Raw genomic sequence first — 72,089 nt, forward strand, 5'->3', positions numbered from 1 at the left:
GCACATTATGATGATGTCCTACCGAGTGGGCCCAGAGATACCTCTCCGTTTACACGGAGTGACAAATCCCAGTCTCGATTCGTGCCAACCCAACAGACACTTTCGGAGATACCCGTAGTGCACCTTTATAGCCACCCAGTTACGTTGTGACGTTTTGGCACACCCAAAGCACTCCTACGGTATCCGGGAGTTGCACAATCTCATGGTCTAAGGAAATGATACTTGACATTAGAAAAGCTTTAGCATACGAACTACACGATCTTGTGCTAGGCTTAGGATTGGGTCTTGTCCATCACATCATTCTCCTAATGATGTGATCCCGTTATCAACAACATCCAATGTCCATGGTCAAGAAACCGTAACCATCTATTGATCAACGAGCTAGTCAACTAGAGGCTTACTAGGGACATGGTGTTGTCTATGTATCCACACATGTAATTGAGTTTCCTATCAATACAATTCTAGCATGGATAATAAACGATTATCATGAACGAGGAAATATAATAATAACCAATTTATTATTGCCTCTAGGGCATATTTCCAACACCGTTATGTAACGAAGTTGGAGCATGAGGTATTTATTGATTGTCTTCCTTATGAGTGGCGGTCGGGGACGAGCGATGGTCTTTTCCTACCAATCTATCCCCCTAGGAGCATGCGCGTGGTACTTTGTTTCGATGACTAATAGAATTTTGCAATAAGTATGTGAGTTCTTTATGACTAATGTTGAGTCCATGGATTATACGCACTCTCACCCTTCCATCATTGCTAGCCTCTCTAGTACCGCGCAACTTTCGCCGGTACCATAAACCCACCATATACCTTCCTCAAAACAGCCACCATACCCACCTATCATGGCATTTCCATAGCCATTCCGAGATATATTGCCATGCAACTTCCATCATCATCATATACATGACTTGAGCATTCATTGTCATATTGCTTTGCATGATCGTAAGATAGCTAGCATGATGTTTTCATGCCTTGTCCCTTTTTTTGATGTCATTGCTACGCTAGATCATTGCACATCTCGGTACACCGCCGGAAGCATTCATATAGAGTCATATACTTGTTCTAGATATCGAGTTGTAATATTGAGTTGTAAGTAAATAAAAGTGTGATGATCATCATTATTAGAGCATTGTCCCATGTGAGGTTATCAAAATAAAAGAGGCCAAAGAAGCCTAAAAAGGAAAAAAAGAAAAAAAGAAAAAAAAGAAAAAATGAGAGAAAAAGAGAGAAGGGGCAATGTTACTATCCTTTTACCACACTTGTGCTTCAAAGTAGCACCACATTCTTCATATAGAGAGTCTCTTGAGTTATCACTTTCATATACTAGTGGGAATTTTCATTATAGAACTTGGCTTGTATATTCCAACGATGGGCTTCCTCAAATGCCCTTGGTCTTCATGAGCAAGCAGGTTGGATGCACACCCACTTAGTTTCAGTTTGAGCTTTCATATACTTATAGCTCTAGTGCATCTGTTGCATGGCAATCCCTACTCATTCACATTGATATCTATTGATGGGCATCTCCATAGCCCGTTGATACGCCTAGTTGATGTGAGACTATCTTCTCCTTTTTGTCTTCTCCACCATCATATTCTATTCCACCTATAGTGCTATGTCCATGGCTCACGCTCATGTATTGTGTGAAAGTTGAAAAGGTTTGAGAACGTCAAAAGTATGAAACAATTGCTTGGCTTATCATCGGGGTTGTGCATGATGTGAATATTTTGTGTGGTGAAGATGGAGCATAGCCAGACTATATGATTTTGTAGGGATAACTTTCTTTGGCCATGTTATTTTGAAAAGACATGATTGCTTTATTAGTAGGCTTGAAGTATTATTGTTTTTATGTCAAATGATAGACTATTGCTTTGAATCACTCGTATCTTAATATTCATGCCATGATTAGATTACATGATCAAGATTATGCTAGGTAGCATTCCACATCAAAAATTATCTTTTTTACCATTTACCTACTCGAGGACGAGCTGGAATTAAGCTTGGGGATGCTTATACGTCTCAGTTGTATCTATAATTTTTGATTGTTCCATGCCAATATTCTACAACTTTCATATACTTTTGGCAACTTTTTATACTATTTTTGGGACTAACATATTGATCCAGTGCCCAGTGCCAGTTCCTGTTTGTTGCATGTTTTTTGTTTCGCAGAATATCCATATCAAACAGAGTCCAAACGGGATAAAAACTGACGAAGATTTTTTTTGGAATATATATGATTTTGTGGAAGAAAAATCCACGCGAGACGGTGCCCGAGGTGGCCACGAGGCAGGAGGGCGCGCCTGCCCCCCCCCCCCCAGGTGCGCCCCTGACCCTCGTGGGCCACCCGTAAGGCGGTTCATGCCCTTCTTTCGCCACAAGAAAGCTAATATCCGGATAGAGACCGTGTCAAAATTTCAGCCCAATCGGAGTTACGGATCTCCGGGAATATAAGAAAAGGTGAAAGGGAAGAATCTGAGAACGCAGAAACAGAGAGAGACAGATCCAATCTCGGAGGGGCTCTCGCCCCTCCCGTGCCATGGAGGCCATGGACCATAGGGGAAACCCTTCTCCCATCTAGGGAGGAGGTCAAGGAAGAATAAGAAGGAGGGGGGCTCTCTCCCCCTCGCTTCCGATGGCACCGGAACGCCACCGGGGGCCATCATCATCACCGCGATCTACACCAACACCTCTGCCATCTTCACCAACATCTCCTTCACCTTCCCCCCTCTATCTACAGTGGTCCACTCTCCCGCAACCCGCTGTACCCTCTACTTGAACATGGTGCTTTATGCTTCATATTATTATCCAATGATGTGTTGCCATCCTATGATGTCTGAGTAGATTTTCGTTGTCCTATTGGTGGTTGATGAATTGCTATGATTGATTTAATTTGCTTGTGGTTATGTTGCTGTCCTTTGGTGCCCATCATATGATTGCGCGTGTGGATCACACCCTAGGGTTAGTTGTATGTTGATAGGACTATGTATTGGAGGGCAAGAGTGACAGAAGCTTCAACCTAGCATAGAAATTGATGCATACGGGATTGAAGGGGGGCCGATATATCTTAATGCTATGGTTGAGTTTTACCTTAATGAACATTAGTAGTTGCGGATGCTTGCTAATAGTTCCAATCATAAGTGCATAGAATTCCAAGTCAGGGATGACATGCTAGAAGTGGCCTCTCCCACATAATACTTGCTATCGGTCTAGTAAAGTAGTTGATTGCTTAAGGGACAATTTCGCAACTCCTACCACCACTTTTCCACACTCGCTATATTTACTTTATTGTTTCTTTATCTAAACAGCCCCTACTTTTTATTTACGTACTCTTTATTATCTTGCAAACCTACCCAACAACACCTACAAAGTACTTCTAGTTTCATACTTGTTCTAGGTAAAGCGAATGTCAAGCGTGCGTAGAGTTGTATCTGTGGTCGATAGTACTTGAGGGAATATTTGTTCTACCTTTAGCTCCTTGTTGGGTTCGACACTCTTACTTATCGAAAACTGTTGCGATCCCCTATACTTGTGGGTTATCAGGGGTGCACTCCGGCGAAGCCCTCACAGAAATGGGCGAAGAAGGCCATGCACGTCATGGCGTTCAGCATGAAATCCAGAAGATGGAAGTCGAAGGTGTGCATGAGGTCGTTGAAGAAATTGGAGAAAGGGGGCAGAGCTCGCAGGAGAAGTAATCAACGAAGAAGGGGTACCGATTTGGGTCGTCCTTGGCAAAGGCGGCGGGGATGATACGCGTGGCGGGGTGCTCCGACGTCTCCCTTCCCCATAGTGGCCTGAGCATGAGCGTGTCGACCGCCCAGGTGAAGAGGGCGCGCTACGTCCGAAGCTCCACCAACTCACTCTCCTACGCCTCCTTCCCTCCGTCGTCTTTGGTCGCTCCCTTGCCCTTGCCTGTCTTGGGCGCCATGGCGGCTGGCCGGGGATGAGGGGTCAAAGGCAATGGGGGCGCGGCAACGGCAAGCAGAGGCAAGGGCTTTGATTTGTGCTTGAGGAAGAAGAGGGGAACATCGGTTCCAAGATTGGAAGAGGGCGCGGAGGGTAAATGAGCAGTGCCTCTGTGGTTTCCTCTTTTTTATGGGAAGACGCGGGCCGCCTCTTTACTATTCACCGTAGGGTGATGCAAGCATGTTGCGGTCATTCCACGCACGACCCCCATGTCGCGCACTCAATCTGGGTCGTGGGGAAGTGCAACTGGCGAAGGAGTTGCCGCAGTAAAAACTCTGCCACGCGTGCCCGCACACCGTTCTGGGACTCGCCCAACAACGCTCCGCGCTTATGTGTGGCCCGGGCCCGGGGGCTCCTGTCGGTGTATAAAAGTAGGGGCCCTTCTATACCCCTTTACTTGTGCACGGGCAGTTGTAGCCATGCCTGCGGCCGGGCTTGGCAGGGCAGAGGAAGAAAAGATACAAGGCTTCCGAGGCAGCACCCAAGCCAGAAGCATGAAGAGCGAAGAGACAAGATAGGCTTCCCCCGACAAGAGCCCTTGCTAGGATGGCCTACGTAGCCCCGGCAAGAGCCTTGTCGGGGCAACTTGCCCAACACCATCAAGACCGCCACCTTTGAGCCTGAGAGTTGTGACATCATCGACAATGTCAAGACCGAGGCTCGGGAGCGCCTGCATGGTGGCATGCAAATATTTGTGGAAACCAAAGGCCTGCAGCCTAGATGAGAACTAGAAGACGAAAGCCCCCGGCAATATCTTGCCGGGGACGACTGAAGACCCCCGGCAAGACCCTTGCCGAGGACGCTCACAAGCCCCCGGGCAAGACCCTTGCCGGGGATGTGATACGTCTCCAACGTATCTATAATTTTTGATTGCTCCATGCTATATTATCTATTGTTTTGGACATTATTGGGCTTTATTATCCACTTTTATATTATTTTTGGGACTAACCTATTAACCGGAGGCCCAGCCCAGAATTGTTATTTTTTGCCTATTTTAGGGTTTCGAAGAAAAGGAATATCAAATGAAGCCCAAACGGAATAAAACCTTCGGGGACGTGATTTTTGGAACGAACAAGATCCAGGAGACTTGGACCCTACGTCAAGCAACCAACAGGGAAGCCACGAGGTAGGGGGCGCGCCTACCCCCCCCCCCCCAGGCACGCCCTCCACCCTCGTGGGCCCCCTTTTGCTCCACCGACGTACTTCTTCCTCCTATATATACCTACGTACCCCTAAACAATCATATACGGAGCCAAAACCCTAATTCCACCGCTGTAACTTTCTGTATCCACTAGATCCCATCTTGGGGCCTTTTCCGGAGCTCCGCTGGAGGGGGCATCGATCATGGAGGGCTTCTACATCAACACCATAGCCTCTCCGATGAAGTGTGAGTAGTTTACCTCAGACCTACGTGTCCATAGTTATTAGCTAGATGGTTCTTCTCTCTTTTTGGATCTCAATACAAAGTTCTCCCCCTCTCTTGTGGAGATCTATTCGATGTAATCTTCTTTTTGTGGTGTGTTTGTTGAGATCGATGAATTGTGGGTTTATGATCAAGTTTATCTATGAACAATATTTGAATCTTCTCTGAATTCTTTTATGTATGATTGGTTATCTTTGCAAGTCTCTTTGAATTATTAGATTGGTTTGGCCTACTAGATTGATCTTTCTTGCAATGGAAGAAGTGCTTAGCTTTGGGTTCAATCTTGTGGTGTCCTTTCCCAGTGACAGTAGGGGCAGCAAGGCACGTATTTTATTATTGCCATCGAGGATAACAAGATGGTTTTTTTATCATATTGCATGAATTTATCCCTCTACATCATGTCATCTTGCTTAAGGCGTTACTCTGTTCTTATGAACTTAATTCTCTAGATGCATGCTGGATAGCGGTCGATGTGTGGAGTAATAGTAGTAGATGCAGGCAGGAGTCAGTCTACTTGTCTTGGACGTGATGCCTATATACATGATCATACCTAGATATTCTCATAACTATGCTCAATTCTGTCAATTGCTCAACAGTAATTTGTTCACCCACCGTAAAATACCTATGCTCTTGAGAGAAGCCACTAGTGAAACCTATGGCCCCCGGGTCTATCTTCATCATATTAATCTTCCAATACTTAGTTATTTTCATTGCTTTTATTTTACTTTGCATCTTTATCATAAAAATACCAAAAAATATTATCTTATCATATCTATCAGATCTCACTCTCGTAAGTGGCCGTGTAGGGATTGACAACCCCTTATCGCATTGGTTGCAAGGATTTATTTGCTATGTGTAGGTGCGAGGGACTCGCGCGTAGCCTCCTACTGGATTGATACCTTGGTTCTCAAAAACTGAGGGAGATACTTATGCTACTTTGCTGCACCACCCTTTCCTCTTCAAGGGAAAACCAATGCAATTGCTCAAGAGGTAGCAAGAAGGATTTCTGGCGCCGTTGCCGGGGAGGTTCGCGCAAGTCAAGATTTGACTCCCGACAACGAGCCATTTCTGGCACCGTTGCCGGGGAGGTCTATGCAAAAGTCAAACATACCAAGTACCCATCACAAACCCTTATCTCCCACATTACATTATTTTCCATTTGCCTATCATTTTCCTCTCCCCCACTTCACCCTTGCCGTTTTATTTGCCCTCTCTCTCTATCCTCCCTCTCTTTCTCTATTTGCCTCTTTTTGCCGGTTTCTTGTTTGCTTATGTGTTGGATTGCTTGCTTGTCGCGATGGCTCAAGATAACACTAAATTGTATGACTTTACCAAGACCAACAATAATGATTTTATTAGCACTCCGATTGCTCCTCTTACCGATGCTGAATCTTGTGAAATTAATGCTGCCTTGCTGAATCTTGTCATGAAAGATCCGTTTTCCTGCCTTCCTAGTGAAGATGCCTCTACCCATCTATATAGCTTTGTTGATTTGTGTGATATGCAAAAGAAGAAAGATGTGGACAATGATATTGTTAAATTGAAGCTATTTCCTTTTTCGCTTAGAGATCGTGCTAAAGCTTGGTTTTCGTCTTTGCCTAAAATAGTATTGATTCGTGGAATAAGTGCAAAGATGCTTTTATCTCTAAGTATTTTCCTCCTGCTAAGATCATCTCTCTTAGAAACGATATTATGAATTTTAAGCAACTTGATCATGAACATGTTGCACAAGCTTGGGAGAGGATGAAATTAATGATACGTAATTGCCCTACTCATGGTTTAAATTTGTGGATGATTATACAAAATTTTATGCCAGATTGAATTTTGCTTCTAGAAATCTTTTAGATTCGGCCGCGGGAGGCACTTTTATGGAAATCACTTTAGGAGAAGCTACTAAACTCCTAGATAATATTATGGTTAATTATTCTCAATGGCACACTGAAAGATCTACTAATAAGAAAGTGCATGCGATAGAAGAAATTAATGTTTTGAGTGGAAAGATGGATGAACTTATGAAATTATTTGCTAATAGAAGTGTTTCTTCTGACCCTAATGATATGCCTTTGTCTACTTTGATTGAGAATACTAATGAATCTATGGATGTGAATTTTGTTGGTAGGAACAATTTTGGTAACAACGCGTATAGAGGACATTTTAATCCTAGGCCTTATCCTAGTAATTCCTCTAATAATTATGGTAATTCCTACAACAATTCTTATGGAAATTATAATAAGATGCCATCTAATTTTGAATCTAATATTAAAGAATTTATTACTTCACAAAAGAATTTCAATGCTTTGATTGAAGAAAAATTGCTTAAGATTGATGAGTTGGCTAGGAACATTGATAGAATTTCTCTTGATGTTGATTCTTTGAAACTTAGATCAATTCCACCTAAGCATGATATCAATGAGTCTCTCAAAGCCATGAGAATTTCCATTGATGAGTGAAAAGAAAGAACCGATAGGATGCGTGCTAAGAAAGATTCCTTTATAAGAGCGTGTTCTTCTAGTTTCCATGAAATAAAGATGAAGATCTCAAAGTTATTGATGTGCCCCTATTAAATCTTTGTTTTTCAATATGAATCTTGATAATGATGGGACTTAATATGATCCACCTTTACCTAGAAGGCGTTCCAAAAATTCGGAGTTTTTAGATCTCGATGCTAAATTTGATAAAAGTGGGATTGAAGAGATCAAAACTCTAGATGTTAATGAACCTACTATTTTGGATTTCAAGGAATTTAATTATGATAATTGCTCTTTGATATATTGTATTTCCTTGTTGCAATCCGTGCTAAATTCTTCTCATGCTTATAGTCAAAATAAAGCTTTTACCAAACATATCCTTGATGCTTTGATGCAATCTTATGAAGAAAAACTTGAGTTGGAAGTTTCTATCCCTAGAAAACTTTATGATGAGTGGGAACCAACAATTAAAATTAAAATTAAAGATCATGAATGCTATGCTTTGTGTGATTTGGTGCTAGTGTTTCCACGATTCCAAAGACTTTGTGTGATTTGTTAGGTTTGCGTGATTTTGATGATTGCTCTCTAAACTTGCACCTTGCGGATTCCACTATTAAGAAACCTATGGGAAGAATTAATGATGTTCTTATTGTTGCAAATAGGAATTATGTTCCCGTAGATTTTATCGTTCTTGGTATAGATTGCAATCCTTCATGTCCTATTATTCTTGGTAGACCTTTCCTTAGAACGATTGGTGCAATTATTGATATGAAGGAAGGAAATATTAGATTCTAATTTCCGTTAAGGAAAGGCATGGAACACTTTCCTAGAAAGAAAATTAAATTATCTTATGAATCTATTATGAGAGCCACTTATGGATTGCCTACCAAAGATGGCAATACCTAGATCTATCCTTGCTTTTTATGCCTAGCTAGGGGCGTTAAATGATAGCGCTTGTTGGGAGGCAACCCATTTTTTTTATTCCTTGATTTTTGCTCCTGTTTAGTAATAAATAATTTATCTAGCCTCTGTTTTGGTTGTGATTTTTGTGTTTAATTAGTGTTTGTGCCAAGTAGAACCATTGGGAAGACTTGGGGAAAGTCTTGTTAATCTTGCTGTAAAAAACAGAAACTTTAGCACTCATGAGAACTGCTTCCATTTTTATTTGGAAAGTAATATTTAGTTAATTATTTTTTCAGATGATTAATAGATAAATTCCTCACGTCCATAAATTTATTTTAGAATTTTTGGGGTTCCAGATCTTGCGTTAGATACAGATTACTACAGATTGTTCTGTTTTTGACAGATTCTGTTTTTCGTGTGTTGTTTTCTTATTTTGATGAATCTATGGCTAGTAAAATAGTTTATAGACCATAGAGAAGTTGGAATACAGTAGGTTTAACACCAATATATATAAATAATGAGTTCATTACAGTATCTTGAAGTGGTCTTTTGTTTTCTTTCGCTAACGGAGCTCACGAGATTTTCTACTTTAAGTTTTGTGTTGTGAAGTTCTCAAGTTTTGGGTAAAGATTTGATGGATTATGGAACAAGGAGTGGCAAGAGCCTAAGCTTGGGGATGCCCATGGCACCCCCAATATAAACTAAGGACACATAAAAGCCAAAGCTTGGGGATGCCCCGGAAGGCATCCCCTCTTTCGTCTACTTCTATCGGTAACTTTACTTGGAGCTATATTTTTATTCACCACATGGTATGTGTTTTGCTTGGAGCGTCTTGTATGATTTGAGTCTTTATTTGTTATATTACCACAATCATCCTTGCTGTACACACCTTTTGGGAGAGACACACATGATTCGGAAATTATTAGAATACTCTATGTGCTTCACTTATATCTTTCGAGTTATATAGTTTTGCTCTAGTGCTTCACTTATATCGTTTTGAGCACGGTGGTGGATTTGTTTTATAGAAACTATTGATCTCTCATGCTTCATTTAGATTATTTTGAGAGTCTTAAATAGCATGGTAAATTGCTTAAATAATCCTAATATGCTAGGTGTACAAGATTAATAATAAAATTCTCTTATGAGTGTGTTGAATACTAAGAGAAGTTTGATACTTGATAATTGTTTTGAGATATGGAGATGGTGATATTAGAGTCATTCTAGTTGAGTAGTTGTGAACTTGAGAAATACTTGTGTTAAAGTTTGTGACTCTCGTAGCATGCACGTATGGTGAACCGTTATGTGATGAAGTCGGAGCATGATTTATTTATTGATTGTCTTCCTTATGAGTGGCGGTCGGGGATGAGCGATGGTATTTTCCTACCAATCTATCCCCCTAGGAGCATGCGTGTAACACTTTGCTTCGATAACTTGTAGATTTTTGCAATAAGTATATGAGTTCTTTATGACTAATGTTGAGTCCATGGATTATACGCACTCTCACCCTTCCACCATTGCTAGCCTCTCTAATACCGCGCACCTTTCGTCGGTATCATACACCCACCATATACCTTCCTCAAAACAACCACCATACCTACCTATCATGGCATTTCCATAGCCATTCCGAGATATATTGCCATGCAACTTTCCACCATTCCGTTTATTATGACACGCTCCATCATTGTCATATTGCTTCGCATGATCATGTAGTTGACATTGTATTTGTGGCAAAGCCACCGTTCATAATACTTTCATACATGTCACTCATGAGTCATTGCATATCCCGGTACACCGCCGAAGGCATTCATATAGAGTCATATCTTATTCTAAGTATCGAGCTGTAATTCTTGAGTTGTAAGAAAATAAAAGTGTGATGGTCATCATTATTAGAGCATTATCCCAAGTGAGGAAAGGATGATGGAGACTATGGTTCCCCCACAAGTCGGGATGAGACTCCGGACGAAAAATAAAATAAGAAAAAAGAGGCCATAAAAAAGAGAGAAGGCCCAAATAAAAAATATGAGAGAAAAGGAGAGAAGGGACAATGCTACTATCCTTTTACGACACTTGTGCTTCAAAGTAGCACCATGATCTTCATAGTAGAGAGTCTCCTTTGTTATCACCTTCATATACTAGTGGGAAATTTTCATTATAGAACTTGGCTTGTATATTCCAATGATGGGTTTCCTCAAAATGCCCTAGGTCTTCGTGAGCAAGCAAGTTGGATGCACACCCACTTAGTTTCTTTTTGAGCTTTCATATACCTATAGCTCTAGTGCATCCGTTGCATGGCAATCCCTACTCACTCACATTCATATCTATTGATGGGCATCTCCATAGCCCGTTGATACGCCTAGTCGATGTGAGACTATCTTCTCATTTTTGTCTCCTCCACAACCACCATTCTATTCCACCTAAAGTGTTATGTCCATGGCTCACGGTCATGTATTGCGTGAAGATTGAAAAAGTTTTGAGAATGTCAAAAGTATGAAACAATTGCTCGGCTTGTCATCGGGGTTGTGCATGATTTAAATACTTTGTGTGGTGAAGATAGAGCATAGCCAGACTATATGAATTTGTAGGGATAACTTTCTTTGGCCATGTTATTTTGAGAAGACATAATTGCTTAGTTAGTATGCTTGAAGTATTATTATTTTTGTGTCAATATTGAACTTTTGTCTTGAATCTTTTGGATCTGAATATTCATACCACAATTAAGAAGAATTACATTGAAATTATGCCAAGTAGCATTCCACATCAAAAATTATGTTTTTATCATTTACCTACTCGAGGACGAGCAGGAATTAAGCTTGGGGATGCTTGATACGTCTCCAACGTATCTATAATTTTTGATTGCTCCATGCTATATTATCTACTGTTTTGGACATTATTGGGCTTTATTATCCACTTTTATATTATTTTTGGGACTAACCTATTAACCGGAGGCCCAACCTAGAATTGCTGGTTTTTTTTGCCTATTTTAGGGTTTCGAAGAAAAGGAATATCAAACGGAGTCCAAACGGAATAAAACCTTCGGGAACGTGATTTTTGGAACGAACAAGATCCAGGAGACTTGGACCCCACGTCAAGCAACCAACAGGGAGGCCACGAGGTAGGGGGCGTGCCTACCCCCCCCCCTAGGCGCGCCCTCCACCCTCATGGGCCCCCTGTTGCTCTACCGACGTACTTCTTCCTCCTATATATACATACGTACCCCCAAACGATCAGATACGGAGCCAAAACCCTAATTCCACCGCCGTAACTTTCTGTATCCACGAGATCCCATCTTGGGGCCTTTTGCGAAGCTCCGCCAGAGGGGGCATCAATCACGGAGGGCTTCTACATCAACACCATAGCCTCTCCGATGAAGTTTGAGTAGTTTACCTCGGACCTACGGGTCCATAGTTATTAGCTATATGGCTTCTTCTCTCTTTTTGGATCTCAATACAAAGTTCTCCCCCTCTCTTATGGAGATCTATTCGATGTAATCTTCTTTTTGCGGTGTGTTTGTTGAGACCGATGAATTGTGGGTTTATGATCAAGTTTATCTATGAACAATATTTGAATCTTCTCTGAATTCTTTTATGTATGATTGGTTATCTTTGCAAGTCTCTTTGAATTATTAGTTTGGTTTGGCCTACTAGATTGATCTTTCTTGCAATGGGGGAAGTGCTTAGCTTTGGGTTCAATCTTGCGGTGTCCTTTCCCAGTGACAGTAGGGGCAGCAAGGCACGTATTGTATTGTTGCCATCGAGGATAACAAGATGGTTTTTTATCATATTGCATGAATTTATCCCTCTACATCATGTCATCTTGCTTAATGCGTTACTCTGTTCTTATGAACTTAATACTCTAGATGCATGCTGGATAGCGGTCGATGTGTGGAGTAATAGTAGTAGATGCAGGCAGGAGTCGGTCTACTTGTCTTGGACGTGATGCCTATATACATGATCATACCTAGATATTCTCATAACTATGCTCAATTCTGTCAATTGATCAACAGTAATTTGTTCACCCACCGTAAAATACCTATGCTCTTGAGAGAAGCCACTAGTGAAACCTATGGCCCCCGGGTCTATCTTCATCATATTAATCTTCCAATACTTAGTTATTTTCATTGCTTTTATTTTACTTTGCATCTTTATCATAAAAATACCAAAAAATATTATCTTATCATATCTATCAAATCTCACTCTCGTAAGTGACCGTGTAGGGATTGACAACCCCTTATCGTGTTGGTTGCGAGGATTTATTTGTTTTGTGTAGGTGCGAGGGACTCGCGCGTAGCCTCCTACTGGATTGATACCTTGGTTCTCAAAAACTGAGGGAAATACTTACGCTACTTTGCTACACCACCCTTTCCTCTTCAAGGGAAACCAATGCAATTGCTCAAGAGGTAGCAGGACGCCCATGAGATCCCGGCAAGGGCCTTGCCGGGGGCGTCTATGGAGCCAAAGCTAGGCCCGCACTTACCAAAGCTTCGCTGCCCCGCGCCCGTTCTGACGGGGCAACCATCCTACCAACTAGGCACGCACCCGTGTGGAAGCATGCAGCCTCTAGGCCGACCAGCCAAGCACCTGCGTGGTGGCATGCAAATCTTCATGAAGACCCTGCCACCGCACCAGCTCGGCAGCCAGCCAGCGTGGCGCTGCATGCCTCGTCACCTGGGATGCGTGTCGAAGCAAGACGAGGCGGCGATGGACGGGACGAGCCTCTTTACCGTCCCCGATAAAGCAAGAGGACACATAGGCGGCGCATTAAATGTGTTTGTCCTAGGATGTCAGGAGATAAACTTGTACATTGTACATATTTTCCACCTCTTGTGGGCCACTGTGGCAACCCCTTTGACATATAAAAGGAGGCCCGAGGCGTACTAAGGGAGGATTCGGACTTTTTGGACTGGGCATGCATGGAAGCTAGTTCAAGAACTCAAGAAAACTAAATACACACAAAGCAGGACTAGGGTTTTACGCATCGCTTGCGGCCCGAACCAGGGTAAAAATCCCACCGAGTTGATCTTCTAGACCCGCTCTTTGCGCAGCCCCATGCCCCACAACCGTAGAAGGGATTCCATCGAGGGATCCCATAGGTCTCGTTCCAGAACCCCGACATTCAGTAGTAGCATAATTTCTCTAGGCACTGTCTAGAGTTTTACTAGCATATTGGATAGCATTTAATTTCTTATCAACTCTTTGTCCTAGTACAGCACCTACAGCATAATCACTAGCATCACACATAATTTCAAAGGGTAAATTCCAATCAGGTGGCTGAACAATAGGTGCAGAAATCAAGGCTTTCTTAAGTATTTCAAATGCTTCTGGACAATCATCATCAAAGACAAAAGGAACATCTTTTTGTAAGAGATTAGTCAGAGGCTTAGAAATTTTTGAGAAGTCTTTAATGAACCTCCTATAAAAACCGGCATGACCAAGGAAACTTCTTATACATTTAATGTTCTTAGGACACGGCATCTTTTCAATAGCATCAACTTTAGCTTTATCAACTTCAATACCTCTTTCAGAAATTTTATGCCCCAAGACAATACCTTCATTAACCATAAAGTGGAACTTCTCCCAATTCAAGACAAGATTATTTTTTTCACATATCTGCAAAACTCGATCAAGGTTGCTTAAGCAATCATCAACAGAAGTTCCATACACGGAGAAATCATCCATGAAAACCTCAACAATATTTTCACAAAGTCAGAGAATATAGCAGTCACACATCTTTGAAAGGTAGCAGGTGCATTACATAAACCAAAAGGCATACGTCTATAAGCAAAGGTTCCGAAAGGGCAAGTAAAAGTGGTCTTTTCCTGGTCCTCTTTCGACACGGGTATTTGAGAGAAACTAGAATAACTGTCTAGAAAGAAAAAAAATGTGTATGTTTGGATAATCTTTCTAGCATTTGATCAATTAAAGGTAAAGGGTAATGATCCTTTCTAGTAGCTTTATTTAATTTGCGGAAATCAATTACCATTCTATAACCTATAACAATTCTTTGTGGGATCAATTCGTCTTTATCATTAGCAACAACGGTAATACCTCCCTTCTTGGGGACACAATGGACAGGACTTACCCACTGACTATCAGCAATAGGATAAATTATACCTGCCTCCAGAAGCATTAGTATTTCATTTCTTACCACTTCTTTCATCTTAGGATTTAACCGTCGTTGGTGATCAACAACTGGTTTATCATCTTTCTCCAATTTTATTTTGTGCTGGCATAAGTGGGACTAATGCCCTTAAGATCATCAAGAGTATATCCAATAGCAGCACGGTGCTTCTTTAGAGTTTTCAATAATTTCTCTTCTTCCTACTCTGAAAGGTTAGCACTAATAACATGATATATCTTCTTTTCATCAAGATAAGCATATTTAAGAGTATCAGGTAATGGTTTAAGCTCAAACACGGGATCAACCTTGGGTGGAGGAGGATCCACTAGAATTCCAACAAGCAAGTTGTGTTTCAAAATAGGTCCCTGTTTAAAGAATACTTCATCTATTTCCCTTCTTTCATTCATAAACATATCATTTTCATGGTCTAGCAAATATTGTTCTAAAGGATCATTAGGAGGCACGACAATAGAAGCAAGACCAATAATTTCATCTTTACTAGGCAATTCTTTATCACGGGGTTGTCTACGAAATTTAGCAAAATTAAAATCATGAGACATATCCCCTAAACCAACAGTAACAATATCCTTTTCGCAGTCTATCTTAGCATTAACAGTATTCAAGAAGGGTCTACAAAATATAATGGGACAAAAGTCATCTTGTGGGGAAGCAAGAACAAGAAAATCAGTAGGATATTTAATTTTCCCACACAAGACTTCAACATCTCTAACAATCCCAACTGGTGAAATAGTATCTCTATTGGCAAGCTTAATAGTAACATCAATATCTTCTATCTCAGTAGGTGCAATATCATGCATAATTTCTTTATATAAAGTATAGGCTATTGCACTGACACTAGCACCCATATCACATAAGCCATGATAACAGTGATCTACTATTTTAATAGAAACAACAGGCATGCCAACAACAGGTCTATGTTTATTTTTAGAATCGGGTCTAGCAATTCTAGCAGCTTCATCACAGAAGTAAATAACATGCCCATCAATATTATCGACCAAGAGATCCTTAACCATAACAATACTAGGTTCAACTTTAATTTGTTCAAAGGGTGTAGGTGTTCTATCATTACTCTTACAAACCACAGTTAAGCTTTAGCATGATTCTTTATTCTAACAGGGAAAGGTGGTTTCTCAATATAAGCGGTAGGAACAATAGGATCAACATTATAAGTGATAGTCTTTTCTTCAACTTTAATAGGTTCAACTACTTTTACTTCAATGGGAGGATGATATTTAAACCACTTATCCATAGGGAGATCAACATGAGAAGCAAATGATTCACAGAAAGAAGCTACTATCTCAGAGTCAAGTCCATATTTAGTGCTAAATTCACGAAAAGCATCGGTATCCATAAAAAATTTAACACAATCAAACTTAGGTGTTATACCTGAATCCTAACCTTCGTCGAGTTCCCAATCTTCAGAGTTGTGTTTAATTCTTTCCAATAAATCCCATCTGAATTCAATAGTCTTCATCATAAAAGAACCAGTACAAGAAGTATCGAGCATGGAGCGATTATTGAGAGAAAGCCGAGCATAAATTTTTTGAATAATAATTTCTCTTGAGAGCTCATGATTGGGGCATGAATATAACATTGACTTAAGCCTCCCCCAAGCTTGAGAGATACTTTATCCTTCATGAGGCCAAAAATTATATATATAATCACGATCACGATGAACCAGAAGCATAGGATAAAACTTCTGATGAAATTCCAATTTCAATTGGTTGTAGTTCCACGATCCAATATCATCACATAGCCTAAACCATGTCAATGATTTTCCCTTCAAAGACAAAGGGAAGACCTTCTTCTCGATAACATCCTCGGGCATACTTGCAAGCTTAAATAATCCACAAACTTCATCCACATAGATTAGGTGCATATCGGGATGTAATGTTCCATCTCCTGTAAAAGGATTAGCCGGCAATTTCTCTATCATACCCGGAGGAATTTCAAAGTAAACATTTTTAGTAGGTTCAGTAGGTTGAGGAGAAACTCTTTGCTCTACAGGTCGGGGTGAAGATACCCCGAACAAGCCCCTCAAAGGATTTTTTTTCCATGGTAACAAGTGACAGTAAATTTCAGCACACTACATAATTTTTTCCTTACCAAATTCAACCTACCAAAGGCGCTTCACTCCCCGGCAACGGCGCCAGAAAAGAGTCTTGATGACCCAAAAGTATAGGGGGTCTATCGTAGTCCTTTTGATAAGTAAGAGTGTCGAACCCAACGAAGAGCAGAAGGAAATGACAAGCAGTTTTCAGTAAGGTATTCTCTGCAAGCACTGAAATTATCGATAACAGATAGTTTTGTGACAAGGTAATTCGTAATGGGTAACAAGTAAAGTAAACAAGGTGCAGCAAGGTGGCCCAATCCTTTTTTTATCAAAGGACAAGCCTGGACAAACTCTTATATAAAGGAAAGCGCTCCCGAGGACACATGGGAATTATCGTCAAGCTAGTTTTCATCATGCTCATATGATTCACGTTAATTACTTTGATAATTTGATATGTGGGTGGACCGGTGCTTGGGTACCGCCCTTCCTTGGAAAAGCATCCCACTTATGATTAACCCCTCTCGCAAGCATCCGCAACTATGAAAGAAGAATTAAGGTAAACCTAACCATAGCATGAAACCTATGGATCCAAATCAGCCCCTTACGAAGCAACACATAAACTAGGGTTTAAGCTTCTGTCACTCTAGCAACCCATCATCTACTTATTACTTCCCAATGCCTTCCCCTGGGCCCAAACAATGGTGAAGTGTCATGTAGTCGACGTTCACATAACACCACTAGAGGAAAGACAACATATATCTCATCAAAATATCGAACGAATACCAAATTCACATGACTACTTATAACAAGACTTCTCCCATGTCCTCAGGAACAAACATAACTACTCACAAATCATATTCATGTTCACAATCAAAGGGGTATTAATGTGCATAAAGGATCTGAACATATAATCTTCCACCTAATAAACCAACTAGCATCAACTACAAGGAGTAATCAACACTACTAGCAACCCACAGGTACCAATATGAGGTTTTGAGACAAAGATCGGATACAAGAGATGAACTAGGGTTTGAGAGGAGATGGTGCTGATGAAGATGTTGATGGAGATTGACCCCCTCCTGATGAGAGGATCAATAGTGATGACGATGGTGACGATTTCCCCCTCCCGGAGGGATGTTTCCCCGGCAGAACAGCTCCGCCGGAGCCCTAGATTGGTTTCGCCAAGGTTCCGCCTCGAGATGGCGGCGCTTCATCCTGAAAGCTTACTTGTGATTCTTTCCAGGGCAAAAGACACCTTATACCGGAAGATGGGCATCGGGGGGCTTCCAGGTGGCCCACGAGGCAGGGGGCGCGCCCAGGGGGTAGGGCGCGCCCTCCACCCTCGAGGACAGTGGGTGGCCCCCCTTTGGTGCTTTCTTCGCCCAATAGTTATAATATATTCCAAAACTGACTTTCGTGGAGTTTTAGGACTTTTGGAGTTGTGCAGAATAGGTCTCTAATATTTGCTCCTTTTCCAACCCAGGATTCCAGCTGCCAGCATTCTCCCTCTTCATGTAAACCTAGTAAAATAAGAGAGAAAAGGCATAAGTATTGTGACATAATGTGTAATAACAGCCCATAATGCAATAAATATCGATATAAAAGCATGATGCAAAATTGGCGTATCATGGTACGGTAATCCTATCCTAGAAGTCATGCTATTAGACCGCGGCGAACCTATGAACTATGAAGAAGCTATGATGAGCCCAGATTTCGACAGATGGCTTGAGGCCATGAAATCTAAGATATGATTCATGTATGAGAACAAAGTGTGGACTTTGGTGGCTGCCCGATGATTGGCAAGCCATTGATAATAAATGGATCTTCCAGAAGAAGACTGACGCTGATAGTAATGTCACTATCTACAAAGCTCGACTTGTCGCAAAAGGTTTTCGACAAAGTTCAAGGAGTTGACTATGATGAGACTTTCTCATCCGTAGTGATGCTTAAGTCTGTCCAAATCATGTTAGCAATTGCCACATTTATGATTATGAAATCTGGCAAATGGATGTCAAAAACTGCATTCCTTAATGGATATTAAAGAAGAGTTGTATATAATGCAACCAGAAGGTTTTTTCAATCCTAAAAGTGCTAACAAAGTGTGCGAGCTCCAGCGATCCATCTATGGACTGGTGCTAGCATCTCGGAGTTGGAATATACGCTTTGATAAGGTGATCAAAGCATATGGTTTTATACAGACTTATGTTGAAGGCTATATTTACAAGAAAGTGAGTGGGAGCTCTGTAGCATTTCTGATATTATATGTGGATGACATATTATTGACTGGAAATGATATAGAACTTCTGGATAGCATAAAAGGATACTTGAATAAGAATTTTTCAATAAAAGACCTCGATGAAGCTACTTATATATTTGGCATCAAGATCTATAGGGATAGATCAAGACGCTTAATAGGACTTTAAAAAAAAGCACATACCTTGACAATATTTTGAAGAAGTTCAAAATTGATCAGCCAAAGAAAGGGTTCTTGCATGTGTTGCAAGGTGTGAAGTTGAGTAAGACTCAAAGACCGACCACGGCAGAAGATAGAGAGAGAACGAAAGTCATTCCCTATGCCTCAGCCATTGGTTCTATAAAGTATGCATGTTGTGTACCACACATATTGTGTACCTTACCATGAGTTTGGCAAGGGGGTACATGATACGTCTCCAACGTATCTACTTTTCCTCTTGTTTTGGACTCTAATTTGCATGATTTGAATGAAACTAACCCCGGACCGACGCTGTTTTCAGCGGAACTACCATGGTGTTGTTTTTGTGCAGAAATGAAATTCTCGGAATGGAATGAAACTTTGCGAGGATTTTTTATACAATAAAAGAGAATTTCTGGAGCCAAGAGCCACCTGAGGGGGGCACCTAGGTGGGCACGCCTGCCCCCCAGGCGTGCCCAGGCGGGTTGTCCCCACCTGGTGGCCCTGGAGACCCTGAAACCGATGCTATAAAATCCTATTTTTCCAGGAAAAAATCAGGGAGAAAGAATTATCGTGATCCACGAGATGGAGTTGCTGTCACCTCCTGTTATTCATAGGGAGGCCATATCTAGAGTCCATTTGGGGCTCTGTAGAGGGGGATCTTTGTTCTTCGTCATCACCAACCCTTCTCCATCGCTAATTCCATGATGATCCCCACCGGGAGTGAGTAATTCCTTCGTAGGCTTGCTGGTCGGTGAGGAGTTGGATGAGATTCATCATGTAATCTAGTTAGTTTTGTTAGAGCTTGATCCCTAGTATCCACTGTGTTCTGAGATTGATGTTGCTATGACTTTGCCATGCTTAATGCTTGTCACTTTGGGCCCGGGTGCCATGATTTCAGATCTGAACCGTTTATGTTATCACCATTAGATCCATGTTCTAGATCCGATCTTGCAAGTTATAGTCACCTACTACGTGTTATGATCCGGCAACCCCAGAGTGACAATAGTCGGGACCACTCCCGGTGATGACGGTAGTTTGAGGAGTTCATGTATTCATCGTGTGTTAATGTTTTGTTTCGGTTCTCTATTAAAAGGAGGCCTTAATATCCCTTAGTTTCCAATTGGACACCGCTGCCACGGGAGGGTAGGACAAAAGATGGCATGCAAGTTCTTTCCATAAGCACGTATGACTATTTACGGAATACATGCCTGCATTATATTTATGAACTAGAGCTAGTGCCGTATCGCCCTAGGTTATGACTGTCACATGATGAATATCATCCAATAAATCACCGATCCAATGCCTATGAATTTATCTTATATTGTTCTTGCTAAGTTACTACTACTATCATTACTGTTGCACTTGCTACAAAATTACTACTATCACTATTATCGTTGCTATTGCTATTGCTACTAATATCAAAACTATCATATTACTGTGGTGTTGATCACTTTGCTGCAGATAATTAATCTCCAGGTGTGACTGAATTGACAACTCAGTTGCTAATACTTACAAATATTCTTTGGCTCCCCTTGTGTCGAATCTATAAATTTGGGTTGAATACTCTACCCTCGAAAACTGTTGCGATCCCCTATACTTGTGGGTTATCATTACAATAGTGATCCAGGAGTAGATCACTGGAGAGCGGTCAAAATTATCCTTAGTTACCTAGGAGGACTAAGGAAATATTTCTCGGTTATGGAGGTGATAAAGATTTCTTCGTAAAGAGTTACATGGATGCAAGCTTTGACACCGATTCAGATGACTCTGAGTCTCAATCTGATACATATTGAAAGTGGGAGCAATTAGCTAGAGTAGCTCAGTGTAGAGCATTGTAGACATAGAAATTTACAAAATACATATGGATCTGAATGTGGCAGACCCATTGACTAAACCTCTCTCGCATGCAAAACATGATCACGCCTTAGTACTCTTTGGGTGTTAATCACATGGCGATGTGAACTAGATCACTGACTCTAGTAAACCCTTTGGATGTTGGTCACATGGTGATGTGAACTATGGGTGTTAATCACATGGTGATGTGAACTATTGGTGTTAATCACATGGCCATGTGAACTAGATTATTGACTCTAGTGCAAGTGGAAGACTGAAGGAAATATGCCCTAGAGGCAATAATAAAGTTGTTATTTTATATTTCTTTACTCATGACAAAGGTTTATTATTCATGCTAGAATTGTATTGACCGGAAACTTAAATATATGTGTGAATACATAAAGAAATACCGTGTCCCTAGTGAGCCTCTACTAAACTAGCTCGTTGATCAAATATGGTTAAAGTTTCCTGACCATAGACATGTGTTGTCATTTGATAACGGGATCACATCATTAGGATAATGATGTGATGGACAAGACCCATTTGTTAGCTTAGCATATTGATCGTTCAGTTTATTGCTATTGCTTTCTTCATGTAAAATACATATTCCTTCGACTATGAGATTATGCAACTCCCGGATGCCGGAGGAATGCCTTATGTGCTATCAAACATCACAACATAACTGGGTAATTATAAAGATGCTCTATAGGCATTACTGCAGGATGCTGCTAACGCGACACTACGATCAGAGACCCTTTCACGAAAATGTGTGCGATGCATTAATCACAAACGGGGATGTAAAAACCCTTCAAAAAAGGTGCAAGATATCTGCAATGGAGGATGCATCAAACACGGTTCAGATTTTAGTTGCGTGTGCGATCCAGGGCATACGGTTCAGTCCAATGAACTGTTTGTGATGAGGCGGAACAAAAGAAACGGGCAGCCTAATGAAGGCGTGTGCGATATAGAGCATACGGTTCACTCGGATGAACTATTTGTGATTAGGCAACACAAAAAAACGGGCAGCCAGATGAAGGTGTGTGCGATATACAACATACGGTTCACTCAGATGAACTGTTTGTGATTAAGCAACACAAAAGAAACGGTCAGCCAGATCAAGGTGTGTGTGATTGAGGGCATATGCTTCAGAAGGATTAACTGTTTGCGATTAGGCAACATAATAGAAACGGGTAAGCCAGGTCAAAGTGTCTGTGATTGATGGCATACACTTCACATGGATGAACTGTTTGTGATTAGCCACAACAAACTGAAACAGTTAGATAGATCAACGTGTGTGCGCTAGACGGGTACACCCATTCTAATTAAAAGAAGCGTGCGCGATGGTAATAACGAGCGCGCACGGTTGTTGGAACAAGATGTGTGTTGACATTGCCTATTGCAGTGCACCCTATGGTGCAAACACCGCGTACGCGGCCGAGAAGGCGTACGTGCCCACGTTACGCCTTCCGGGAATAGTGCCGCACTTATAACCGTCAGTAAATTTTGAGCATGCGTCCCGTCACAATTTTTTTACAAGAACAGGGAGGCCGCGTCCCATCACATTCCAAATTGCAAACCTGTTCACACCGATCAAAACCTAAACAAATTCCCACTTAGGAGCGTATTACTACGCGGTTATAAATACTACTACTCCAAGATGACTGCACATTCCTCCTCAACTCCTCGTCCACAAAAAGTCAAAAACAAACAAGTCATTCATCATCGTTCCCTTGCGTCCGCCATGGCCAGCGTGAGTTCTGGGTCGAGAGATTGCCACCACGGAGAGGCGAGCCTGGAAGCAGGAGCACGAGAGATGTCCCGCCTCGCCGTGAAAGCAGCCAACATGTCCCGCCGCACGGCCGTAGCAGTAGAGAGGTCCCGCCGCGTTGTCGAAGAAGCACAAAGGACCCGCCGCACTGTCGATGCAGCAGACTGGTCTGGCCACGTCGCGGAATCAAAAGAGATGTCCCGCCGCACCGCGAATGCAGCAGAGATGTCCTCCCGTGCCGCGGCGCCTGTGAAAATGCCTCGCGGGCAGGCGAGGACTCTTACAGGCGCATGTGTGCCCTCGTCCTTAGGCAGATGGATCAGATCTCCTGGTGGGCAAGGTTGCAGGATGACCTGAAAGCCTCGTTTGAACAGTCTACCGACATCATCCGGCAACTAAATGAGAGCAATGCGAAGCTTCGGGCCGAGCATGACCTGCTGAGGTCAAAGATCGTCGGAAGTGCGGAGCAGCAGGAGCAGACCACTGCCTTGTTGAAGAGGACCGGTATCATCGTCGAGAAATTTATGGACGAGAATGCCATGCTGCGCATTGAGCGCAGAAGGCTGGTGGAGGAATCCGTGGATGCTCTCAACCAGCATCTTGAGGACAAGAAAGAGCTTGTCGCCGCTTGCCGCGGAGACTAGTTCTCGCGGCCTGCAGCAGCACATCAAGAAAGTAGAGATCAGCGAGCCAGATCGTTGTCTTCCTTCTTCTTTTGCCCTTGTGTATTTTGGGCGTTGCCGCATGTGCCTTTTTTTAATTATGTTTCTAAATATGTAAGACAATTATTATCCAATGTCATCGTCCTTATATTCATCATGCTTGCTATAAAGTCGTAGTCGATGCTATATAGGTCCGTCGGATCTTACATCAAGATCCGTGCAAAACTTTCTTTTCAGATTTTCATTTTTCTCTCTTAAATCTCAGTCCAGTGAGACATATAGCCACACCGTAGAACAGGTGCTCGAGCACCATTAATGGAGACGTCGGGAGGGAGGTGCGTGGCGGGTAGTGGTCAAAGGGCTCTCCTCCCGATGAGCATGCGTAGGGGTCTGACCGCACGCCTCCCGTACTCAAATAGCTACCCGCACGGCACCTTCTAGCCAATAAAAAAAGGGGACGCGTGGCCGCACATAATTGGTAAGTCGAACGCCCACGGTTTCAATAGTACTTGTGTTTCCGATTTGTAACATTACAGCACTTGTTCTAAAATGACTTTGTTGATTGTTAATGTGTGCGCCTTCACAAATCAGACAAAAAAATTACCACAACATTTTGGTGCCATGTCATGAGACCATGCCAAGTTTCATGATTTTCAGGCATGTTTTGGAATTACAGGAATTAAAAAACCAAGTTTCTCAATCTTTCTGGCCGAGCCACGATGCCCAGTTGTTTGAATTTCACTCTCATCTCTTGCATGAGACGTAGAAATTCACCCAAGGACACACATGTGAGTTTTCAAACAACTTTGGTGCACTGGAGCATGTGCTTGTAGTTCAAATTTGAATTATGCACATTAAATGCCTAGAAACTCAATTAATGTATAAAAAAGGTCAAACAAACCCGGAATAATTCCAAAATTTAACACAGTACTTCTATTTGGTCTAATCTGACTATGTAAAAAAATTAAGGCGGGAGAAGGTAGTGTACGTATGTCGTTTCGCACACGGAGGTGACACGTTCCCTCTCGAAACCACGAGCCTTCTTGAGGGAAGCTCCGGTTTGCAATAAGCCTACACCAAAACTTGTCCCAATTCGGCCAAACAAATTACCGCAGCATGTCGATGCCATGTCATGACACCATGCCAAGTTTCATGATTTTTGGGCATGTTTTGGATTTATGGGAATTAAAAAACCAACTTTCTCAATCTTTCCGGCCGAACCATGACGCCCAGATGTTTGAATTTCACTCTCATATCTTGCATGGGACCTAGAAATTCACCCAAGGACACACATGTGATTTTTCAAACAACTTTGGTGCACTAGAGCCTGTGCTTGTAGTTCAAATTTAAATTATGCACATTAAATGCCCAGAAACTCAATTAATGTATAAAAAGGCAAAACGAATCCGGAATAATTCCAAAATTAAGCAAGGTACTTCTATTTGGTCTAATCTGGTTGCATAAAAAAATTAAGACGGGAGAAGGCAGCGTACGTGTGTCATTTTGCACAAGGAGGTGACACGTTCCCTCTCGGAACCACGAGCCTTCTTGAGGGAAGCTCCGGTTTGCAAGAAGCTTACACCAAAGCTTGTCCCAATTGGGCCAAAAAAATTACCGCAGCATGTTGGTGCCATGTCATGAGACCATGCCAAGTTTCATGATTTTCAGGCGTGTTTTGAAATTACAGGAATTAAAAAATCAAGTTTCTCAATCTTTCGGGTCGAGCCACGACGCCCAGATGTTTGAATTTCACTCCAATCTCTTGCACGGGACCTAGAAATTCACCCAAGGACACACATGTGATTTTTCAAACAACTTTGGTGCACTGGAGCCTGTGCTTCTAGTTCAAATTTGAATTATGCACATTAAATGCCCAGAAACTCAAGTAATGTATACAAAAGGCAAAATGAACCCGGAATAATTCCGAAATTTAGCATGGTACTTCTATTTGGTCTAATTTGGTTGTGTAAAAAATTAAGGCGGGAGAAGGCAGTGTACGTATGTCGTTTCGCACACGGAGGTGACACGTTCCCTCTCGAAACCACGAGCCTTCTTGAGGGAAGCTCTAGTTTGCAAGAAGCTTACACCAAATCTTGTCCCAATTGGGCCAAAAAAATTACCGCAACATGTTAGTGCCATGTCATGAGACCATGCCAAGTTTCATGATTTTCAGGCGTGTTTTGGAATTACAGGAATTAAAAAACCAAGTTTCTCAATCTTTCCGGCCGAGCCACGATGCCTAGATGTTCGAATTTCACTCCCATCTCTTGCATGGGACCTAGAAATTCACCCAAGGACACACATGTGATTTTTCAAACAACTTTGGTGCACTGGAGCACGTGCTTGTAGTTCACATTTGAATTATACACATTAAATGCGTAGAAACTCAATTAATGTATAAAAAAGGCCAAATGAACACGGAATAATTCCAAAATTTAGCACGATACTTCTATTTGGTTTAATCTGTCTGTGTAAAAAATTAAGGTGGGAGAAGGCAGTGTACGTATGTCATTTCGCACACGGAGGTGACACGTTCCCTCTCAGAACCAGGAGCCTTCTTGAGGGAAGCTCCGGTTTGCAATAAGCCTACACCAAAGCTTGTCCCAATTCGGCCAAACAAATTACCGCAGCATGTCAATGCCATGTCATGACACCATGCCAAGTTTCATGATTTTCGGGCATGTTTTGGATTTACGGGAATTAAAAAACCAACTTTCTCAATCTTTCCGGCCGAACCACGACGCCAGATGTTTGAATTTCACTCCCATCTCTTGCATGGGACCTATAAATTCACCCAAGGACACACATGTGATTTTTCAAACAACTTTGGTGCACTGAAGCATGTGCTTGTAGTTCAAATTTGAATTATGCATATTAAATGCCCGGAAACTCAATTAATGTATAAAAAGGTCAAACGAACACGGAATAATTCCAAAATTTAGCACGATACTTCTATTTGGTCTAATCTGCCCATGTACAAAAATTAAGGCAGGAGAAGGTAGTGTACGCACGTCGTTTCGCACACGGAGGTGACACGTTCCCTCTCGGAACGAGGAGCCTTCTTGAGGAAAGCTCCGGTTTGCAAGAAGTTTACACCAAAACTTGTCCCAATTCGGCCAAAAAAATTACTACAGCATATTGGTGCCATGTCATGACACCATGCCAAGTTTTATGATTTTCAACCGTGTTTTGGATTTACAGGAATTAAAAAACCAAGTTTTTCAATCATTCTGGCCGAGCCACGACACCCAGATGTTCGAATTTTATTCCCATTTCTTGCATGGGACCTATAAATTCATCCAAAGACACACATGTGATTTTTTAGCAAACTTTGGTGCATTCGAGAATGTGCTTGTAGTTCAAATTTGAATTATGCATAATAAATGCCCAGAAACTCAATTGATGCATGAAAATGCCAAACGAACCCGGAATAATTCCAAATTTAAACACGACACTCATGTACTATTTGCATGTTCACTGTACGTAAATGTTCTAGCAATTCAAACACCATGCATCCTTTCCCTCTGTAACACCATTTTGTCTTTCAAAACATAATAAAAAATCAGGTATACCACAAATAGTTTACTAGAAAGAATCGTGTGGGATTCAATATAAAATATCTTGGCGCACCGTCTTGCCTGGCTTCGATTATGAAATCCTGGTTACTTTTATACAGATATGAAATATCTGGTGTGTTTTATAAGAAATATCAGTTTGATTAGTACATGGATTATCAATAATATGCTAATTACCCTGCTTATTGGGGTTTTCTATTGCAAACGGTTACTCAGACATCACCGTGGGCGATGAACTCAAACAACCCGCACGGTTTCTAGAAAGTAGGAGTGTTCGATCAACTAACAATCACACACGGATTCCGACAGTGAACTGTTTGCATTAGGCCACGTTGCACAAACGTTTCCACACAAAGAACTGTGTGGGATGTACATACCTACGGAAATGATTTTCTGGATTCACCGTGTGGGATGTACACATCTACGGAAATGATTTCTGGGATTCACCGTGTGGGATGTACATACCTATGGAAATGATTTCTGGGATTCACCGTGTGGGATGTACATACCTACGAAAATGATTTCTGGGATTCACCGTGTGGGATGTACATACCTACGAAAATGATTGGGTTTCCATGCCTCGCCCGATCACACACGGCCCCAGCCTGGGTGCCAGGAGGGCCTATCCCGACGATTTCTGGGTCGTGTGGGAAGGACCCCCCTATCGCCCACACTCACTTGGCGACGGTTCCAAATACCGTCGCGGAACGGGGTTTTAAACCGTTTGTTTAGGACGTTGTTGTACCGGTGAGGTATCTCCGAAGGTGTTTGTTGAGTTGGCATAGATCGAGGTTAGGATTTGTCACTCCGAGTATCGGAGAGGTATCTCTGGGCCCTCTAGGTAATACACATCATAAGCTTGCAAGCAAACGACTAAGGAGTTAGTCATGAGGTGATGTATTACGGAACGAGTAAAGAGACTTGCCGGTAACGAGATTGAACTAGGTATGAAGATACCGATGATCGAATCTCGGGCAAGTAACATACGAATGGACAAAGGGAATTACCTATGTTGTCATAATGGTTCAACCAATAAAGATCTTCGTACAATATGTAGGAGCCAATATGGGCATCTAGGTTCCTCTATTGGTTATTGACCAGAGAGGTGTCTCGGTCATGTCTACATAGTTCTCGAACCCATAGGGTCCACACGCTTAACGTTCGTTGACGATATAGTATTATATGAGTTATGTGATTTGGTGACCGAATGTTGTTCGGAGTCCCGGATGAGATCACAGACATGACGAGGAGTCTCAAAATGGTCGAGAGGGAAAGGTTGATATATAGGACGATGGTATTCGGACACCGAAAGTGTTCCGGAGGGTATCGGGTCACCGGAAAGAGTTTCGGGCACCCCCGACAATCCTATGGGCCTTATGGGCCAAGTAAGGGAACACACCAGCCCACAAGGGGCTGGCCATGGGAGGAGGAGAAGAAAAGGGGGGAAGGGAAAGGAAAGTACGGAGTAGGACTCCCCCTTCCTTCCCTCTCCCCCCTCTTCCCTTCCCCTTGTGCATACATGGAAAGGGGGGCGCAGGGCATGGCAGGGCCTCTAGGAGGCGGCCGCCAAGCCCTAGGGCGCCTGGCTGCCTCCCCTCCCCTCCCACCTATATATATGTTGGGAGGGGGCGCCACACAAGCACACAGAACATTGTCTTAGCCATGTGCGGCGCCCCTGTCCACCGTTTACTCCCTCGGTCATATTTCTATAGTGCTTAGGCGAAGCCCTGCGGAGATCACATCACCATCACCATGCCGTCGTGCTGATAGAACTCAACTACTACCTCGCCATCTTGCTGGATCAAGAAGGCGGAGGACGTCACCAAGATGAACGTGTGCAGAACGCGGAGGTGCCGTGCGTTCGATACTAGATCGGTTGGAGCGCGAAGAAAGTTCAACTACATCAACCGCATTGTGAAACGCTTCCGCTTACGGTCTACGAGAATACGTAGACACACTCTCCTCCTCGTTGATATGCATCTCCATGGATAGATCATTGCGTGTGCGTATTTTTTTTTGTTTTCCATGCAACAATTCCCGACACATGGATAATTGGGAATGTAAATCTAGCTTGGCCAATGCGATGTTGTAGTCGGCAACAGAGCAATCAACCTCAGGAGTCAGGTGGCTGGCTATCCTTTTGACCTTCTCATGTGAATCGTCGGTGTCTTCATTCTTCACTCGGCTTGTACTACTAGCAACTTCTGATGCCGTGTTCTTTGATTTATCGCCATCCTTGGGCACTGGCAAGTGACTAGCACTTCCTCTACTTGCACCAACTTTGTCGCCATTCTTCAAGCGTCGGGGACAATGGATGATGGGTCATGGAGTCGTGGTTGAGTTATTTTCTCCATAGACCCTACATCAATGCTACCAATGATGCATACATGTTGGAATTTTCATCAACTGAGTTCTAACACATATGTACAATGCACTGACCGAACCATCTCTAGATCTAGCAGTAAAGTTACACCTACAAAATTTTCATTGTGGGATGGGGATTCATTTAAAATCAGGAGGGGTGGTTGCATTAGACTCTAGAGTACACATTACACCATGCAAGCACATGTTGTACCCCACGGTACAGATTGCAGCACACGGGAGTACATGATTCATTGGGAGTATTGGTTGTAGTACTGTGTGAAAGTATATGTTACACTATACATAAAGTACATGTTCATTTTGCATGAAGTATAAGTTGCCATATGTGGGAAGTATACTACCCATAAGAATGTACAAGTCTGTTGTTGTGTGAATTTTATGTATGTTATCTTGAGAGTATAAATATGTTATTGTCGGAAGTACAAGTTGTGTCAAAAAATGTTTGTCACAACCTATTAAGATGGATATAGTTTTGGTTTGGAGATACTGGCCCATGAAACGCGATGATGAAAATGGTCCATAATTTATACGTAAATGTAAAATATATTTTGTTTTAGAATTTATATCGAAGAAGAAGAAGAAGAAGAAGAAGAAGAAGAACAAGAAGAAGAAAACATGTATCGACAACCTCCCGCCCCCTTTAACCCAAGGCAGAATACCACCAAAATTCCATGATTGTGACAAGTAGTGCTAATTTGTTGTGCAACATTTCATCACCAGAGAAGTTTGAAGATAATATTTGCAATTTCTTATTTCTTTTAGTAATTTTTTAGAAATATTTCTTTTAATTTTTTTGAGGGTAGAAATATTTCTTTTAATGGTTAAATTTGTTTTACCAATATTTCTAAGAACATACTCAGCCCACAAGGCCCCAAGGTTCAGCCCATGCCCTCCTTCAAAGGCCAAGGCCCGGAGCAAACAGACGGCAGTTACGGCTTCAGCTCCAACCAAAATACCAAATTATCCACAGACACCACTCCCCTGAGCTCGCTCGCACGCCGCGGCCGGGTAACACCACCACCGGGCACCATGGCCTCCTCCTTCCTCTCCCTACGCCTCCCTACCCCCTCCCCGCCCACCGCGACGTCGTCCCCATTCTTCCCGAATCCCCTAGTCCGGTCCGGAAGGTGCAGTCTGCCGTCCTCTACCCTCGTGGCGCGTGTTGCCGGGTCGGCGGCGGGGGCTCCGTCGCCGTTGTTCAACCCGAGGGGCGACCCGTTCCTATCCACGCTAGCCGCTGCTTCTCCAGAGCAGCTCGCGGCAGCTGCGGGTAGCGAACGCCGCGGCGAGGACCACCTGCCGTTCCTCGAGATCTTCCAGAACGCCAAGCTCATGTCCTCGCCCGCGCAGGTGATTTAGTGCTTTCGCGCTCACTTTCGTCGTGCTTGTATGTGCAGCGCTAATGGAGCTGCGGTAGTATGATAGTACGATGCTGGTCTCACCACACACATAGAAATGGAAGAAAGAAGCTGAAATTGAAACTTGGTGCTCATTTGGGGGGACTAATACTACGTGCAAACCATTTCTTGGAATTGTTTTTCTTTTCCATTTTGTTAGTGGTTGTCAGAGTTATGTGATCCATGTCGTAAGTCGTAACACATGTCAAGGCTCTGCTCAGTGCCAGCTAACATGTGTTAATTAGGTTGCTATCCCCATTGAAATAGGAGTAATAACTTACTAGCAAAACATATATCTACTACTCCCTCCGTTCCTAAATATAAGTCTTTGTAAAGATTTCACTATGAATCATATATGGATGTATATAGATGCATTTTAAGTGTAGATTCATTCATTTTGCTCCGTATGTAGTCCATCTAGTTGAATCTCTACAAAGACTTATATTTAGGAACGGAGGGAGTATGTGATTATACAAACTTACTCAGACGAGTACACATATCATGTTGGACACTGAGGTTCCAATCTGTGAATCTGCTTCCTTGCATATAAATGCCTTTGTGCTTTACTTCTGAAATTGCTAAAGTTTACATATGCGGACCTTGATCTTTGATATGCAGGAGTTTATTGCAAACTGTGCTCCGCTTAACTGCAATTGTCAAATTGGCAGGTGGAACGTTCTAGCAGCTCTTACAGTCAGCACAGTCCTAGAAGGCCTCCCCCGGATTTGCCGTCGTTGCTTCTACATGGCCGGATTGTTTATATTGGCATGCCGGTATGAATCTGCACCAAAGTTCAGTAGGAAAGCTTTTTGTGGTATTCTTCTATTTTTAATTTGTGGATTCCAAATATGCTGATAAGTATGTATGAGTGAATCAACTAGCCTGGATAAAATATAAATAATTTGATGCAATGTTATATCCTGAGCTATCAGACAGACAGCCACTGAAACAACTGTTGTAATAGATGTGAGGAACTGACCTTTACCAGCTCGTGCTATGTATTTTATCTCCTGCATACGTCAAAAATAAAAAGACAGACTGCAATACTATGAGCCCTGTTTGGCAAAGCCCGTCAGGCAGTCACCAATGCACTGATTATAGACTATAGAGTTTAACAAAGTTTTGCTCCTCACTAGCCTGTTGTCTTAATTCTTACCATCATTCAGTATTTAAAATTTAGTTTGCAATTTGAATAGGTTATTAACTTTTATATTGCTTAATCAGGCATAAGGTTGGGATTTGCTACCTGTGTATCTCTGATTTTGTTATAATTTGTACACTAAACCTATTATTTTGCAAATGTTCTCCTGATTTTCTGTAATGGCGCTAGTGCGATACAGATCTCACTGCTGCCAGTATAGAGGACATGTTAAATCAAATGTCCCTTTTGTTAAATTAGATACTTCTGATTCCAGGATACATATTGCTCGTAGCATAGTTTCTTCCATGTACCCAGTATCCAGTAGTGGCTCTAAAGGCAACATTTCGTGCATTCACTCACAGTTTGACCCTCTACTTTTTCCACATTACTGTGGAAAAGAATATTCATTAGTTTGTCCTATGTGGATGTTGTCTCACTTCCCTTGTATGTTGAGCTGCTCTTGAATTGCCTTTCTTAATGTAGTTTGCTAAATCCTGTGATTTGATGCTAGGTCGACGTCTGTTTTCAGTGTACTCCCTCCGGCCCTTTTTACTCCGCGTATTCGATTTGTGTCAAGTCAAACATCGCAAAGTTTGACCAAATTTATATGAAAAAATATCAACATCTATAATACCAAACATATATACTAATGAAACTACATTTCATAACGAATCTAACAATATTGATTTGGCATTATGAATGTTGATACTTTTTTCTATATGTTTGGTCAAAGTAGAGATACTTTGACTTTAGACAAAACTTATATGCAGACTAAAAAGGACCGGAGGGAGTACTTGAAAATCCTGCAGGTGTTCAAATGGTAGCTTTATCATAGATGCTTAGCAAATTGTTTTTGTAGAACATGCTATAATATATGTTATTATGAGACTATCAGAACTAATAACCTCATGAGATTATCTCTTCTTGCTTTGGTAGTTGGTGCCAGCAGTTACCGAGCTTATTGTTGCCCAGTTGATGTACCTTGATTGGATGAATAGTAGTGAGCCTGCATATATATACATCAACTCAACAGGAACGGCTCGTGATGATGGTGAACCAGTAAGCAAGTTTATCTTCTTCAGTTCATGATTCATTGTCGTGTGTGCTCTCTAATACTGTGATTAAGTATCATATTTAATATGGCTTACTTATGCCATGATAAATGTGACAAATTATGACGTCTCCTGTTGCGTTATTATTCATCGTCATGATGGTCATTGTTCTTAGTGAAGTTTCTTGAATAAATTAGGTTGGAATGGAGACAGAAGGTTTTGCTATCTATGATGCCATGATGCGGATGAAAACTGAGGTACCATCTTTTGCATTTACTGCATGTACTTTAGCAGTTCAATATTAATTACTACACTTATTTATTTTTGTGTTCTAATCTTCCAGAAAGTATTATGGTTTGCTAGTGACCAATAACCAGATAGAATGGCCAGTTTGTTAATGAATAGTCTTTGATCACTTTTTAAAACTATCCGGAACATGTTAAAGATGAAGCGGCTTTGTCTCATTATTTATGCATATATTCAGCAAGAAGTTGGTTCTAATATATAACTGGCCACTTATTCGTACTGATGTTTGGCAAAATATTAGGTCAACCACGCTTAAGGTGTGATAGTTCAAACTGGCACCAAATTAACATGAATATGCTGGTTTTTATGTCTTCGAAGTGTCTTAGAAGCAACAAAACATATATTTGATGTATTAGAATCATTTCGCCTGTGTACTCTCATGGTGGGTTGCACCTCTATGTTCCCCTGATGTTTTGAACTGGGCAAGAAATCATTGACATAATATTAGGATGAGCTGTCTGTGTTTGTAGAATTGACCATTAGTGTTTTTTGTACTCTGTAAATTCTGTAGACACTAACTTGATGGTACTATTTGCTCTGTAGGTTCACACACTTTGTATAGGAGCTGCAGCAGGTCATGCCTGCCTTGTCCTTGCAGCAGGGAAGAAAGGCAAACGATATATGTTTCCCCATGCCAAAGGTAGTAAAGTGGAGGGACTATGGATCAGATTTTCTGTTGGTTGATTCTTTCTAACAACAGAAAATGTACTTTCATGTCAGCTTTGATTCAGCAACCTCGTATTCCTTCATATGGGATGATGCAAGCTTCTGATGTTGTTATTCGTGCAAAAGAGGTAGGAGCTGTGATTTCATTTCTAATTAGCTTGTACTCTTGAATCAAACATGTACGCTAGCAACTGCTGAGCATGTGATTAAGCATTTAGTTTCATTAAAATGGCAGCCCACTGCACGTAGCTCCCGCTTGTGCAGGGTCCGGGGAAGGGTCCCACCACTTTGGGTCTTTTGTCACTTTTATTACTTCAGTAAAACAAACATGGAAGGTTTGAATACCTCAATAATGAAATATGAATCCAATCAATGTTGATGTGGTCATGCAATTATTGCCTGTGCCATTAATTTTTGGAATTTAAACCATTTGCTAAGTCATGAGAGATGACAATTTTTTTATATTATCTGGTTCCTGGTATGGTAATATATGCTCCTCCGCATAAAGTTATATCATTTCCCAGATTCATGGTTCATCTTGAGTCGAGAATTAATACCTCTAGTTGCTTACTGTAGGTCGTGCACAACAGGAACACCCTGGTCAAACTTTTAGCAAGGCACACTGGAAATGTACGTACAACTTGTAATCATTTACTTGTAGAGAACTTTATTTTTTTTCCTTTTTCAGTTGGGATATAACAGTTCTTTATCAGCCACCAGAGAAAATAGACAAGGTGATGAGAGGACCATTTTATATGGACTCTTTGAAAGCCAAGGAGTTTGGGGTAATTGACAAGGTATTTTAATCTCTTTATCCAAGGCAACATAAGCAACCTTAGTTTCTGGTGCACTCTTCCAGTCAACGTCCAGTTTGGGCACCAAATTAACATGAAAATTTCTGGAGAAGCACACGTTGATGTGCCATGTAGAGTTTCCAGTAAAATGTCAAATTCAGTGAATAATGAATTTGAACTCGAATCTTTTCACAGGTATTATTAGGTAGAGTACGTTAAGAATTACATATAGTTGGATGAGTGCACCAAAAAGGGTGACCTGATAAGCATGAGTTTGGAGTGTTACATTTTATTTATTGTTTAGGCACGATAGTAAGATTGCACATTGTATTATTATGGGCTTTCTGAGTTGCACACGGGATGGTAGCATGCGAAGATGTGCGGGGTTGCATGGAGTCTTGCTCTAGGAAAATGAGCAAATACTTAATGTTGTATGATGTCAGATCCTTTGGCGCGGGCAGGAGAAGTACATGTCTGACATGCTCTCCCCTGAGGATTGGGACAAGGTTGCTGGAGTCAGAGGCCCCGGTGGAATGTGAAGTTGTGCACTGGACTTCGAATACTTAGTAAGATTTTCCACTGTGTAATTGCCAGGCACTATATTTGCGTTCATTTCATTTCAACCCTACCTAAGATGTTTTGTGTATAATTGTTGAGGTTTGACAATGTGCAGGTTAGGCCTTTGAGCTTGCAGTCGCAGGGGCTGAACTGGACGTTGTCAGAGCCGAGGGTATCTATTGTATGGACTATGGACAAGCTAGATTAGAACTTGGACGATCATGTTAGGGCGTATGCTCTCGGGATTGGAGCTAGCGAGTGTTTTGGGTGGAGCTATTGTTGTTAGTCTGCTCGTTTGCCAGTCCAGGTTTTGGTACTCTGCTCACTGTTGGTGCATAGTGTACACGGTTTATGGACCCAAAGGGGTGGATGAGGAAAACAGCCGAGATGAAAATATTATCAACACGAACATGATGTGTCTTTTTTTTACTGCGGGGGAGCACGAACATTGATGTAGACCGAACCTCGTGGCGAGATCCGATCCGTTGTTGCGGCCCGATCTTTCACGACACTCCACCACCAGCAGTAGCAACCTCTCGCCCGCACACGCGATGTACATGAAGTAGAGGATTTGAACCTTGCGGCCCAGCATGAGAAAACCAATCTCGACGAAGGTACTCACGCGCAAAACAATTTTCATAAAAAGAAATCGCAACACAAAGGTTTTCTAAAGATCCCTCCAAAACTTGATACGGGTGTCTACCCTGAAAAACACAGTGTCTATTTCATATAAAAATAACCTGACCCCTCTACAATGACGCACACCTAGGCTTTATAAAAGTAGCCAACCTGAAACACACGCACACCTAAAAGGTTTCCAAAAGACACACGTACACATATTTCCTAATCTGTAGACTCTTTCTTAGTTTAAACTAACTCTAGGATCGGCAAGCTTGGTGGGCCCCATCCAATCTCCTTTAAACATGTAAAAATCCACGTGAGTAACTTCCTGATGCTCGTGATCTTTTCTGGTGGTCGACCCCAACAGAAGTAGTAGTAATTCCGGTCTCTATTTTTAACAACCGATGCAATCTTTGATTTCCTTCTGATTAATATATATGTGTTTGCTTCCCAAATTTCTTGACGCAATATCTGTGCTGGTGCTCTCGGGATCTCAGAAAAAGAAGCTTCATCACTTAATGATTCATACTTATAGGAGTCCCGTGTATATTGCCTTCCTAGTAATTTGTTTCCCTGGTAAACCGGCATGCATGCATGTAGCCGACCTTTCTTTGCTTGATCCGTACCATGCAACCAACTAGAATGCATGCACATGACTTCAACTAGGCATGCAACCTTCTCCTGGTAGTTCTCACCAAAACTATTGTATTTTGGTACGTATAAATCTCTGCGCTCTAATTCATTGACCTGTGGAAAACTTTTATAAACATTGAGAACACTCACATTAATCGTGGCCGCATCATCCTCTCCTCCTTGAAGCCAAACCGTCCTCGGTTTCGAGTCAACCTCTTCAGTAATATCTTCATGTGCAGATTGAACGATGACCGTCAAATTTTTAGCACCTTCGACCTTCTTCTCTTCTTCTTCTTTTTGCTCTTTTATCTTCTCAAGATGTTCTCCCTTCCAAGCAATAAAACGATCCAGACCCATGGGCACGAGGTCATACTTCTTACCCTTCTTGACGGTATATATGTGTGTTTGACAATCATACACAACATCATGCTCTTTGTACCATGGCTTGGCCAACAATAAGTGACATGAAACCATCGATGCCGGAATCACGCCACACAAAACCGTGCAAAAATATTTTCCTAGCAAAAACGGTACCTTTGTTTGATGTGTGACACTGAGATCTTCATGACCCCAACGAAACAAGTATGGTTGTGCTCGTGGTGTCATTGCTAGATCTAGCTTCTCCACCATCTCGATGCTTGCAGCGTTGATCAAACTCATGTGGTCAATTGTCATGGCACATGATCTCTCCTGTACCACAACACGAGTATGAAACAACCCATCCCATCGACCTTCCTCCTCCAACTGAAATCCATAGCTTAACTTGCTGAATAACGATGCGCTCGCCATCTTCTCCATAGTGTCGTGAACAACCTGATGCTCTGAATACCACCTGATGTAGACCGAACCTCGTGGCGAGATCCGATCCGTTGTTGCGGTCCGATCTTTCACGACACTCCACCACCAGCAGTAGCAACCTCTCGCCCGCACACGCGATGTACACGAAGTAGAGGATTTGAACCTTGCGGCCCAGCACGAAACCAATCTCGACGAAGGTACTCACGCGCAAAACAATTTTCATAAAAAGAAATCGCAACACAGAGGTTTTCTAAAGATCCCTCCAAAACTTGATACGGGTATCTACCCTGAAAAACACATAGTGTCTATTTCATATAAAAATAACCTGACCCCTCTACAATGACGCACACCTAGGCTTTATAGAAGTAGCCAACCTGAAACACACGCACACCTAAAAGGTTTTCAAAAGACACACGTACACATATTTCCTAATCTGTAGACTCTTTCTTAGTTTAAACTAACTCCAGGATCGGCAAGCTTGGTGGGCCCCATCCAATCTCCTTTAAACATGTAAAAATCCACGTGAGTAACTTCCTGATGCTCGTGATCTTTTCTGGTGGTCGACCCCAACAGAAGTAGTAGTAATTCCGGTCTCTATTTTTAACAACCGATGCAATCTTTGATTTCCTTCTGATTAATATATATGTGTTTGCTTCCCAAATTTCTTGACGCAATATCTGTGCTGGTGCTCTCGGGATCTCAGAAAAAGAAGCTTCATCACTTAATGATTCATACTTATAGAAGTCCCGTGTATATTGCCTTCCTAGTAATTTGTTTCCCTGGTAAACTGGCATGCATGCATGTAGCCGACCTTTCTTTGCTTGATCCGTACCATGCAACCAACTAGAATGCATGCACATGACTTCAACTAGGCATGCAACCTTCTCCTGGTAGTTCTCACCAAAACTATTGTATTTTGGTACGTATAAATCTCTGCGCTCTAATTCATTGACCTGTGGAAAACTTTTATAAACATTGAGAACACTCACATTAATCGTGGCCGCATCAAACATGTTGTGGACTGAAACGTTGCCATCGAGGGCCTCTTTCTTTTGCAGGATTCTCAAAACGCAGGAATAAAAAAATAAATATAGGATTGGAGTGACATGTCCACTTTTTTTAGGGGACATGTCCACTTGAATCATATAGGATTAACAGAGTGTGTTTGATGGCACAGAAAAAACAAATGAATTATAAAAGAAGGATTTGGAATGGATGTAAGATATCCTATGAAATGTAATACAAATGATTCTTGATGATTTTTTTACAGGATTCAACCCTACAAACTAAAAAGACAAATCTAGAAAAAATTCCTAAGGGTTATAATCTTCTAAAAATCTTATAGAATTCCTTTGAATCAACGGAGTCCTAAAATTGTCACACGGTTGTTGTGTACATACTAATTGGCGTTGTAACTCGCAATCATTGCTACACTTGGCTGCCATGCTGGGAATAGAGTAGAGCACGCCTGCTATCTGCACCTGTTTGCCTTCTTATTTTGTCCCAGCGAGCGCAGGCTGTATCTTGAGCGGGTGAGTGATGTGCATGCAGCTTCACGGTGGTGCAGCGTGCTGCGTGCGTGTGCCTCATGCGGGTGGTGCAAAGGAGCTATCTTTCACGCGGGGAGCTGAGATTGGGGTCGGTCGGCTGCTTTTGGGCACGCCGAGAGGCCCCTTTGGGCCTGGTTCCATTCCATTCCACCAATCGGGTCTTCTTCTTCCTAACTTAACTTGTGAACGAGGATACGCGGGACCAAATAGCATACTTTCTTTGTTCACTTTTATAAGACATTTAAGACAGCTGAAATTAAACTATTTTAGATGTTGTCCTAAATGTCTAAAACATCTTACAAAAGTGAACAGAGAGAGTAGTAGTTTAGGGCAACTCCGACGCGGATTATCAAAACAGGCCCATGGATCGCGAGAATGGGTTTCAACAAATGTCTATGGGCACGTTCAAACTTGTTTGCGGACAAATTTAGGGGTGGAGGCCATCCAACAGCAAGCATCATACGTCCATCCAATTTAAAACGGATCTTAAGAAAAAGACGAAATTCATGCTAAACCAAACAATATTTGTTAAATCTTGATATTACAACCAAAACAAACAAAATTTAACAAAGTTTTAACCAAACCAAATGAAATTTTAAGTAAACCTAAACTAAGCTAAGCAAGGTACCGGACGGTGACCTCGTAGGCATAGCACCAAGGCCATTGGCACCTCCATCGTCATCCTTCTAGTGACGGAAGGCCTGCTAGGCATCACAACAGCTCTGATCGACCATCGATGGACGCTCGCGGCACAACCGCTCGACCGCCTTCGCCTGGCACAGATGCCTGGTCACCTCTTCCTGGTGGCAACAACCGGTCGCGGAGTCCGCCTGGCACCGCCTGTCATTGCCTTAGAGGTGGCCAAGCATTCAGACTCGACCAGTCCCACTTTGAGGAGTTAGTCGCTCATCCGAAGACTACAACGTGTGGAGCTCTACATGATTGTCCTGGACCGATCAATGGCCCAGGACTCCACGAGCATTGGATCCGCGCGACATCCAACCACACGAAAGATTTCCAACACCGCGCGTTGTGCCACTCTGAACGCGCCACCCCGGAGGTCGCCGTCACTGTGGAGGATGAGCCAACGTCGGCACCATCGAGGTAGTAGGCGAGGCGGTTGTGTGCCCTAGAGATCACCGGGGAGTGCAACCCCTGCTTCTGCTCAATGACCGGGCAAGGAGGCTGCTTCTCCTTGATGGCGCCACCGAGGTAGCAGGCAAGGCGAGCGCACGCCTTGGAGATTAGCGGGAAGCGCGACTCCTCCTTCTACACGGCGGCCGGGCGCCGCTCGCCCCAGACCGCCGATGGGGTGAGGAGGGCGGCTCCTCTTTGACGACAACTGGGCGCCACTGACTCCCGGACTGCCGATGGGGCGGGGCGGCGACACCACCTCCTTGCTGCGGTGGAGACGACTACACGGAGAGCGGAGTGAGTGTTCTAGGTGAAGCGCGGAGAGGTTTTTCTATGTGGGCCCGCATTGTCAAAGGTCTACATGGCAGACGCCCGAATGACTGTAAACCTCCCCTACATTTAATTCCGGTCTGTGAGATTTCAGACGTCCGGTCTAATTCAAACAAATTTGGTGACGTAGTTGAATGACAAAAATGACCAGACTATCCGGATCCTAGCACTCCCTCCGTTCCTAAATATAAGTGGCTTGTTCTGACGATGTTAGTGGTCGTTTGATGGTCTTAGAATCTTAATTTAATTTTTATTATGTTTGAGATGCTTTGTACTTCCGGTGAACATATCTGAATTATTTTCGCAAAAAGAGAGAGAGAGGGAGTAGGAGTTAGGGGCGACTGGGCGAGTTAGTACTCCCTCCATTCTAAAATATAGTGCGTTCACGTTTTTCGAGGTCCAACTTTGACCATAAATTTAACCAACGAGACCAACTGCGGCGGGAGAAAAAATTATATAATTGAAAACTTTTTTCAAATACGAATTCACTGATATAATTTTTGCTCCCGCCGTAATCGGTCTTGATAGTTAAATTTACGGTCAAAGCTGAAGCACGGAAATAAAGGAAGCATTACATTATGGAACGGAGGGAGTACTAACAGTAGGATGTTTGGGTCCCATCGTGGACTCGTGGGTGGGTGTTGGACTGGATGTGACCGTGACGTGCGCTTCCAGCAACTGCAGGATGCTGCGCGGCGGCCGGACGGCAGTCGTTTCGCCCTGATTATCATGTGGCGATTGAGGCGCAGGGTGGATGCGTACGGTGCACCGGCTGCTGAGATTCTCTGCAACAATCAGTGCTTGTTTCATGTGCTACTTCCTCTTATCCTGGTTTCCACAGTACTACTGACGCGTGAGCGCGACGGCGTAGGTATTGGCCGGGAAGCCTGACGGCCGAGCTGGATCCAACACAAATTAAGAGACTTGGATTGGAAACATAAAAGGGAAAGGAGTATTGTCAACCATGTCACATTTGGTAATGGTCGGGTCAGAATTAGCCTTTTTTGTTTGGTGTCGCTGTCAGAAGGTATTCTAGAGGCGTTCCTTAGGATTCTTCCATCATTATTGTTTTTACATGGCCCTCTTTATTTCTAGGGAAAAGCTTATCTTCAGCCGGCCGGTTGTGCGGGCGCGTCCGTCGGCTCCGTGTCCGTCAGCTCTTCTGTTGATCAGATGGACGAGAGCACCCCGTGTCCATGTGTTTCTGCAACCGAGCCTTTGTTTCGAAAAAGAGAGTTTCACAACTAACTGCCTTTTTGCAGCGGCGGTGACTCGTGCGGCTGCAAGGGCGATTGCGGCAAGGAATCTCGCCGGATCTGACGAGGATGGCGCGCGGGCAGGAGGCAGGGATGTCCGGGAGCCATGGGGGCGGAGACTCGTGTGGCTAGGAGCGTGACGATGGCGAGGATTCCAGCCGAATCTCGCCGGATCCGACGAGGATGACCCGCGGGCAAGAGCTTGGGACGCCCGGGAGCGACGGGAGCTCGTCTTGGCGAGGTCTGCCGGGGTTGATGGCGAGCTTCATAGCAAGGACCCGCGACGACACCGGCGAACAACGCTTTTGCGGCAAGAGATACAAAGAGATGAAGAAAACAGAAGAAAGAGGAGGATGGTGGTGAGGTGACTTTGGTCGGTGGTCCGGTGCTCGTCGGCGGCGGCGCGAAGGCGGGGACGGGCGGCGCCGATCCTTCCTCACCACCATTCGGTGAAGCTCGCGGTGAACGACGGTTTTAGGGAGCATGTTTCTGAATAAAGCTCTTGTTGCAATAGTCAGCGTGTTTCAGAAACAAAGCTCTTGTTGCAAAGAAGGACCATATGCAGAAATCTTTAAAATTCTTCAACAAGACCTTTGTTGTGAAAAATTTCTGAAGCATGATCTCTGTTGCAGAAAAAAAACAAGCATGGGTTATCTTTAAATTTCAGCAACAAGAAGTCTGTTGATTTTTTTCTGCAATAAGATATCTGTTGCAAAACAAATACAGGCTCGGGTGATTGCAACAAGCAAACTATTGCAGAAACACCCCACTTGTTGCAAAGGGTGGCTGCTTACGTTACGTTGGTAGATCGGTCAATCATTAATGTATTGATCCAACGGTCAGCAAGGCGGCGGATCCTTTCTGAATTTTTGCCGACGGACGCATATGGTCGCTGTTATTTATATGGGAAATACTTACCATCAACATAATTAATTCCTATATCTCTCCTGGAGTTATGGGCAGCGCTAGAGGGAAGATGTCTCCTCAGAGCTCAAATCCATTTTGATGAGGCTTTGTGGTGTTGGCAGTCTTCAATTAAGTTATGAATATCGTCCAATCTTATTTTTAAAGGTTCTGGTTACCGTCATCAAGGACGCGGAAAAGTGAAATTGTGGCACTGCATTGTGATGGAGCACAAGGAAAATAAGGTGAGCAATTTATGGCGTTTGATAAGCATCGCGCAACCACAACTCTCCAACGAAGACGCATCTCCCCTAAAGGAGGGAACTCAGGGAAATTATATCAACGTCTTCACTTGCAGTTAGTTCTTTCTTTCACTCCGGCAAATAATATATTTTCTGGTTTGTTGTTGTTTGAGAGCTTGGCATATAGGTTGGCCATTTAGTTTCTTATATAGATAATCTATATTCTTATTGTATCCCTTAAAACTTGAAAAGGATATTAAAAAATCTTAGTCACCTATTCATCCCCTCTAGTTGATCATACCGCTTATTTCATTGTAGTTACATAAAAATAGGATACACCTATAATAAACAAAAAACGGAGTTGCCAAAATTTACTGTCCTCAAATGTCCTACTATACAACCACACTCCTCATATCAAAACCTCAAATACATGCATATTTCATGTACGTCGATCATACACATAATATCACATGCAATTAACATTTGTTCATAGCGAAAACACATAGTTCAAACATAAAATTATTTGAAGTGCACAACTCAAACGTTAAACTCATATGTTTCCAATATGGTTCCACATGTGCTTCACAAGATCATTGAATAGTTGCACGTGCATCTGTTGATCTCAAAGATTTCGATGCATCTTCAGAAAAATTCACAATATGTCTGCATCTTGTTGCGGGATGTGGACTTATACTCTGGACTTATCAAAATCATGGGTTTGGGCTATACCTTCACCTCGTCCCCGGAAATCATATTGTGGAAAATGACACGACATGTCATTAGCTGCCACAAAGTCTAAGATTCCCATATCATTGGAGCTCCACGAACAATAACCCAACAAGGTTGGAGCACTATGAATGCTCTTTCCACATCTTCCATAGCTGCTTGTTGGATTGTTACAAAGTGGCTTTGTTTGTTGCCATGGGGATCAGATATGGTCTTCACAAACGCTGCCCAACGAGGATAGATACCATTGACAAGGTAGTACCCCATATGGTAGTTGTGCCTGTTGGCGGTTTAGTTGTACGACGACACACTGGTATAGCGAGGTGCTATATAAACGGTTTTTAACCCCTTTCCGTGACGATATTTGGAACTGTTGCCAAGTGAGTGTGGGCGATAGGGGGGTCCTTCCCACACGACCCAGAAACCGTCGGGGATAGGTCCTCTGGCCACACATGTTCGGCAAAATGAGGACGTGTGCAACGGGCGAGCTTTCAAATATGATTATACGTACAGTTGTCTTAAAAAATACTATTATACATGCCAAATTGTTTCCAGTCGTAAGTACATCCCACACAGTCAGTCCCAGCTAAACATTTCCGTTCGTATGTACCAAGGTTGTCAGAATCGCGATTCTGAATCGGATCGAAGCTCCAATGGCAGGATCGCAAGTCATAGAATCTTCACTATCATGATCGTAAAAACGTAGATTCTATGAACCAAAATCGTAGAATCAAAGGGGTTAGTTTGGATCGTAAAGTTGTAGAATCGTACAACATAATCGCGATTCTGACAACCTTGGTATATACATTCCACATAGTCAATCCAAAGAATACGTTTCCGTTAGTATGTACATCCCACACAGTCAATCCAAGAAGTACGTTTCCATTCGTATATACATCGCACATAGTCACTCCAAGAAAAACGTTTCCGTTCGCATGTACATCACACACAATTTTCCCCATTAAATGTTTGTGATAGCATTGCCATTGCAGATGATACTAACAATTTTACTGTTTGCGTTATTGAATGCATCACACATGATGCGTAGAAAAAACTGTGTGGCATAGGCTTTCCATCACACACACTTTTTATGTGGTAAACGTTTGCGTAAAGTGGCCTAACACAAACAATTTTCAAGATGAAGTCGTATGTGATTGTTCATTGATCCAACACAGTTCATTCTAGAAACTGTGTGCGTTGCCTGAGGTCATCACCCATAGTGTTTTCTCAATAACCGTTTGCAATAGAAAAACCCAATTAGCAGGATAATCGACCATTAGCAGGCTTATTGTCCTATTATTAATAATCCATTTATTACTCTAATTGACATATCATATTAAGCAGACAATATATTTCATTTTCGTATTAAGGAAACATGATTTCATAATTAAAATACATCAAAGTACAACATCATATAGCTTTAGCACTCAGCTACCCCATTACACAACTGCACCAGCACCAAATTTCACATGCAACATCTATAATATTTCGAAATTAGCATCATAGACGGTACATAAACAGATGAATCTCATCTGGAAAACTGCTGAAGTGGAAGGTGAATATTGAGCCTTCATTGATGTTGAAGGTCTTTGCAACTTTAGACCAGTGCCTGTGGATGATTGATCGTCCATACTTCGTCCTCTTTAGGAACACTTCAATATTGAACCGTGTGTGTTGCATGAATACCTTCCTTGCCTCCTGACCATACAGGTGGTTTGAGAGGTAATCATTAGTGAACTACTTTGAAAAGACCTGAAAACAAGGATATGCATAAATATCTTCTCTAGATTTGAAATCATGCAAAGGAATTAAAAAGACAAGCTATAACAGTTAGTACCATCCTGTAGTAAACTGATGTCCTCTTCATTGTGCAGACAAAGATCTTGTTGTTTTTTTGTCGCTAATTTTTTTATCCTAACAATCTTTCTGAGTTTCCTGACTTGACTGATATTCATGGAAAACTCATTTCCCCACATGCAAAAATGGTTGAACAGTGGGTCAAAACCACTGACAGCAGGATCTACATGTGCAAGACCAAATTATTAAAAACCTAAATATTAGAATGGTTCCTCAAATTTCACACCTTATGTGCTATTAGACAAAGGACCATGCATGTGCAAAGCTCGATTGTAAACCTCAGTGCTTCCCATTGTTTTCGTGCAACACATATAAGGTAGTTAGTAATTAGGTTAAGTGAGGGTTCGCATGCTATCAGTAAAATATGTTGATGAAAAATAAGCACATTGCGAATTCATCAGATTAATTCGAGCCACATGGAATACCCATTTATTCAAACCAAGCATGATTAAAAAATAGAAAATATAGGAATTGTACATGTTTCTCATGTATTAAGTGTAGCCAAATTTGATTTATTCCTCACATGCACAACAATACAAAATTCTACCAAGGGCAATTGGACATCGCATTGCAGATTTGAACCAAGCAGTTAACTAAACACCACAATAAATGAACCAAACATTAACTGAGCACCACATTGCACAATATAACATACTCCTAATAGAAGATCAGACAGTTAACCAAACCAAGCATGCTTAACAACTTGGAAATATAGCAATTGTATTTGTTTCTCATGTATTTAGTATAGTCAAATTTGATTTATTTCTCACATGGTATACAATAACAAAATGCACCCACAATAATTGAACGTCGCATTGCAGATTGAACCAAAAAGTTAACTAAACACCACAACAAATGAACCAAACGTTAACTAAGCACCACATTGCACAATATATAACATACTAGAAGATCAGACAGTTAACCAAACCAAGCATGCTTGACAACTTGTAAATAAAGCAATTGTATTTGTTTATCATGTATTTTGTAAAGATAAATTCAATTTATTTCTCACATGGAAGACAATACAAAATTGCACCCTGAAGAATTGAACATCACATTTGTAGAATTGAACCAAACAGTTAAATGAACATGACAACTAATTAAACAAACAATTAATAAGTGAGCACCACATTGCACGACATATAGAAATATACACTAGAGCAATAGATTGCATGGTAAAAGTAGATAGGACAATTCACTAGAATTTGTTAAGGAAAGGCAGGAGCAGCACATGCAATGGGTAAATCGAACATGCTTAACCGACGTAGCTAGCGAACTGAACATAGGTCCTTACAGTGAGCTAATAACACAAGCTACTCCTCATCGTCGGAGATATCGATGATGATTGGTTCCTTGGACATGGAAGAGGGCGAGGCCTCCACATCGTGGGTGCCCACGTCATAGTGGTGAGTTGCCTGAGCCACTCTGGGCACCAACCTGCTGGCTCTCGAGTTGAGGTAAGCACGGGCACGCTGAGAAAACACCTCGTAGTCTTCATCGAAGGCACCGACTGTGGCCTCAAGAAAACGCCACGAACTGTCGTCTAAAGCAGCCAACCACGTCGCGGTGTCGGCGAACGAGGCATCGATGATGGCCTCGATAGCGAGGTGCACGTCCAAGATCTGGGGGTCGGCACGAATGGCAGCCATCGCGACCTCATCCGCGCATGCGGCCTCGATTTTCTTCTCCGCTGCCAAATGCTCCTTGAGCTCCTGGCTATACCGCGTGCATCATGGATTAGGATAGCTCTTATTTGGGGGAGTGATGTCTACTATGCAACTTTATTCTTATAGACACATGTTGACCCTCCAGGCGCAGAGTTTTGTAGGACAGTAGCAATTTTCCCTCAAGTGGATGACCTAAGGTTTATCAATCCGTGAGAGGTGTAGGATGAAGATGGTCTCTCTTAAACGACCCTGCAACAAAATACAAGAAATCTCTTGTGTCCCAACACACCCAATATAATGGAAAATTGTATAGGTGCACTAGTTCGGCGAAGAGATGATGATAAAAGTGTAATACGGATGGTAGAAATATATTTTTATAATCTGAATAAATAAAAACAGCAAGGTAGAAAATAGTAAACGGGCTCAAAAACGGTATTGCAATGCTTGAAAACAAGGCCTAGGTTTCGTACTTTCGCTAGTGCAATCTCTCGACAATGCTAACATAGTTGGATCATATGATTATCCCTCAAAGTACAATAAAGAATCATTCCTGAGTTCCTATTAGCGGAGAATAAAAGATAGGAATTGTTTGTAGGGTACGAAACCTCCTCAAAGCTTATTATTTCCGTTTGATCTATTCAAGAGTTCATACTAAAATAACACAAAGCTATTGTTTCCGTTCGATCTATCCTAGAGTTCGTACTAGAATAACACCAAAGCAAATTCATATTCATAATACTCAATCCACACAAAGAACTACAAAGAGACCCCAAAGTTTCCTTCGGAGAAAAGATAATTAAAACTTGCATCAACCCCTATGCATAGATTACCCCAATATCACCGCAGGAATCCATGAGTTGAATGCCATAACATATATCAAGTGAATCAATATGATACCTCATTGTCACCTCAAGTATTCACACCGCAAGACATATATCATGTGTTCTCATATCTGAACATTCAATCCGACAAGACAAAAATTCAATGGGTAAAGATTCAATTCATCACAACAAGAGTATAGAGGGGAAAAACATCATATGATCCATCTATGCTAACAAAGCCCATGATATAGATCATGAGAGAGAGAGATAAAATACATAGTTACTGGTACAAACCCTCGGCCCTGAGGGTGGACTACTCCGTCCTCATCGTGGTGGCCGCTAGGATGATGAAGATGACCACCGGAGATGATTCCCCCTCCGGCAGGGTGCCGAAATGGGTCTAGATTGGTTTTCGGTGGCTATGGAGCCCTGCGGCGGCGGAACTTCTGATCTAGGTTAACCCTGAAGGGTTTCAGAATATTTGGGAATTTATAGTACAAAGAGGGGGTGCGGGAGGCCACCGAGGTGGGCACGACCCACCTAGGCGCGCCAGGGGGCCCTGGTGCGCCCTGATGGGTTGTACCCCCCTCGGGGCACCCCCTAGGTGCAGCTCTGGCCCATTGGGTTCCTTCTGGTCCAAAAAAATCTCCGTAAAGTTTCATGGTGTTTGGACTCTGTTTGATATTGATTTCCTGCGATGTAAAAAACAAGCAAAAAACAGCAATTGGCGCTGGGCACTGCGTCAATAGCTTAGTCCCAAAAAATGATATAAAGTTGCTATAAAATGATTATAAAACACCCAAGAATGATAAAATAATAGCATGAATACTTCATAAATTATAGATACGTTGGAGACGTATCAGCATCCCCAAGCTTAATTCCTACTCGTCCTCGAGTAGGTAAATGATAAAAGAAATAATTTATGAAGTGTGAATGCTAGCAAAGTGCACAAGTTTGATCAATGATAATTTTAATCACTTTTCCTAGCATCATAACAACAATTCTTTCTTATGCAACTTCTCATGTTATAGTGGCAACCAATTCACATGTCAAGGTTCAAACAATGAATTCTCTTGAAACCCAACAACCTATGTTCTTAGTCACCAAGCAATTGCAATTCAACTTATTCAACAGAGTTTAAGTAAGAGCTCCACATACTCAACCATCATATAGTCTTCTATGATTGCTAACACTCACCGCGTACACATGAGAAAAACGTTTCAACCAGCCACATAGAAAGATAGGGGATTATTGTTTTGCCTCCCAACGTATTCACCTTAAGGGTGATGTCAACAATAATAACTCATGCTACCCATATTCAACTGGACATATGTTCCTAGATCTTTTCTCACCACATGATGCTTACCAAAAGAGAAAATAAAAAGGAATAGAGAGGAATACTTTGACTCTCTGCATAAAAGTAAATACTGAAAAGTAAAAGATAGGCCCTTCGCAGAGGGAAGCAGAGGTTGCCATGCGCTTATTTGTTTGTATGCTCAATCCCTTAGTGCAAAAGAATGTCACGTTATATTGCCCCTTATGATAGCAACCTTTATTATGCAGTCTGCTGCTTTTATTACTTTGCCATCAAAAGTTCGTACAACATTCAATTTTCTTTTGCACTAAATGGTCTTACACTTTTAGAAGCAATTTTTATTGCCTTATTGCACCGATGACAACTTACTTGAAGGATCTTGCTCAATCCTTAGGTAGGTATGGTGGACTCTTGAAAATAAGATTTGGGTTTAAGGGTTTTTGGATGCACAAGTAGTATCTCTACTTGGTGCGAAATTTTTGGCTAGCAAAGATGGGGGGCAAGCACCACATGTTGAAGGATCTATGACAATATAACTTCTATGTGAATATGAAAACACATAAACCATTACATTGTCTTCCTTGTCCAACGTCAACAATTTTGGCATATAATATTTTGACGAGGGCTCACAATCACAAAAGATTTCCATGATAGTGTATTTATATGTGAAAGTTCTCTTCCTTATACTAATTATTCGTGAATTGCTTGTATGACCAATATTGTGATTATCAAGCCTCAAAAGATTTCACTTTCTAAACCCAATGTGAAGCTACCACTAGCCATGATATGATTTCGACTTCATGACATTCAATATATTCAACAATTTACTCATAGGATATAAGTGAAGCACAAGAGTAAATGACATAGAAAAGAGCTTTGTTGATGGGATGTGAATGCCACTTATTTAGCCTCTCTAGCAACTATTTGAGGACTCTATTTTATTTAAAAACTTTCAGATCTAAGTATCCTATTGAAACAGCAAGCAAAACAAAACAAAATGACATTTCTACAATAGCACACATCATGTGAAGAAGCAAAAACTTAGGCTCAATCGATACTAGCCGATAATTGTTGAAGAAGAAAGGTGGGATGCCTATCGGGGCATCCCCAAGATTAGATGCTTGAGACTTCTTGAAATATTATCTTGGGATGCCTTGGGCATCCCCAAGCTTGAGCTTTTGTGTCTCCTCAATTCCTCTCATATCACGGTTTTCCTAAATCTCAAAAGCTTCATCCACACAATACTCAATAAGAACTCATGAGATAAGTTAGTATAAACCAATGCAAAAACCTTATCATTCTCTACTGTAGCAAATCACTAAAATTATTATTCAACATTTCATACTAAATGCCTCTGCATATTTAATACTCCTATCTTCAAATAGAATCATTAAACAAGCAAACACATGCAAACAATGCAAACATACAACAATCTGCCAAAACAATACAATCTGTAAAGAATGCAAGAGTATCAATACTTATTCAATTCCAAAAATTATGAAAATTTATCACACTATAGAAAATTTATCATAGCTCATTTTGAAAAAAAAGTTCAACATTTTATCACATTCTAACTTTTCTAGGGAATTTTTGCAACAACGGTAAACTTTCTGTTTTCAAACAGCAACATGTATACTTGCAAAATAAGCATTGCAAAGGCTATCATTGCCACTTTTATTGAAATAAAAGATGCAAAACATTATTATAAATAACATCAAGCAAATCCTAGCAAAATAAAATGACGCTCCAAGCAAAACACATATCATGTGACGAATGAAAACGTATCTCCAAGTGAGGTTACCGATAATGTTGAAGACGAAAGAGGGGATGCCTTTCGGGGCATCCCCAAGCTTAGTTGCTTGGATCTTCCTTGAATATTTCCTTGGGTTGCCTTGGGAATCCCCAAGCTTAGGTTCTTTTTCACTCCTTATTCTCCTCATATCGATATCTCACCCAAAACTTGAAAACTTCAATCACACAAAACTTAATGGAAGTTTGTGAGATAGGTTAGTATGATAAAGAGAAAACCATTCCACTTTTGGTAATGCCAAAGATAAGATTCATAATTGTTCTCACACAATGCCTACTTATCATATCATTTCTAAAATTTATATTGAGCAATATAAGCCATAGAAACTAGAAAACAAGCAAACTATGCATTGAAAACAGAATCTGTCAAAAACAGAACAGTCTGTAGTAATTTGTACTCAAACCATACTTCTTCTACTCCAAAAATTCTGAAAAATTAGGGCAACCTGAGAAATTTGTCTGTTAATCTTCTGCAAAAATAATCAGCATTTTATCACGCTTCTGTTAAAAATGAGAATTATTTTCCTGAGCGCAAAAGTTTCTATTTTTCAGCAAGATCAAATCAACTATCACCATAGACCATCCCAAAGGCTTTACTTGGCACTTTATTGAAACAAAAGCAATATAACATGATAACTACAGTAGCCTAATCATGTGAACACACAAAAACAGTAGGTAAAAGTGTTGGTTTGTCTCCCAACAAGCGCTTTTCTTTAATGCCTTTTAGCTAGGCATGATGATTTCAATGATGCTCACAGAAAAGATAAGAATTGAAACACAAAGAAAGCATCATGAAGCATATGACTAGCACATTTAAGTCTAACCCACTTCCTATGCATAGGGATTTTGTGAGCAAACAACTTATGGGAACAAGAATCAACTAGCATAGGAAGGCAAAACAAGTGCAACTTCAAAACAATCAACACACAGAGAAGAAACTTGATATTATCGAGATATGTAAGGGCATAAGTTCCTTTCTCATAATAATTTTCAGTAGCATCATGAATGAATTCAACAATATAACTATCATATAAAGCATTCTTTTCATGATCCACAAGCATAGAAATTTTATTACTCTCCACATAAGCAAATTTATTCCCACGAATAGTAGTGGGAGCAAACTCAACAAAATAACTATCATGAGAGTGAAAATGAAAATCATGATGACGAGTTTCATGGTTATCATTATTCTTTATAGCATACATGTCATCACCATAATCATCATAGATAGCAACTTCGTTATCATAGTCAATTGAAGCCTCATCCAAAATGGTGGATTCATCACTAAATAAAATCATGACCTCTCCAAATCCACTTTCATCATTATAATCATCATAAATAGGAGGCATGCAATCATTATAACAAATTTGCACATCAAATCTTGGGGGACTAAAAATAGCATCTTCATCAAACATAGCATCCCCAAGCTTATGGCTTTGCATATCATTAGCATCATGGATATTCAAAGAATTCAAACTAACAACATTGCAATCATGCTCATCGTTTATAGCAAACATTCTATTGAATTCTTCTTCTATCAATTGAGCACAATTTTTTGAACCATCATTTTCAAGAAAGATATTATAAAGATGATCAATAATATGATGCAACCTCAATTCCATTTTTTGTAGTTTTCTTTTATAAACCAAGCTAGTGATAAACAAGAACTAAAAGATTCAATTGCAAGATCTAAAGATATACATACAAACACTCACCTCCCCGGCAACGGCGCCAGAAAAGAGCTTGATGTCTACTACGCAACTTTATTTTTGTAGACACGTGTTGGGCCTCCAAGCGCATAGTTTTGTAGGACAATAGCAATTTTCCCACATGTGGATGACCTAAGGTTTATCAATCCGGGAGAGGTGTAGGATGAAGATGGTGTCTCTTAAACGACCCTGCAACCAAATACAAGAAATCTCTTGTGTCCCCAACACACCCAATACAATGAAAAATTGTATAGGTGCACTAGTTCGGTGAAGGGATGGTGGTAAAAGTGTAATACAGATGGTAGAAATATATTTTTATAATCTGAATAAATAAAAACAGCAAGGTAGCAAATAGTAAACGGGCTCAAAAACGGTATTACAATGCTTTAAAACAAGGCCTAGGGTCCATACTTTCGCAAGTGCAATCTGTCAACAATGCTAACATAGTTGGATCATATGATTATCCCTCAAAGTACAATAAAGAATCACTCCCGAGTTCCTATTAGCGGAGAACAAAAGATAGGTATTGTTTGTAGGGTACGAAACCTCCTCAAAGCTATTCTTTCCGTTCGATCTATTCAAGAGTACGTACTAAAGTAACACAAAGCTATTGTTTCTGTTCGATCTATCCTAGAGTTCATACTAGAATAACACAAAGAAAATTCATATTCATGATACTCAATCACACAAAGAACTACAAAGAGACCGCATGTAACATCCCAAATTTTCAATTTGGAATGTTATACATAGATCATTCATGCATATCATATTTTATTGCATTTCGTTTCGCGATCCTCGAAATCCTAAGCAACTCAAGGACCCTCGGAGAGAGTTGGGGATTTCCCTGTTTTCATATTTGGGTTTTATCAAATATTGAAACGAGGATTTTTGGTTTTAATTATTTTTCTCTACGAAAATATTTCATATTAAAATATATGAGAGGAGATAATATGACTTCTCCAAAATAAATGAAACATTGGAGGAAAAATATTAAAATCAATTATTTGATTTTATTCGGAGTTTATTGCTATTTTATTTGAAATAGAAAAGTTGCATGTTTTTCAAAGTTGCATTTTAGGGCTAAGAAAATGTTCATCTCGTTCTAAATATTTTATTTAGATGATGAAAATTTGTTTTGGCATTTTTAGTTTTATAGTTTATTTTATAGGATATTTTTTAATTTTGGCAAAATTATTTAAAAAAAAGTTTCCTCCGCCGACTGGGCCGAAGCCCAAGTCAGCCGGCCCACCTCCCCGCGCCGTCTCCTTCCAAGAGAACAGGAGCGCGCCGCCGCCCGCGAGGCCGAGTCCGGCCGGGACTCTCCCTCCCCGCGCCGCTTGCCCCCTCGCCCAAGCAAGCACCCCCCTCCTATAAGTACCCCGCCCCGCCCCCGATTTCTGCCACCACCGCCGCATCCCGCCGCAATCGGAGCCGTCCCGCACCGCCCCGCCTTTGCCGCACTGCCGCCGCCCGTTGCCGCGTCGCCGCCGCCGAGCGTCGCTGCCGCGCCGCCGCTGCCACCCGCGCCGCCCACCGCCACAGCCCCACCTCGCCGGAGTCGCCGCCCCGCCTCGCCGGACCTCGCCGGAGGTAAAGCCGCCGTTCGTTTTTTTAAAAGGAACCGATTCGGTTTTTCAGGAAACCCTAAGGTTTTTTTTAATAGATCGGTTCGCCAATTTTCTCGGTTTAGTTATTTAGCGGACGTTCATCCGTACGTTCATTTTAACGAACGGTGTTCACTCGTTAGCCGCAGATAGCGAACGTTCGTTCGTTAGCCTGTTCGTCAGTTTTTCTTTTTCTCGGATTTTCCATGATTATTTTCGATTGCGATTTCTGATCCGATTTTTGTTTTAGTTTATCTTTTCGCTCGTTTGTCGGAATCAGGTGACTCAAGCGCCTAGATCTTCGTCTCGAAACCCACTTTCTGTTTAATCAACTTGAACAAGGTTTTGATACTGTAAAATTTGACTTTAGTCCAGAATAGTAAACGGACCTTGTTTCTTTCGCAGTTTGAGTTTCGTTGCCCCGTTTGATTCGATTCTTTTTGCAAACCAGAGTTCTTATGTTGAACTTTCTGGTTATACCTTATTATTTGAGTTTTATCCATGCTTGTTTGCTTGATTACTTATGTATGCTATTGTTTATTTGCGATAGAACACCCGGAGTGCGAAGCATGCTACTTCGAATCTTTAGGTTTTGTGGATCATCAGCAAGGCAAGTAACACTTTGATCATACCCCTTTATCACCCAGTTTTTATGCATTAGCTCCAATCCTCAAACATTGTATGATTAGGATGTGATTAACATGTGGGTTGGGAAGTAGTTAATGAGGTAGAACCTATTGCCCTGTTATTATCAAACCCTTGGGAGTTACTTCTACGTATTGCTTATATTGCTATGCTATGCTCATAGACGTGGTTTGGGTGAGTGAAATCCATGACATATGTGAGATTGTTAATTAATGGTTCAATTTACGGTGGCAACTTGAATACACATCTGGGTGGATTGTTTGTCGGGCACCTGGAGAATCCAGTGTTGTCCTAGGATATCCTAGAGTACCCGTGTGATAATCCTAAGGTACACCACCCCGGCTCAAAGGGATATGAGATATTTCATGCTAGAAACTTCCGTGTGCAACCACATGCTATTATGGGCTCTAGCATAGCTGAGTAAGTTACATGAGCTCTCGAAGAGGTGGATCAGCAGGTAGAGGGATGTAGGTTGGTATGGTCTGCCCGGAGTAAAGAGTAAATGTTTCTGAAAGACTGTGTCTCGGTCATCCGTTTCTCAAACACCCTATAGTTCGAGAAATCCAACGGAGGAGATCGGGTCTTGTGGGGAAAAGTGCACAAACCTCTGCAGCGTGTACAATCTAATCATGGTTAGCCATGTCCCCAGTTATGGACAATTCTTGAGTATCTAGTACTTGGATTATCATATGTATCTCATCACTCTAAATTAATATTGTTGGGTTGATAATTACTTTTAATTGGGATTGAGTTGGAGGAACCTTCTCAATGATGTTTCAACTACCATGATAGTTAAATAAAATCTATTCCTTTGTTATAGGGAAAAATCGGCTTTTCGCAAAAACTATAACCATAGAGCTTTCCACCAGCCAAATATGCATGTAGTGATAGCATTATTCTATTCTTGCTCTACTGTGTTATATTGCCAGCATATTCCATGTGCTGACCCGTTTTCGGGCTGCAACATATTATGTTGCAGACTTTTCAGACGAGGAGTAAGGTCCGTTAGGTCGTTGCCGTGCAGCTCAGCTATGCCATTGGAGTTGATGGACTCACTTTATCTTCCAAGCCTTCCGCTGTTATCGTATTAGATGGCCTTAAGCCATTTTTGTTGTAATAAGTTCTCTTTTGAGACATTCGATGTAATAAGTGTGTGATTGCTACTCTGTTATAAATCCTTCGAGTAATGTGTGTGTCAGCATTAACGATCCAGGGATGACACTGAAGCACAGAGACTTGACCGTTTGAGGTCGGGTCGCTACAAGATGGTATCAGAGCCCATGCTGAGTGTAGGACACGACCACTAAGCTAAAGCCCTAGATCACTATTCTCTTCTCATTTCTGACTCCTCTCCATTTTCTACTCTTTAGGATGGCGGACGCAAGGAACAAGTTTGCACAACCGGATGAAGACGCACCTTTTGGACGACACTTGAAGGAAGTCACTAGGTACCTGAAAATAGGAATACCAAGCTTCACCGGGACTTACAACGCCACTTTACCAGAAGAGGAGCGATGGATGATTCAAGTTCAAGTTCCAGGAAGGACATTCACGCCAGTCACTAAGCCCATAGAGTTTTCCTTTGATGCACCAACCTGGAGTCTAGGAAAGAGTATGGCAGCTCACATCACCATGTGACGCATTGGAGAACTTTACCAAAAGGATCTTAAGGATACTATCTACCAGATTTGTGGGCGCTGAGATGAGCAATGGGAGATGATCAGCACCAGGAAAGATAGATCAATTGCAGCTTTCATCCAGGAATTAAACCCGCACATTCGTCACTAGGAGAACCAGATGTGCGTAGGCATGATAGATCTGAAGAAGGCGATGACAAGGATCACGGAACTGGAGGAAGAACTCAAGGCTACACGCGAAGATTATGAGGAAGAAATCGTCGTACTAGTGGAGAAGAATGATGATCTGGAAAGGAAGCTAGGAATATTCATGGGAGACCCCGCACCAGGAGGAGAAGACAAAGAACCCAAGGAGATTCATTCGGAGGACTCCATCATCATCGATGACACCGACTCGGACCCCGACAATAGTGATGATGACTATGAAGACGAAGCCGGAGCAGACATCATGGAGTCTTCGACCGATCAATATTTTTAGTAGACCACCACATCAGTAGTAGTATTCCACCATATATATAGTATAGTCCGAGCACTTCTGTAACGATAGTTAGATCGATTGTATGCCCTTGCTTGATTGATTGAGTGAAATGATTGTGTTTGTCTCATGTGCATATGGGTAGTGTTTCTCTCATTAGACCTCATTCTATTCTAATCTCTTCCCTCTAAAACCCATCAGATGCCTCCGAGACGTGACCCCGGATTTACCTTCCCACCGGAGCTCACTCAGTTGATCCTGCAGCAGAATACCCTGATGCAGTTGTTAGTTCAGAACCAAGGCAACAACAACAACAACAACCCACCACCACCACTACCAGTTGATAACTTAGCCCGTTTTCTGAGGTTGCAACCGCTGGTGTTTTCCAGTAGCATCGAGCCCATAGTAGCAGATGATTGGCTCCGCAGGATTGGAAGGGAGTTAACCACTACAGGATGTACCGATGCTGAGAAGGTGCGTTTTGTCGCACATCAGTTGGATGGACCAGCAGCCTCATGGTGGGGGAATTACACTGTCACCTACCCTATAGCCACTGTTACATGGGACCAGTTTCAGCAAGCTTTCCGCACAGCCCATGTCTCAACTGGAGCTATGAGTATGAAGAAGCGTGAGTTTCGCAACTTACGCCAGGGGAACCGTACTGTGGCTCAGTACGCGCATGAGTTTAGCAAGTTATCTCGCTATGCCCCTGACGATGTGGCCATAGATGCCGCAAAGCAGGAGAAGTTTATGGAAGGGCTGAATGATGAGATGAGCATGCAGTTGATGGTGGCAACATTCAACAACTACCAGGAGTTGGTAGATAAGGCTCTTATGATTGAAGGGAAGCAGCAGCAGATTGAGAGCCGTAAGAGGAAGTATGGACAAGGAAGATATAATTCAGGAACTCAGCAGAAGCCTCGCCTAACCCCGAACTCGGGAGGACTTGTTCATCACCATGGAGGCCACAACAAAAATGGAGGAAGTACCCATAATCATACCGGCCCCAGGAATGGGAATGGGAATGGAGCAAGCAACAATCAGAACCGTTCCAATCCAGCCACACCCGCCAAGAGAGACCTAAGCCACGTTACATGTTTCAAGTGCGGGAAGACTGGACACTATGCCACGGAGTGCCCTGAAGAGAAGAATGGAAACAGTAATGGGAGTGCTGGGAAGAAGCCCAATCCATTCAACAAAGGACAAGTGAACCACGTTAATGGGAGGAGGTTGAAGAGCAGCCAGACGCGGTTATTGGTAAGTTTTTGGTTAAGTCTTTTACCGCCCTTGTTCTTTTTGATACTGGTGCATCGCATTCATACATATCAAGGGGATTCGTGGATAAGTTTAAATTACCAACCCAAACCCTTAGGACCCCTCTGTTAGTAAGTTCACCTGGAGCAGAGTATATGGCTAGTCGATGGTGCGACCAGATACCCTTAACCATTGGTAGCCATGTTTTCCCGTCTGACCTAATAATCTTGGAGTCACAAGGATTGGATGTGATATTAGGCATGGACTGGATGTCAAAGTATGGAGGAAGCATTGACTGTGCTAGTAAGTCGATTTATCTCACCACCCCGGAGGGAAAAAGGATTAAGTATGTATCTAGGCATGCGCCTAGGAGTAGCCAAGTAAATACCCTCACGGAATTGTTCAGGAGGAAGTGCCTGTAGTGAAGGATTACCCGGATGTTTTTCCAGAGGAATTACCAGGCATGCCACCGGATCGAGACATCGAGTTTTTGATAGAACTGTTGCCAGGCACCGGGCCTATATCGAAACGACCATATCGGATGCCCGCGAATGATTTGGAAGAGATTAAGAAGCAGATCAAGGAGTTATTGGAGAAAGGTTACATTCGACGGAGTTCATCACCATGGGGAGCCCCAGTGCTTTTGGTTGAGAAGAAGGATAAGTCTTTAAGGATGGTTGTTGATTATCGTGCATTGAATGAGGTGACGATCAAGAACAAATACCCACTGCCGATGATCAATGATTTGTTTGACCAGCTGCAAGGAGCAAAGGTGTTTTCAAAGATCGATTTGCGATCAGGATATCACCAGCTGAAGATTCGAGAGAAGGATATACCAAAGACAGCATTCACCACACGGTACGGGTTGTATGAGTATACGGTCATGTCATTCGGACTGACTAACGCCCCTGCCTATTTCATGAGCATGATGAACAAGGTGTTCATGGAATATTTGGATAAGTTTCTTGTGGTGTTCATAGATGATATAATGGTATACTCGAAGAATGAGGAGGAGCACAAGGAGCATTTGCGTTTAGTTCTCGAGAAACTCAGGGAACACCAGTTGTATGCCAAGTTCAGCAAATGTGAGTTTTGGTTGAAGGAAGTTGGATTCCTTGGACATGTTATATCAGGAGAAGGTGTATAGTAGATCCTACCAAGGTTCAGTCAATTACTAAATGGTTGGCACCCACTTCAGTTAGCGAGATCCGCAGTTTTCTTGGACTCGCAGGATACTATCGGAGATTCATTGAGAATTTTTCCAAGATTGCGAAGCCAATGACGGAGTTATTGAAGAAGGATACCAAATTTAAATGGACGGAAGAATGTGAGGCAAGTTTTCAGGAGTTAAAGAAACGTTTGACGACAGCCCCAGTACTGATTCTGCCAGATATACGTAAAGAGTTTCAAGTGTATTGCGATGCCTCTCGCCTAGGACTTGGGAGTGTGCTTATGCAGGACGGAAGAGTTGTTTCGTATGCCTCATGACAACTAAAACCGCACGAATTGAATTATGCCACGCATGATTTGGAGTTAGCAGCTGTAGTGCATGCGCTCAAGACTTGGAGACGTTACCTTATTGGAAATCGTTGTGATGTGTACACGGATCATAAGAGTTTGAAGTACATTTTCACGCAGAAGGAGTTGAACCTTAGGCAGAGGAGATGGTTGGAGCTTATAAAGGATTATGATATGAAGCTTCATTATCATCCAGGCAAGGCGAATGTCATAGCCGACGCTTTGAGCCGGAAGAGCTATGCTAATACCCTAATAAGCACGGGATTGCCAAAGGAGTTAGCAGAGGATCTCAGGGAACTTCGATTGGAGATTGTTCCTAGAGGTTTTGTTGCAACAATGGAGGTTCAGTCTACATTGTTAGGAAAGATTCGAGAAGCTCAGAAGGATGACAAAGAGATTACTGAGATAAAGGAGAGAATGGGCAAAGGAAAGGCCAAAGGTTTTCGTGAGGACGAGCACGACACCTTATGGTTTGAGGACCGTATTTATGTGCCCAATAACACAGAGATCAGGAAGTTAATACTTCAGGAGGCTCATGACTCACCATACTCGATACACCCCGGAAACACCAAGATGTATTTGGATCTGAAGGAGCGTTTCTGGTGGACTGGTATGAAGAAAGATATTGCCGAGTATGTAGCCGTATGTGATGTATGTCAGAGAGTGAAGGCTGAACATCAAAAGCCAGCAGGATTGTTACAACCTATGCCGATACCCGAATGGAAGTGGGATAAACTTGGCATGGATTTTATCACCGGATTACCCAGGACCAAATCAGGATATGATTCTATATGGGTAGTAGTTGATCGCTTGACCAAAGTGGCTCACTTTATCCCAGTGAAAACCACCTATACAAGTGCGAAGTTGGCCAAGATATACATGACCAGGATCGTATGTCTGCATGGAGTTCCAAGGACCATAGTATCAGATAGAGGAACACAGTTTACCTCAAAGTTTTGGCATCAACTACACCAGACTTTAGGAACAAGGTTGGAGTTCAGTACAACATTCCACCCGCAGATGGATGGACAGACCGAGAGAGTCAACCAGATTCTGGAGGATATGTTGCGAGCCTGTGCGCTAGATTATGGATCTAGTTGGGATGACAATTTGCCCTACGCGGAGTTCTCATACAACAATAGCTATCAAGCCAGTTTAAAGATGGCACCGTTCGAAGCCCTGTATGGACGAAGGTGCAGAACACCGTTGTTATGGGATGAAGTTGGAGACCGTCCGTTGTTTGGACCAGATTTGATCAAGGAGTCTGAAGAAAAGGTTAAGTTGATTAGAGATAGACTGAAGATAGCTCAGTCCAGGCAGAAGAGTTATGCAGACTCGAAACGCAAGGAAATAACCTATGAAATTGGAGATAGAGCATATCTACGAGTGTCACCCCTGCGAGGAGTGAAACGTTTTGGAGTTAAGGGAAAATTAGCCCCGAGATTTGTAGGACCGTACCGAATTTTGGAACGTATGGGAAAAGTTGTCTACAAGTTGGAGTTACCTGAAGGACTGTCAGGAGTTCATGATGTGTTTCATGTTTCCCAGTTGAAGAAGTGTCATGCTGAGACGGTTGATATACCACTAAGAGATACGGCGCCCTTGGAGGCGATTCAGTTGGACAATGATATGACCTACGAGGAGAAGCCAGTCAGGATTCTTGAATTTGCCAGCCGAGTCACCCACAGCAAGGTTATCAAGTTTTGCAAAGTTCAGTGGAGTCACCATACCGAGGATGAAGCCACCTGGGAATGAGAGGATGATCTTCGCAAAGACCACCCACACCTATTTTCTAGCCAACCCGAATCTCGAGGGCGAGATTCATCTTAAGGGGGGTAGGTTTGTAACATCCCAAATTTTCAATTTGGAATGTTATACATAGATCATTCATGCATATCATATTTTATTGCATTTCGTTTCGTGATCCTCGAAATCCTAAGCAACTCAAGGACCCTAGGAGAGAGTTGGGGATTTCCCTGTTTTCATATTTGGGTTTTATCAAATATTGAAACGAGGATGTTTGGTTTTAATTATTTTTCTCTCTGAAAATATTTCATATTAAAATATATGAGAGGAGATAATACGACTTCTCCAAAATAAATGAAATATTGGAGGAAAAATACTAAAATCAAATATATGATTTTATTCGGAGTTTATTGCTATTTTATTTGAATTAGAAAAATTGCATGTTTTTCAAAGTTGCATTTTAGGGCCAAGAAAATGTTCATCTCGTTCTAAATATTTTATTTAGACGGTGAAAATTTGTTTTGGCATTTTTAGTTTTTATTTTATTTTATAGGATTTTTTTAGTTTCGGCGAAATTATTTAAAAAAAATGTTTCCTCCGCCGACTGGGCCGAAGCCCAAGTCAGCCGGCCCACCTCCCGCGCCGTCTCCTTCCAGGAGAACGGGAGCGCGCTGCCGCCCGTGAGGCCGAGTCCGGCCGATACTCTCCTTCCCCGCGCCGCTTGCCCCCCCGCCCAAGCAAGCACCCCCTCCTATAAGTACCTCGCCCCGCCCCCGATTTCCACCACCACCGCCGCACCCCGCCGCAACCGGAGCCGCCCCGCGCCGCCCCGCCTTTGCCGCGCCGCCGCCGCCCGTTGCCGCGCCGCCGCCGCCCGTTGCCGCGTCGCCGCGCCAAGCGCCGCTGCCGCGCCGCCCTGCCTCCCGCGTCGCCCACCGCCGCAGCCCCGCCTCACCGGAGTCGCCGCCCCGCCTCGCCGGAGGTAAATCAGCCGTTCGTTTTTTTAAAAGGAACCGATCCGGTTTTTTAGGAAACCTTAAGTTTTTTTGAATAGATCGGTTCGCCGATTTTTCTCGGTTTAGTTATTTAGCGGACGTTCGTCCGTACGTTCGTTTTAACAAACAGTGTTCACTCGTTAGCCGCAGACAGCGAACGTTCGTTCGTTAGCCTGTTAGTCAGTTTTTCTTTTTCTTGGATTTTCCGTGATTATTTTCGATTGCGATTTCTGATCCGATTTTTGTTTTAGTTTATCTTTTCGCTCGTTTGTCGGAATCATGCGATTCAAGCGCCTACATCTTCTCTCAAAACCCTCTTTCTGTTTAATCAACTTGAACAAGGTTTTGATACTGTAAAATTTGACTTTAGTCCAAAATAGTAAACGGACCTTGTTTCTTTCGGAGTTTGAGTTTCGTTGCCTCGCTTGATTTGATTCTTTTTGCAAACCGGAGTTCTTAAGTTGAACTTTCTGGTTAGACCTTCTTATTTGAGTTTTATCCATGCTTCTTTGCTTGATTGCTTATGTATGCTATTGTTTGTTTGCGATAGAACACCCAGAGTGCGAAGCATGCTACTTCGAATCTTTAGGTTTTGCGGATCATCAGCAAGGCAAGTAACACTTTGATCATACCCCTTTATCACCCAGTTTTTATGCATTAGATCCAATACTCAAACATTGCATGATTAGGATGTGATTAACATGTGGGTTGGGAAGTACTTAATGAGGTAGAACCTATTGCCCTGTTATTATCAAACCCTTGGGAGTTACTTCTACGTATTGCTTATATTGCTATGCTATGCTCGTAGACGTGGTTTGGGTGAGTGAAATCCATGACAGATGTGAGATTGTTAATTAATGGTTCAACTTAAGGTGGCAACTTGAATACACATCTGGGTGGATTGTTTGTCGGGCACCTGGAGAATCCAGTGTTGTCCTAGGATATCCCGGAGTACCCGTGTGATAATCCTAAGGTCCACCACCCAGGCTCAAAGGGAACTGAGATATTTCATGCTAGGAACTTCCGTGTGCAGCCACATGCTATTATGGGCTCTAGCATAGCTGAGTAAGTTACATGAGCTCTTGAAGAGGTGGATCAGCAGGTAGAGGGATGTAGGTTGGTATGGTCTGCCCGGAGTAAAGAGTAATGTTTCTGAAAGACTGTGTCTCGGTCATCCGTTTCTCAAACACCCTGTAGTGCGAGAAATCCAACGGAGGAGATCGGGTCTTGTGGGGAAAAGTGCACAAACCTCTGCAGAGTGTACAATCTAATCATGGTTAGCCGTGTCCCTGGTTATGGACAATTCTTGAGTATCTAGTACTTGGATTATCATATGTATCTCATCACTCTAAATTAATATTGTTGGGTTGATAATTACTTTTAATTGGTATTGAGTTGGAGGAACCTTCTCAATGATGTTTCAACTACCATGATAGTTAAATAAAATCTATTCCTTTGTTGTAGGGAAAAATTGGCTTTTCGCAAAAACTATAACCATAGAGCTTTCCACCAGCCAAATATGCATGTAGTGATAGCATTATTCTGTTCTTGCTCTACTGTGTTATATTGCCATCATATTCCATGTGCTGACCCGTTTTCGGGCTGCAACGTATTATGTTGCAGACTTTTCAGACGAGGAGTAAGGTTCGTTAGGTCATTGCCATGCAGCTCAGCTATGCCGTTGGAGTTGATGGACTCACTTTATCTTCCAAGCCTTCCGCTGTTATCGTATTAGATGGCCTTAAGCCATATTTATTGTAATAAGTTCTCTTTTGAGACATTCGATGTAATAAGTGTGTGATTGCTACTCTGTTATAAATCCTTCAAGTACTGTGTGTGTCAGCATTACCGATCCAGGGATGACACTGAAGCACAAAGACTTGACCGTTTGAGGTCGGGTCGCTACACCCCAAAGTTTCTGTCGGAGAAAAGATAATAAAAACGTGCATCAACCCTTATGCATAGATTACCCTAATATCACCGCAGGAATCCACGAGTTGTATGCCATAACATATATCAAGTGAATCAATATGATACCTCATTGTCACCTCAAGTATTCACACCGCAAGACATATATCTTGTGTTCTCATATCTGAACATTCAATCCGACAAGACAAAACTTCAAAGGGTAAAGATTCAGTTCATCACAACAAGAGTATAGAGAGGAGAAACATCATATGATCCATCTATGCTAACAAAGCCCATGATATAGATCACGAGAGAGAGCGAGAGAGAGAGAGAGAGGTAAAACACATAGCTACTACTACAAACCCTCATCCCCGAGGGTGGACTACTCCCTCCTCATCGTGGTGGCCGCCGGGATGATGAAGATGGCCACCAGAGATGATTCCCCCCTCCGGCAGGGTGCCGGAATGGTCTAGATTGGTTTTCGGTGGCTATGAAGCCCTACGGCGGCGGAACTTCTGATCTAGGTTAACCCCGATGGGTTTCGAAATATTTGGGAATTTATAGTGCAAAGAGGGGGTGCGGGGGGCCACCGAGGTGGACACGACCCACCTGGGCGCACCAGGGGGCCCTGGCGCACCCTGCTGGGTTGTGCCCCCCTCGGGGCACCCCTCAAGTACAATTCTGGCCCATTGGGTTCCTTCTGGTCCAAAAAAATCTCTGTAAAGTTTCGCGGTGTTTGGACTCCGTTTGATATTGATTTCCTGCGACATAAAAAACAAGCAAATAACAACAACTGGCACTGGGCACTGGGTCAATAGGTTAGTCCCAAAAAATGATATAAAGTTGCTATAAAATAATTGTAAAACACCCAAGAATGATAAAATAACAGCATGAATACTTCATAAATTATAGATACGTTGGAGACATATCAGGGAGGGGTCGGTGATTTGGGTGGAAGGTGTCGCGCCGGCGGTCGGGGCATGTGGGATGTGGAAGGAGGAGGAGGAGGAGGATGGGGGTCGGGTGTGGATCTACAAAAAAACACTTCCCTGATGATACGTGTTTGTCATAGTAGGTCATGTTTTCTGTCATGCATGTACATCCATGACGATTTTATGACAGAATCAAGATAGTCATACCTGTGCTGTCGTAGAAGTGTTCCATGATAATACCAAAATTATCATCACGGAAGTGTTCACTTCCATGACGATAAATGGCGCGTCATGGAGGTGCTTTCGTCAAGAGTAACCAACACATGGCATCCACCGTAACGAGTCCCCGCTAAGCTATCGGGTTCCGGTTTGGATCCGATAACCCGTTAACAGCCCAGACCAATGGGGATTTTCCACATGTAAAATTCTCAATGGCTGGAGGAATCATGTGTCGGCTCACCGTTGGGACAGATGTCATCCACTCATTGGACAAGAGGCGCCTATGATATGTCGGCACATGGCACGACCCAACAGAGGCCCATTTCGGTGAAAAGGCCGGCCTGTTTGACTTGGTCAAAAGGTAGCAGGCCGGCCCACGGAAAGCCTGTCAATGGCTTGTTCACATATAGCCCATTTACAACCCGCTAGCTCATGACCCATTACGGCCTATACGAATTAGGCCAAGTAGCATCATCTAGGCTGTCCAATAAGATTCCAGCCCGTTGTAACTTTTGGCCCATGTATAGCCCTTGACGTCTTTCGACCCATACGAGGCCCTTTGTTACTTTGGGCCCATTAAATGCCCAAGGTGAAACTGGCCCATAATGAACAGTGTATCGCTTTGTACCCATTAACGACCCATTATTCTGTCGGCCGTTTCCAGCCCGTGTTAACTTTCGGCCTTCTAAGGGCTCATTTCCAAAATTCGGTTACTTATGGTCCTTTACTGGCCTATTCCGCTTGTGGGCTAAATTCAGCCTGTGATTACAATCCGCTCGCTTCTGTCTCGTTAACCCGTTGGGATGTTATCATGGCGTCATCAAATACGGCCTATTAACGGCCCGTTATGTGATGACCCACAAGTATAGGGGATCAATCGTAGTCCTTCAATAAGTAAGAGTGTCGAACCCAACAAGGAGCAGAAGCAAATGATAAGTGGCTTTCAGCAAGGTAATATCTGCAAGCACTGAAATTATAAGTAACAAGTAGTTTGATAGCAAGATAATTTGTAACGAGGAAGTAACGATAATAGTAACAAAAGACATGCCAAAACAGTCTCTTATGATAAGCAAAGTGTTCTTGAGGGTACATGTGAATTTCATCTAGTCACTTTCATCATGTTGGTTTGATTTGTGTTTGCTACTTTGATAATTTGATATGTGGGTGGATCGGTGCTTAGGTGTTGTTCTTACATGAAAAAACCTCCTACTTATGATTAACCCCCTCGCAAGCATCCGCAACTACGAGAAAAGCATTAAGAATAAATTCTAACCATAGCATTAAACTTTTGGATCCAATCGGCCCCTTACGGAATAACACATAAACTAGGGTTTAAGCTTCTGTCACTCTCACAACCCATCATCTAATAAATACTCCACAATGCATTCCCTTCGGCCCAAATATGGTGAAGTGTCATGTAGTCGATGTTCACATGAAACCACTAAGGGAATCACAACGTACATACCATCAAAATATCAAACACATATAAAATTCACATGATTACTCGCAACATGATTTCTCCCATGACCTCAAGAACAAAAGTAACTATTCACAAATGATAATCATGCTCATGATCAAAGGGGTATTAAATAGCATGTTGGATCTGAACATATAATCTTCCACCAAATAAACCATATAGTAATCAACTACAAGATGTAATCAACACTACTAGTCACCCACAAGTACCAATCTATAGTTCTGGTACAAAGATTGACCACAAGAGATGAACTAGGGTTTGAGAGGAGATGGTGCTATTGAAGATGTTGATGGAGATTGCCCTCCCCAAGATGGGAGAGTTTTTGGTGATGATGATGACGATGATTTCCCCCTCCGGGAGGGAAGTTCCCTCGGCGGAATCGCTCCGTCGCAGGGCAAAAGTGCTCCTACCCAAGTTCCACCTTGAGACGGCGGTGCTTCGTCCCAAAAGTCCTCCCCTTATTTGTTCTAGGTCAAAATGACTTATATGCCAGAAGATGGGCACCGGAGGTGGGATGAGCTGAGCACAACCCACCAGGGTGCGCTTCGGGGGCCAGGCGCGCCCTGGTGTCTTGTGCTCACCAAGTGCCCCCTCCGATAGTTATTTGCTCCAGTATTTATTATTTATTTCATAAAAATTCCTCGTGAAGTGTCAACTCATTTGGAGTTGTGCAGAATAGGTAGCCTCACGTAGCTTTTTCAGGTCAGATTTCCAGCTGCCGGAATTCTCCCTCTTTGTGTGAACCTTGCATATTATGAGAGAAAATGCATTAGAATTACTCCAAAAAACATTATTATGCATAAAAATATTATAAATAACAGTAGGTAAACATGATGCAAAATGGACGTATCAACTCCCCAAGCTTAGACCTCGCTTGTCCTCAAGCGAAAACCGAAATCGAAAAACATGTCCACATGCTTAGAGAGAGAGAGAGAGAGAGAGAGAGAGGTGTCGATAAAAACAAAATACGAACATAGAAGCATCATGTAAATTATTATAACATCAACAAACACTGGTACGTGTCGGTGCTATACAGACAATTTTTAACCCCTTTCCGCGACGACATTTGGAACCGTCGCCAAGTGAGTGTGGGCAATAGGGGGGGGGGGGTCCTTCCCACATGACCCAAAAACCGTCGGGATAGGGATCCAAGATGCATATACAATACTCCTACCTATTTGTGCTCGCATTGCCATCGCAGTTGGTATTCTGTGGTGCTACATTTATGATGCACGACCCATCACAAATGGTTCACTTTATAGAACGTGTATGATAAGCATACAATCACACACATTCGCTTGTCCCAAACCGTATGTGATAACTAATTAAGAAGATTAGATAATTGTTGTATGAGTGTCAGATAGGATTACGAAACGACGGACCATCGTAATCGTACACGACAACTATCGCACACGCTATTCTGTGGTGCAACGTTTATGATGCATACTTCATCAGAAACAGTTCATGGTTGCGAATTGTGTATGATAAGGCAACTATCACAAGCGTTTAGTTTGCCCGCACCGTTTGTGATATTGTTTGACATCACACACGCTTTGCAAATGTTAATTGTGTGCATGCTTGCACATGTTTCCTCTCTGTGAACCATCTCGGATTATGGTGTATATCGCAAACATTTGTGCTTTACCAACCGTGTGTGCCGTAATTACTGGAGAGCGTAATTTCACCGTAATTTAATTACTGCTATTTCGAATTGTACCAGATTTGAATTTGAATTTGAATGTATGCTATAGCTTTATTCATATCCATCAGGTTCAAACAACCAATGCATTATTCGATTCATAGGTACATATGTTCAAGAATTACATAAGAACCAAATAAAGAATGATGAACCACAGTTGAATACTTGTACTATTAAAGACGGTAAAGAAAGAGGTGAAATAAATTCTGGTTGCTGAACAAGGTGAAGCGGAATGCCCATATTGTGCCCTCCTCCATGCAGAAGGCACACATGACTCTAGTCCAACCCCTTGTGATGGCCGACCACCCATCCTTCACGGTCTTCATGAAAACATCTAGATAATCATCATGTTCTGGTAGAAATACTTTAACCTTTGCATGCCCACCAATCATGTAGTTTGAGAGGTAATCTTGAGTAAACTGCTTTGGCAACCACTGCAAAGGAAAAAGATTGAGACATTGTCGTCTAACACAACTCATTATGGGCAGTAAAAAGAAGGCTGCAGAGTTCTTACTTACCATCCTGCAGTTCGCAGTTGTCTTGGATAAAGTGTAAACAAATAGTTTAGTTGCCATCTTTGGACCCATTTTACTAATAGTCTTTACCAGCTTCCTCACTTGATGCTGGTTCATCGATATCTCATTGCCCCATACGCAGAAATGGTCGAAGCGCGGATCTTTACCAATGACATATGTACCTAAAAGCACCAAGTTAATATTAGAAGCTAAACAACAATTGCACAATGATGTAGTACCTCACTCTTTTATAATATCTTATAACATCCAATATACTCACATATTAGATGAATTAACATCTTATATTATGGGCTGCAAGGAGTTTATTGCATTCTTACAAATTATCGGCTGATAAGCTGCTGTTGTATCCATGGGTTACAGTTAGTTTGAGCTAGTTTGGGCTAAAATATCCCTAAAGTACATCTAAAAACGAGGGCTAGTTTGAGCTAGTTGCATCTATAACCCACCCAAAAAACTATCCAACCCAAGAGGTGCTAATTGGAGTTAGTTATCCTAGTGCATTTATTGTCAATCTAACCCTGCCATCCAAACAACCCTTTGGATGGAGTTAGTTCAGGGTTAGTCATGAGATAGAAACTAACTCTAACCTCTAGCTAAGTTGAGTATCCAAACAGAGTTGTGTTGTTGTTGTTGTTGTTGTTGTTGTTGTTGTTGTTGTTGTTGTTGTTGTTGTTGTTGTTGTTGGTGTTGTTGTTGTTGTTGTTGTTGTTGTTGTTGTTGTTGTTGTTGTTGTTGTTGTTGTTGTTGTTGTTGTTGTTGTTGTTGTTGTTGCTGCTGCTCTTCTACGTATATCTCGACATCATCAGAACATTAATGTAACACTGTTCCTTGTTGCTATGTAGCCTATGATTGCATATTCATACATTAAGTACAGTGCATGTTGCTATGTAGCCTCAGATATATTACATATGGCCATAGTTAACCTAAAGATTAATGGGTTGTAGATATATTTAGTTAAAAGTCTGATTCACCAATTAGTCCCTTATTAGCCCTCAGCCTATATGGTACTAGCTACCGATATCCTGAACAGTGAGCATATATAAGCCATGGGATGAAACTAACCTCGATGGAAAACAACATTCGTTCCCAAAATTGTCCTGTGTAGGTACGTCGAGAAGCATCTTAAGCACAACAGGCTAAACATCAACCAAAATTATCCATGGCAGACAAAATAATCTCCAAAAGATAGCTTCAGTGTGTAGGTTTAAGCACGCTAGTAAAGCAAAACAAGTGGAAAGGTGTGTTAACTGCAACAGGCCTAACATTTAACAACAAGCAAACATAGTCATTCAAACTGGTATTGTGCTGGTCTAAGTACACCGGTTATTGTTAAATAAAAATGGAAAGGCGTGTTAACTACAAGATGCAGCAACCAAATGTAGTAATTCATAGTGGTATTGTTGAAACTGGTACTGATGAAATTGAACTGGACAGTTCATACTTGCATATATAGAACATCACGTTCTGAATAACTGGAATAAACAAGGCATACTACGAACAACCAAAGATAGCATTTGCAAACAACCAAACAATCAAAAAACTTTAAAATAGGCATATGCTAGCTATAACAGGCTTAACAGCAAGCAAATATATGCATTCCTATCGGTATGTTTAAAACTGGATTGATGAAATGTACTACACAGTAAATAATTGCACATATAGAGCATCACATTGTGAACAACTGAAATAAACAAGGCATACTGCAAACAACCAGATATAACAATTAAAACTCTACATATTCTCACTACACAACTGTCGGCGTCCTGGGAACGGGGGTCCCCAGACTTGCCTGCTTGCGGCCCGCTGCGTGGCTAAGCCAGCAGGCTGTACGACCCATCTTCATCAACAAGGCATCCAAGACCCTCGCGAGGAGGACGACACGAGACCTCCTCTAGAGCGGCCTAGTCAGCAGGCTCATGAGGAGCGAAGATATGAAGGCGAGGCGAACCTCCCGAGGCTCTCGTGACGTGAGCCATGACGATCGACACCAGGCGGGCACCAGCACGCGCAACGTCCTTGTTTCCTATTTGGTGCTCCGTCGCCACCGCGCTTCGCCCACATGGCAGGCGCCCTACCGCCGACTCTGACGGTCAACGTCAACGACGGGGCCAGGGGGCTCCGAGCTCTGGCCCCCACCCTGCGGCGGGTGCAGTGGCCGCCCAAGTTCAGGCCAGAGATGCCGCCGCGCTACGACGGCGCGGCGGACCCGTCATATTTCCTGCTGGCGTGTGAGGAGGCCATCCTCGAAGCCAGGGGCGATGACAAGGTCATGGCCAACTGGCTTCCCATGGCCCTCACCGGCGAGCCATGCACCTGGCTGCTCAACCTTCCTAGATCCACGGTGGCATCTTGGGAGGAGGTCCGCGACCTCTTCACTGCTCGCTACGTGGTGCCGGTGCACCACGCAGTTGCGGCCCTGCTGGGCGGCTCTCAAGCACCGCCGTCAGACCGCCACACCAAGCCGTTCCTCCGTTAGATCGGGGCCACCTCCAGGCGCCCGGGGGCTCCCCCGGGTTGGGCTGCGCCAGAGGCCGACCTTACCTTCGGC

General features: G+C 42.4%; 1 protein-coding gene across 3 annotated transcripts; it reads left to right on the forward strand.

The window, feature by feature from the left end:
• Window positions 1-30,541: 30,541 nt before the first annotated feature.
• LOC123085850 (ATP-dependent Clp protease proteolytic subunit-related protein 3, chloroplastic) lies at window positions 30,542-35,954 on the forward strand. Of its 3 annotated transcripts, XM_044507559.1 has the most exons (10): window positions 30,544-30,961; window positions 31,677-31,781; window positions 33,086-33,208; window positions 33,399-33,458; window positions 34,051-34,147; window positions 34,228-34,301; window positions 34,750-34,803; window positions 34,887-34,970; window positions 35,411-35,533; window positions 35,641-35,954. In XM_044507559.1, the coding sequence occupies exons 1-9, from the start codon at window positions 30,641-30,643 to the stop codon at window positions 35,504-35,506; spliced, it is 1,014 nt and encodes a 337-aa protein (XP_044363494.1). In that variant the 5' UTR covers window positions 30,544-30,640; the 3' UTR covers window positions 35,507-35,533; window positions 35,641-35,954. The 3 variants fall into 3 exon arrangements, with proteins under 3 accessions (XP_044363495.1, XP_044363496.1, XP_044363494.1); XM_044507560.1 differs by lacking the exon at window positions 34,887-34,970 and having other exon boundaries at window positions 30,542-30,961; XM_044507561.1 differs by lacking the exons at window positions 34,750-34,803; window positions 34,887-34,970 and having other exon boundaries at window positions 30,542-30,961.
• Window positions 35,955-72,089: the final 36,135 nt, after the last annotated feature.

Source organism: Triticum aestivum, chromosome 4A (assembly GCF_018294505.1).
Source record: "Triticum aestivum cultivar Chinese Spring chromosome 4A, IWGSC CS RefSeq v2.1, whole genome shotgun sequence".
NCBI lineage: Eukaryota > Viridiplantae > Streptophyta > Magnoliopsida > Poales > Poaceae > Triticum > Triticum aestivum.

Bases quoted from the DNA above. Each gene is read 5' to 3' on its own strand.
- LOC123085850 (XM_044507559.1), top strand. From the start codon at position 30,641: ATGGCCTCCTCCTTCCTCTCCCTACGCCTCCCTACCCCCTCCCCGCCC. The intron at 33,209-33,398 runs GTAAGCAAGTTT...TGAATAAATTAG, and splicing joins CTCGTGATGATGGTGAACCA to GTTGGAATGGAGACAGAAGG. The intron at 34,148-34,227 runs GTAGTAAAGTGG...CTTTCATGTCAG, and splicing joins TATGTTTCCCCATGCCAAAG to CTTTGATTCAGCAACCTCGT.